Source organism: Pinus tabuliformis, chromosome 9 (genome assembly GCF_031772625.1).
Source record: "Pinus tabuliformis cultivar Carrire ecotype Pingquan chromosome 9, CPIR1, whole genome shotgun sequence".
Lineage (NCBI taxonomy): Eukaryota > Viridiplantae > Streptophyta > Pinopsida > Pinales > Pinaceae > Pinus > Pinus tabuliformis.
The window spans coordinates 1,908,802,956-1,908,875,044 of NC_142307.1; the positions used below are offsets into that span (position 1 = coordinate 1,908,802,956).

At 39.2% G+C, this 72,089-nt stretch overlaps 1 pseudogene; it reads left to right on the top strand.

The window, feature by feature from the left end:
- Nucleotides 1–10,030: 10,030 nt before the first annotated feature.
- LOC149156563 (peroxisomal adenine nucleotide carrier 1-like) lies at nucleotides 10,031–56,668 on the top strand (annotated as a pseudogene).
- The last annotated feature ends 15,421 nt before the right edge of the window (nucleotides 56,669–72,089 follow it).

Here is a 72,089-nt window from a genome sequence, read left to right on the forward strand (position 1 = left end):
GAGATGGTTGATAATTATTACTTGATAGGCTAGGTCCGGTGGGTGGATATAGGATGAAGTTTTTAACATCAGTCCCTTTTGAAATTGTCACGTTTCTTATTCAGCACCTGATATACGCATCTGTAGTTTCCAATCATGGCCTTCCTAGTATCATAGGGTGTCCATCCAACCGATTTTTAGGCTTGATGACCAAGAAGTCTACTGGGTATTCCCAAGAATCTACAGAGATGATAATGTCTTCTAGAGTGCCCTTTCATCTCACTATCAATCTACCATCCAATTCCAACATAATAATGGTTGGTTTAAATGTTTTAATCCCAAGGATCCCACAAGTTTCTACAGTCAAGATATTTATTACAGCTCCTAAGTCCACAAGGGTGTTTGGGAAGTTATGCCCCTATATTTGAATGGTAACTATTGGGTTTCCAAGATTGTCATACCTAACAGGTACTTGCTTCCCTAGGATAAAATTAGAAAGTGTTCCTAACACATGGAATGTAGGAGGGTCTTTTGGTTTTCTTCTAGGCTTCTTAACACACAATTCCTTAATAGTTTTGGCATAAATTGGAACATCTCTAATAGCTTGGAGAGGAGGAATTTTAATACATATATTTCTCAATTACGTTACGAGATCAAAACCAGAATAAACCAACAGTTTAATTAGAGTAATTCTCACGAGGTATGGTGGAGAAACATCCTTAGTTGTAGCGGACTCTTGTTGTTTCACCAATTTATTAGGCGTTTATGTTTAAGTGATAACTATGGGTGATGGAGAGTGTTATGTTAAGGGTTGCTCTTCGGTAAGTTTTTCATTGTCCACCTACCCATGTTTCCCTATATCATCTTCTGGGAATATCGTCCATCCATATCTTAACTGCAGCTCATTACATTCGGAGGAGGCAGAGTCATACTGTAGATTTTCAACAATTTCCAAATATTAGACGGGTTTATTGTTAGGATTATGATTTGGTATGGATGGTAGTTAAGGATGCAATGAAGGTGGAACATTTGAGGGTAGTTGGAGAGGAGGTTTCAATGGTGCTTGCGACTGAGGCAATGACCCAACAGACAAACTGACTCATCCCATAGGGCATTTCCAATTCTGAGACCACATTGGTCCTTGTGCGGAGGAATTTTCCCAATGGGACAGGTATAGGTTGTTTGAGGAACTTTTCCATGGGGGTGTAGAATATTGTTGATTAGACCACGAGGGGCCAAAAGAAGATTGATTTTCCCATGGTGGTGTAGAGTATGATTGATATTTCCATGTAGTATTAAGAGGTTGCTACCACTGTGATCCATAAATATGTTCTTCAATATATTATCTAGAACAAAATAAAGCAAGATCTTGGATCATACCTGGAGAGCTTGTTTTCCACTGTCGTCATTGCACCATAAGGTTTATCGACTTAGGGTCTTCCTCTACCTCCTTCAACACAGCTTTAAATCCTGACTATGAGGGATAATGTTCTGTGGAGTGATCTTTGGCATATATGGCACATATTTTGACTGTGTCTAGTGGGGACTCTTTGCGGCTATGCTTCTTTTGAAAGCGAGGGAAAAAAATGGATAAAGCCTATTTTGCCTCTATTTTTTTTGTTTCACCTGCGAGACATCCAACTATGTGTTTAACTTAATCAAAATATCAGTTTAGAAGTCTTCTAGGATATTACCAATTTTTTCGTGAGTCACCCCTCCTCATGTAGCTCTGTTGAGGGGGTCCCGAACTCTGGATTTGGTTCGTGTATTTCCTTGTGACCCCCTGATACAAAATTTTACAATTTCATCATATTCTTCTTTAGAAATATCACTTTGTCCCATTAAATTAAGTGTCTCTATCAATTCATCTTTCATTCCTCTAATCAAAGACGTTTTTAGGATTTCTCTAGGTAGAGTGGTATAAGGTGATATTTGCAGGTTATATTAGAATCTTTCGACATATTCTTCCAAGGTCTCATCCTCTTCAGACATCATTTTAAATATTTTTTCTTTCATTTCCCTTGACCAGCAATGGTCCTCATATTTAGTGAGGAAATCATTTTTCATCTGATCCCACGAAGTTTTGGTACCTGCCCCTAATCCCATAAAACAATGTAGATTTGCTCACTTTAAAGTGCACTACAACAAAAAAGGTCATTGGTGAGGGTCATGCCTTTGACATAACTTTAAGGTCGGTCACCATGTCACATATGGTGATGGTCCTTAAAAAATCGTTGTCGTAAATGTATATAGTGACAGTCCTTTAAGGTTTGTCACCAAAGCCATTTTCAATGACCATTTTGGTGAGGGTCATTAAAGGCCCATCACTCATTCTCTCTTTGGTGACACATCTAGTGGAAATATGTTATTGACCGTCATGAATGTTCCTTTTGGTTACATTTTATGAAGGTAAAAAAATGTTCATCATCATTGATCATTCCAATGAGTTTTTGATGACGCTATGTGCATATTACTATATTTTTTGTCAAAAGATAATGATTTAAGACCATTATTGTGGAATATTCTTCATTATGTGTCCAAGGCCATAGTGGTTAGAGTGAGTCATTTTTTTAAGAATTAATCATTGTGTATCATTTTCCTCAAATAATGAGAATAGAGTTTTCCTATGAGTCAACACATGATTCATCTCTATTAGGTTTATTATCTAGAAAATGCCCTTTAGATGAAGTTCCACTAGTGTTTGTAAGAAATACATTATTTAATACATAATCAAACTCTGTCAATTCTATTTATGAGAGAGACCTAACACTGAACAATTATGGCACACCTTAAAATGCTTTGGCACACACTAACATTTCTTGGCACCTCGCATGTCTTCCTAAATCTTTGTACCTAGAAGATATTTCCATGACTAGGACACCCAAACACATGTTGGAATGCCCTAGCACAACATAGCACTCCCCTAGCATGTCTCGGCATGCCCTGTAGTCCCTCGCATGCATACATTGACATACATTAGCACTAGACACACAAGGGCATTCTTCATGTATTGGAATAGATTATTAATGTGCCTTAAATGCCCCTTTTGAAAAAGATAAAGTCCCAACTTATTAACCCTCTTATGTGTTCATTACCTTGCATTTTAGCTTGGTTCTTCCTTTTGTTTCCTTGACACGCTTTGACACATATTGGCATACCCTGTTGCCCTGCACATCATAGCATACCTTAGCACCTAGAATGTCTTGGAATATCATGGCACATATTCATACACACTTGAACTCCCTATCACACTATAGCACTTCTTGACATCCCCTGATCTTCTCTAGCATGCCCTACCAATGCTTAGCATACCTTGTCACTCCCTCCTTAGCATGAAAGCTAGCACTCATTGACACTCCTTGGCACACCCTCATATTAATTCACTTCCATGAATTTTGACCTAGTGCTCCCCTGTATTGTCCTAGTACTCCCTAACACTCCTCAACATGCATTAGCACTATCTAGAACACCTTAGTGTTAGAGAATTATATATTACAGAGTAGTGGAACACATAAAATATTAAAGAAATATAAGCACATAAAACACATAAATCAAGAGAGACACAGATATACGTGGTTCACCCAATTTGGGCTACGTCCACAGAGAAACAACCAATCCTTCTTTTTATATTATCCAGCAAATTGAAGAGATACAACCTATAGCAGATCTGTTGTAACTCCCTCTTCGCTCTCAATATCCTCTCTCTTCGTCACTCAAAATACAGATATCCATAGATGCAATAAAATTCCCTCATATATAGCGAGGGGTTTCCTTCTAGGGAAAAAAACCCTATATTAAACATAACTTCTACCGTTAGATCTCTACCTAATGAACGACCCAGATTGACTACGAAATTACAAAATTTTACAAGGCAATTTTACATCTATTCTTAACTTTGTAGGTGCTGCCCCCGATCCGCCCACTGGGGGGGGTGGGGGCTCCCAAAAGGTCACATCCAGCCCCCATGAACCCCCCCTGCAACGAATATTTTACAGGCAGCATTGCCGCCAAATTTTGAACTAGGATCCAATGTGGTGATACCTTTGAATACAGAAGATAATCAGGCTCCACACCCAACACTTAGCACTCTTCGACATGCCCTTCCACTTCATAACATGCATAAAACGCCCTGACACATATTGGCAATTTGTCAAGTTTTGGAACTTGGAAAGTCTTATCATGTTTGGAATCTGTTGACATGCATTGGTATGATTTGACATGGTTGAATATTAAATTTATTTGAGATTAATTATTAGAAAGTAGATGACAAGCAACAGAGGAATATTTGACACTTAGAATGCACTAAGACTTGGCACTTGGCACCTATTGGAACCTAGTGTTGGTGTGCCTAGCATTCGCCTCTTGGAAAAGGTAAATTGATAACTTATTAACCTTCTTATGTGTTCATTTCCTTGTATTTTAACTTTTTTCTTCCTTTTGTCACCTTGACAGTCCCTGACATGCATTCTCACACCCTTTCACATCTTTTAATGCCTTATCACTTGGCACATGCTAGCATGTTTGATATGCCTTCGCAATATATGACACATGCTAGCATTCGCTAGTATGCATTCGGACTCATTCCCTCACATATAGCCTTACATTTTTTCATGACTTCGGAACCAAATCAAGTCATTGGCTACTCCAGCACATCTGACATTTGCCTAATTGAACCGCAACATCTTGACCAATTTCACCTATTAAAAGTAGATTATGCCATGTTCACCTAAGAACTACGTATAATGCATCTTACGCCACTCTTGTCCAAGCTCAACTTGTCCCATCTAACTAGTTACCAAGACAAGGATCACATCTAGCCATGGCCATAAAACAACTGAGCAACATAACTTACACAGGAAATATTTCACATGTATGTTTAGTTCATATAAACAGTAGAGAATTAACTGAGACTTTGCAAGAACCACAAGATGCACAATACATAGAAGATATAAGTTGACACACGCTGAGTGCCCCAAAATTTATACAAAAAAATATACAATATGAAACTATCTAGAATAGTTTAAAACATGAGCATGTGGCCAAAGTGTTCCACATCTCATATAAAAATAATAGTTAAATGAAAAATAATGTTGTTCCCAACACAAAGTATCCCTTTGTCTAAAATTGCTATGTCGAGCCCCTTATTGTAACCGTAGTCTTGCCTCCTCTAAATCCTATTTTGAACTTCTCCTAACACACTTCGTCCTTGCCACACTTGAATTCGTTGACACTCCCTCGCACACACTCTTATTCATTTATTTCCATGCATTTTGACCTAGTTCTCTCTTGTGATGCCCTGACACTCCTCAACAAGCATTGACATTATCCAACATGTGTTAGCATTCCTTTTCATTCCTTGGCATGCTCTAACTCTCCCTAGCTATCATGCCCTCACAACTACCCTTGCTTAATTTGAAACTTGGGAACCCAACCAAGTCCTCGCTTGACTACAAGAGCTTAACCAAGTTACGATTATTACAACTAGAATATGTTGTTCAATTATGTAGCTTGGGAGGTACTCCACAATCTTATTGAGATGGGTTTGTGAGCGTTTCATCACAAAAGGATTTTTGGGAAAAGAACCCAAGCGAAGGGGTTTTGGACCCAAGATGGGGTTTTAAATATAAAAGAAAACTTAAAAGGAAAATTACTATTTCCTAAGGTCTAAGTGGATAAAACTCGTAAGTTCTAGAGGGTTCCTAGGCGAGTTAGGAAAAACCATTTAAGGTGAATTTAGGATGAAGGCAAGAACATCAAGTGAGAAGGAGCTTATTTGATCAAGGATGCCAAGAGAGATGTAGTCTTAATGTAGGGTGAGTTAGAGGGTTGAGTAAGGGTTGCTAAAGGGAAGCCATGATCATCTGCCAAGAGCAAGATCATCATATGAGGGTTTACAATAATGTTGCATACCTTAATGGGCTTGAGCTAGGAAGTAGGATGACATATGTTTTGTTCTCTTATGCCAAATCGAGCTTAAAAGAGGTTGTTCATGAGAATCTAGGCTTGTGATTTTAGTGGTATCTTTGTGTGAAGGCTACATCAAATTTTGAAACATTAGAGAGGGTTGAGACTAGCTTGTCTTGTAGTGGTCAGTAGGTCACAAGTTCCATGATAAAGACCAACAAAAATGGAGGAGGGCCTACACTAGAATTTAGGGCCAGAATAGAGGTAAACATAGATGTTGGCTTATTGGGGCCTTACCCAGGTTCAGAAGTGTTTAACTTCCAACCCTTTTGGTAACAATCTGCGGAGCATGGACTAAGGTATCACCCGAGGTAGTAAGGGAGGCTGCTGGAACTAGGTTTCCGCACCGTAGGGATGTCTTGATGAGGTCTGGAAAGTTTGTGAACTGATCCTACACGCTGCACTACTTCCGCGTAGCCGTTTGTTTAGTGCAACTACCTTCATGTAGCTAGGATGATGAGCACGAATGCTCTTTACCCTTTCTATGCTTAGTATTAGTATAGATCTTGAATTAAATTAAGTAGGCGCAATACTTTCAGTTACCAATTAACATAAACAGACATGCGCGCAATCATAAACCATAAACAGATGCATAAAATGGAATATAGAAACAGATACACAATATTCCAATACCAACTTATCTTTATTAATGCCTTTTCCAGTTGCAATCCACTTCCTACCCTGCGCACACAACTGCAGGGGTCCATGCACACAGTTGCAGACTCTATCAGGCCTCTGCGTACACAGCTGTGGAGCCACTATCCTACTACAACCCTTGACTTAGACTTACAGACTCAGGGTGCATATCACCGTTAACAACCCATACCACTTTTGATCTTATCTAAAACCTCCGAAAAACTGCCTTCTACACCTAGAGCATTGCTCTATTTATACATTCCCATGGTCAGTGAACCCTGGGTAGGTCGACTCACTTTCTATTATTTTACCTTATTTTTCGGGCAGACTACCATTTGACTTGACTCATTACAACTCACGCTCCATGCACTTCGTGGAGCCTTTACAATACCAATATCCCAAAATTGTGGGCTTTAAGCCCCAACATGATTACACGAGGGATCCACTGCCCAACAGGTCCCCAAAACAAACATCGTGACTCATCCGGAGTCACTTGGCCAGTATGGCAATATTTGCTCGGAGTCCATCCAACAACCTCTGTGCTTTGTGGATGTCTGCCACACATTCCTCTGCTGTCTGCTGTATCAATTGTGCACAACGCTCTGATGCATCATTGTCAGAGGTGTCCTCTTGCCTTTTTGCATATGTGTCCTTCATCTGGGCCAACTTCCTTTCAATCGTGGCGGTGACCGTGAACTCTTCCTCGAGCCAAGGCTAGATGTGTGCTTTAAGCCCTGCTTCTTTCTGGCGTACGACGTCCACCCATTATTTCAGATCCTAGGCCTCCATTATCTTAGCCAATCACTGTGTGAGGGCGACCGTCTGTGCGGTTCCCTGAACATCGTCATAAGCTTGTTGTAATTCCCATGCTTCTGTCTCTAACTACTGTATCATTGGGTCCTCCTGGACTGAGGTGAGCGTTAAGAGGGACTGGTACAACAAGCTAGTGTAGTCTTGCACAACATGCTTGATCTCTTTCAACCCCGATTGAATGGCTTGGTGGCAATACTCTCTGACTTCCAGGGGTGTAGAGGACTATGCCTTCAATTGCAGCTCCACGATCTGCAAGTTCAGATCCAACTGAACCTTCGCAGCCTTCTCCTAGGTCCTATGGACTCCAGCTGCCAGTTGATGAATCTTTTCTGCGGTGGGAAGTGCTGCTGGCATGGCCAATTTCATAATGCTGCTACGGGCCTCCTCCACTGCCTATTATAATCCCTAGTTTTGGACGACCATGCTATCGCATTGTAGATTGAATTGTTATAAATTTACCTTCTTCTCACTCAAGATTTGGAGAGCACGGCCCTCCTTGGCACGAAGCTCAGCAATTACCCCATCTTGCAGCTGGTATAGGGTTTCTCTGGGAAGGGTGGCCAAATTCAACCCCTAGCCCCTCATGTCACCTTCTGCTTCTACTAAGAAGACGCCTTCTAGTAGTACCAAAGTGTTCATTGTGCATGCATGCAACATCTGTTCAACTTTAGCTATACCTTCCACAAGGTGTGGTGTCATCATTCCTGGGGGTCGCACCTGTAATGCCTGCAACTCCGCTTTTAGCGCCCCCAACACAGTTATTTGCTCTGTCATCAACATTGCTAGAGTATCCTTAGTGACATCATGAATGGGTTTGCTACTGTCAATAAGGGTTCCTTCCATGGTCTTTGTTGTCTTTTTCCTCTTGCGCGCAAGTGGCTGCTCCTGGGCGCGCGGCCACTTGAGTTGGGTCACGTTAGTTGTAAGGTCCATGCATTCTCGTGTCTCCACCTCACCCTGTATGTCCTACTCCATGGACATTTCCTAGCCTTCCTCAGTCTCCTCAGTGGGTATGATTGTGGTTTTTGTCATATACTATAGTGCTACTACCTCAGCCACCTTCTGATGCATAGCCGCTTCCTGTTCCTGATGCTTTCTTTCTGCCAGCTTCGCGATGCGTAGCTTGGTCTCCTTCTTCCACTGCTACGCCACAATCTTTTCCAGTTCCACCAAGTCCGAGGCACACCACTCTGGAGACCATGACGCCATTACTTCGAAGATTGCATCATCTGTGGCAATGAACTGCAACTTTTCCCATGCTCGAGCTAGATCCTTGTGCACCCGGATATACAAGCTATGCATATCCACCTCGAATTCTGCCACACTCTGTAAAGTGTTATATACCATCGGGGATGAGCATGGCCTATGGTTGATCCATGTTTGTAAAATTTCCTCTACAAATGTCCAAAATACCTTTATCTCCCAAATCCTCGCCGCGTCTTTTGTTGCCCAGAGTGTGGTGTACCTCACGTCCTTGGGTAGGTTTCGCTCCATAGCGGGAAACTAACTATTTGTCGGCAGCTCATCAGCAACCAATACAATGGATAAGAGTAACCATGCATAGTGGAAGGTCTTACCCTGGTCCTCGGCTTCCCTGCAATTTGTCAAAAATTCATCACAGAGAAACTGCGCCCAATTGAATTGGACCCCTTCTGCACATTGCTCTACCAACGCAATTACAGATGCTAGCACTTCGTCTATGCAACATTTCCTCATGAGCTTGCTAGCCAGCATCTGTGTGGTGATGCACACCCCTCGGTCCTTGATGCTTGCTATTACATACCCTCGCTTCCTTTTCTCTAGCTTATATTTGGCCTTCATAGCTTCCATGAAACCCAAGTCGGTACTTCTTCTGGCGATGTCTACGGTATTGCTTCCTTTAATCGGCAGCCACAAAATTCGGTGAATTAAGTTAGCGGTGAAGGGAGTCAGCTCTTCCAACCACAGATACCCATCGTGTACTAGACACAGTAGATGCCGGATGATAAAAATTGTGATAGGCGTGCGGTGGTAGTGGGGTATCCACCGCAGATGGAGTAACCCTGCCTTCTCCACACCTCGCAACCATTTCTACTATAGTAATTTCTCTGTGGCCAACTATGGGAACTTCTCACTATCCATGAGGTCCCAGTATTCAAATTTTATATTCGGTACTCGTCCCAGTAGCGGACCATCAACCCTTATGTCATCCAAAAGAAGCAGGGTCTGGAGCACACTCTTCATGGCCTCCAAGTTCTTCGGTATCTTGGCTATCTCTTTCCACAAGGGAATGTAGGGGGGTAACTCTGTTGCTAAAGGTACTTGGGAGACATTTTCCGCCTCATTGTCCTGTGCCTCAATTTGGGCTATCAGGGCTTGCAAATCTTCCTCTTCCTCCTCTGTTTCAATGGTGACAACTTTGCCCTTCTCTGTCATCGATACTTTGGTAACTCTTGGGTTCCATGGTGATACCCATATCGGCCCCATTGGCTATTTGTTTTTCTGTGGTCGTGGCGTGCATGGAGACTTTGGTACCTCTGGTGCACCTGCTGCCTCTCTAGGCTCCTCCTGGGTCACTCGGGGTTCTGGGCTAACTCCCGTAACTCGTACTCTAGTTCTTGACATTGTGTTTATACTTGATTCGCTCAGTTGCGTATTCATGGGTGGCACGGTAGCTTGGGGCTCACTGCTCTGTACTAACTCAAATCTCAAACAACCTAGGGTTGCTTTGAAACTACCCCGCAGAATTTTATAGTAACATTCGGATTTGAATTCGGCCATTCCCTCCATTTCTGAGTCATTAGTACCTACTTGGTGGCAGATCTCCCCGAATCTAGCTCGTAATTCATGTCTTAATGGCCCACCACCTACTCCTTTCTACATTAAATTAGCCTTCTTGTCATGAACAATGACATCAATGGTCACCCCCCAGCCTATCCGTGCAGCAGCGCATCCCCTTAAGCGCGACCGTGAGCTTTGTGATAGACGAGCCCTACGCAGAACCTCCTTTTTATACAGATTTCATGCAGCCTTGTTTATAGTCCCACACCTTCTTTCAACTACCTGGAGCACTGAGACTGTGCCTTCTACAGATATTCAGGTGGTCACACCCTTGGTGCGAGGCTTCGCTTTTCCTGCTAGCCCATGTTCGGGCCACCTTCCACATGCCTTTGGGTCAGATTCCTCTGTATATGGTACCTTTCCTTGTTTAGTAAGGTGTAGTTGCAACCATGATAGCAGGGTTGCAACTCCTTCTAATGTAGTATGAGCCCATGGTTGCAGGGAGGACTTTATACTAAGCTTTTGGCAAAGTAATCATTTTCATCTCGGGGAGTTTTAACTTATAAAGGGATGCCCTTGACAATTTTTCCTTCATTTGGTTTATTTGTCATCAGTCCATGACAGTTTCCATAGATCATGATATGTTTTTGTCATGTTTGAATTATATATGTTATATTTTTCATCATGAAGAACTTTAAGATCACATACAAATATTCTGTTGTGAAGATTGATATAGTAGACAATTGTCATAGATAGAAGAACTACAATTTAGGGTAGTAAGATACTTAGAGATTTAAACATTTTATTTTGAGATTTCATATGTGACTCACTAATGCAAAGACATGAGCAATGAAATACCATAATATATATCTACTTTTTATTAATAGAAATTATTAAAAAAATAAAAATTTAATCTATCGAAATATTATTTAATAGTATTATTTAACCTCTGTCCATACTTGAATAATCCAAATTTAAAATAAATTTTATAATAATGTTCAATTTCCAATTCCACTCGACTAGTGCACAGTACCTCATTCAATAGCATTGTGAACCACACAACATGTAGTTACATAGAACATGGGTGGGACTACTACGAATCGATTCCAACAGTCTCACCCAATTTTAAACTTACCATGAAAGAGCTCTAATTTTGTTCCAGACCTCCACTGGGATCCCAAACGACTTTTTCGAAACTTATTTACTTGAGACACCAAATATCCAATGCTACCATCTACCACACTGTCAAAATAGTCAATTGTGGCTGCAATCTGACCTTCATCGTAACTGATAGCCCATTCAATTCATTAAGCACGCCAATGTTTCTCCATTCTAATCCCTCAGGGAGCTTTTTAGTTTTGAATTGGAATCTCACTTTTGAGCAACCCAACTTGTTATTTTTGGGCCTCCATTTTTGATCATCAATTGTCTCTATTCACACTAGGAATGTAAATTTCAAATTGGGTTCTGGATACCTGATTTTATGCCCCCACAGTAGACAGATATATAGCAGATCAAAGATTTTATTCAGTGTCATTTATATGCATTGGGGGTTGATTTTGAATATGTGATCAAGGCAACTTTAGAAGCCATAGGAGGGCTCCTCAGCACTACCATATTGTATCCCTTAGATACATGTAAGACCAAATACTAGATAACAGGAAGAGGTTTATGTCGGGGGTTGACAGAAATATAGTTCTCTAGCTCCAACGCATATTTTCCTTAGAATTAATCTCGATTGTTTCTTCTTTTTTGGAATGGGTTTTGCATAATTCAGTATCTAACACATGTATTTCCTTATAAGTCATCTAGGTTGAGTATTTTGAAATGGGTTTTTGCATCTAGTTGCAATTTCGGTCACTGGATCCTTAGGTTGGTGTGCTTAAAATTGGTGGGGTTGATCCTCTTGTAAGGATGCGTTGTATCTAGACGGTCTATTGGGTTCATTGAAGATGGACACTAAAACTGACCCATATAAACCTTGCATATGTCAAATTTAGAAAAATGGTCGACATTCAAATATTAGAAATAGTTGCAACCCCAAGGTGCAAATAAGACCATGGTTTAGATGGTTCTATGCCAATAATCATTCATTCTGCTTTGAAGATTAAAGCCTGACTGAGATTGAAATGCATGCAACCTATATATTTCGTTATGGATGGTTCTTGATCTAGGATTTATTGTCCCAATCTGGCATTTGTGTTTGATTTTGAGTCTGAAAAAGAATTGTCTAGTCATTCTGCTTTGGTACATAATTAATAGGTCCATGGATTCACCAAATTTTTTTTGAGTTGTCAATTTGCAGGGATTAAAAGTAACTCCATGCTAATTAGGCATCTATATTCTCACCATCTCACCATGGTTTAAGAGGGATGCACTATTTTCTTAAATGTTTTTGGGCATTTTGGCTTAAGGGGGCTTGGACCCAGGTTTAGAGTTAGCTACACTAACCAACAAAACCCTACACTACTAGCCCTTTCGGCAACAACCCGTTGGCACAAACTGCAGTCTCACCCGAGGCAGTATTGGGGGATGATAGAACAAGTTTTATGCATCCAGAAGGTTATGTGACATGGGGGTAAGGCGTTTCTTCAGTTTAAGGCTTAATCTGACCTTTGTGAGCCCTTATCATCAAAATCCCCAAACTTAAAGAAATTTCCAATTAGTAGAGTTATGAGCTTCGCCGAAGGGTCCAATCATGCATAACATAACATATAACAGTAGATCCAGATCTTTGTGGTGTAATTAAGATAATCTTACAGGTAAATGGAATTCCAATGAGCATAAATATAGAAAATACATAAGTATACAGTTCAAACACAGAACTGCTTCAAATACTCTTTATTACTCTAGATCTTCAATACATATACTTTTCCAATCCTGTGCACACAGCTGTAGGGGCATGCACATTCAGTTACGTACATACTAAGGTCTTCACACACACTGTAGCATCAATCATAACATTGAACTAGCTTAACTTAACTACCTAAGGACTCCTCAATGACTCCCTTTTATAGTGTTTATATTATATTACCATGGTTCACGAACAATGGGTGGGACTTAATAAAACTCATCTCTTTACAAAATAAGGGGATTTGAATTGCCTAAAATCCCCTTTGACTCTTAACAACCTGTGCTACTCACACTCTGCTCCTCAAAATGTGAATAATTTACAATATCTTATCAAAATTTGTCTTGCAAATTAGAAAAACTTATCCCTGGGGACCCTGTCCCAACAGGATCCCAACACAAAGATATGACTCGTCTCGAGTCACTCTATTGGTATGTCCTTGACACGTGCTTTGGGGCTGCTGAATTCTAACTTCAATGCTTGAAGTTTTGTTGTACACTATGCATTGTCCTGTCGAACCTCTTCAACCAACTTCTCAATAGTTGGCCCTGCGACTACTAAGCTCATTATCCTTTGTTTCTGTTGAAGGGATTTCAATTTGTGCCCGACATTCTACAACAGTTGAATTTCTTTGTGAGCCCATGGTTGTGTCCTTGCTAAAATGATAGAGGCCTTTCGATGCAGCGCATCGATTTGAGTCTGTATGGTTTTGCTTCATGGAGTCTAGCGAACCTCTACATAGGTGCTAAGGTCTATGTTGTCGCCCTAATCTCATCAAACTGTAGTTTCTTTTCATAGACGTTAGATTCAATTTTCTACAAATGTGGGTCCTCCTGCAGTGAGGCCCTCATTTCCATCGTACTTTCAAAACATTGGTTGTTGTTGCTAACTGCAGTGGTAAGAACTTCCATATCGACTTCGATATCCGCCTCACACTGCTCTCAGAATTTTGGAGGGGTGGTAGGCTACAGCTTCATATGAAGCTCTGAAATCTACAGTTGCATCTCAAACCACACCTTTCCTACCACAACCTTAGATTCTTTAACTACGGCTACCAGCTTCTATAATTTATCGATCGAAGCTGCCTCTACTAGAATCTAGAGCTCGAGAAGCTTAGTGCATACCGACGTTATTGTTGCTTCGAGTTGCTGACTACTTGCAACGGGGTTTTCCCATTATTTTAGCGCCTGTTACTTTTGCTTAAACATTTGTTGGTTGTTAGTCTTGACTTCAATGATAACCAATAATGCATGTTGTTCCCAGACCCTAAGCTCATATGATACTCTTTGATGAAGCTCATGCAATGATTGAGTGCCGAGTGTCGCAAGATTAAGGCTCAAGTTCTTCATATGTAATAGGCATGCCCTGTCTTATGTAGTCTCAACATGCAATGATCCCTTTGGCAACTGCACTGCACGAAGGTCTATTGTAAGATCTGTTTTTGAGGTTGTCTCGCTCGCTTGCTTCAGGCTCGCTTGAAATGTGCTCACTTGACCCACGCTCGCTTGTATAATGACTGTCTCTACCTACAATTCCTTAAGGCCCTATTGGAAATTTTTCAATAGTGATTGGTATTGAAGATCGATGTGTCCCCAAATATCTTCCGTTCCAGATCATACGACATGCCCAATTTCATCAAGGTCCCCCTCCCTAAGGGTTAGTGACTCGATGTTGGTGGACTTGTATGATTTTTTTTTCTTCCGTGCAACGCTAGCACTCTGCTTCTGTCGCTTATTGATAATGAATGGAGACTCAAAGTCCTTCGTTCCCACAAAAGGTTCTGCATCACCCTCTTCCTCCTCGTTAGTTTCTGTGTGTCTGTACACTCCGTCTCCAGCATAGTGGGTTCCTCCACGTCAATTGCGACCTGCTTTAGATCTTTCTTTGGGTCTTTCTAATCAGCCTTCATCTCTGCAGCAATCTTGCTTGTGCCTACTATTGTTGTCGTGTCAGCTAGGGTCAGTCAATTGCTCGACCACTTATTGATAACAGCCAAAATATTTTCTTCTGTTACCATATATGGCAGCACATGCCAATATTCCATCAAATTCATCTTAGCACATATATATCAATTGTGAAAATCAACCTTCAAATTTGCAACATCATGGTATTGAGAAAATAGGGTGGGTGACAACCATGCTTGTTGGTTAATCACCATGCACAGGTCCATTTCGAACAGAACCAAAAACATCTTATTCTCCATGGCCCTTTTAGGATCTTTGGATGCCCACATTGAGGCAGATCGTGCAGCTTCACAGATATTCGGGTCCACCATGGGGAACTACGATTCCTCTGATTCTCTCCAGGCTATTAATGCAATCAAAAGTAATAACAATGCATAATGAAATGGATTTCACTCCTCTCATCCTTCGCGACAGTCATCTAGAAATTATCGACACAGGTATGTCGCCCAGTTGAACTAGACCCCCTGGCTGCACTTTGTAGCCAAGGAGACAACAAGGGTCAGCACTTCATCTGCACAACACTTTCTCATAATCTTCTAGTCCAAAATAGAGGTGGAAAACCACACAACCTCGTCATTGATAGAGCTAATGGCATAGCCCTGGGACTTCTTCATCAATCCAAAGTCACTCTTCATTTGATCATATAGTTTCCTCTCCTGTGAATTTCCTACAAAAGCATTCACCCCGTAACAAGGTAGCAGGATAATCAGTTTGATTAGCATCTCATTAATAGGGATGGGCATCTCGAGCCAAAGACACGCACTGTGCACCAGAGCCAACAATTGGCGCACAAAAATACTATTTATATTACTACACTCGAAATGTGGAACATACAACATGTTCAAAAATCTCGCACCCTAAATTCTAGCAGCCCACTTCATTGGTTCAACTCGTGTGATGCCTGCCTCTTCATAACATACGGATCTCAGGTATCAATTGGGCTCAAAATCTGGGTACTTACTGCGATCATTTAAATCCAAATCTTCCATTTTCAGGTATGGTACCCAAGCCAACAATTCGTCCTCAGTAGGTACGTCTTCAGGAAATAATGGAGTGAAAACCTTATATTTGATAGCATCCCGATCCTTCGTGACCTTGGATGTTGGCTTCCACAGTGGAAAATACAGAGGGAACCTGGAAATATGTTCTACTTCTTCGGTGTTGATTTCTTCAAGGACACCAGCCAATTCCTCCACATCCAAGTCATATGGTTCAATTTGTTGCCTGTTTTTATCCATTTTACCCTTCTGTCTCTGCTTGGTTGAAACTTTCTGTAGCGATTGCTGAACCGAGGTATGTTACGACTTTTTCTGCTTCTTAGTTGTTGTTCCAAAGGTAGTAGGCTACCTTCTAAGGCATCTTGGCACCATAGTATGGGCAGGTGGTGAAATCCAACAATTCTCTCGGCTCACACTTAGGCGAAAAATAAAATAATAATCTCTCTGAAAGAAAAGTTTCCGAATGTGGCACGAGGTTCCATATTTATAGCCTTTTACGAATTCAAACCTCTTGAATCCCTCCACATCTCCCTCATTAATGCATTTTTGGCAGCATATTTTCATAGATATGCTCCTTAAATGCATTTCCCCCGCTCCTTTTAATGGAAAAATCATTGTCAAATCAACTGCAGTTGTTCCAATGATCACTTTTTGGGCAGGCTATGTGGGACCCCACCTTATGGCAGAGCTACCTCATCACGACTTCCACCTACGCCATCTTCCTAAACATCATGCAGCCCTCCTTCTTTGATATAATTTTTTTCTGGCAGAGTAGTTTATAATCCCGCACTCTATTTCAACTTCCAAAAGCACTAAGACTTTCCTATTGTCATGTAGTCATTGCACAAGGGTGGGATCGTCCCTGTTGACTTTCAATATTCTTCCATTAATCCTTCTAGGAAACACTTCCCCATTCAGCTTCGTGAGTTTAATTGTGCCACCATTTGAAATATCCTTAATCACGTACGGGCCTAGTCAATACGTCTGAAACTTCCCTAGAAATTTGGTAAACTTGCTATCATACATCAGGACGAAATCACCATTCTTAAAAGTATGATGCTTAATGTGACGATCATGCCATGCCTTTTCTCCAGCTTTCTGCACCTGCTGATGAAAGCCAACCAAAAAGTGGTCTTCCTCTAATGCAAGTAGTTGCACGAGGCATTCCTCGAATACGTCACGATTTGCCATCTTAGTTACTATTGTGATTCAGAGGCTCGGCAATATATATTCCATCGCTATCATTGATTCTTGTCCATAAACTAATTGGAATGGTTTTTTCCCAGTCAATTTCTTACAGGTAATCCTATATGCCCATAGAACCACCAGTACATGCACATCCTAATCATTCCTATTAACATTGTGGACCTTTGTTAGAGAATTCTCCAAGATCTTTTTGAAAGCTTCAACAATTCCATTCGCTTGGGGATGATACCGTGTACTCTACCGATGGTAGATTTGGAATTCTTCTGTTAAAGACGCAATTGTCTCATTTAGGAAGTGTGAACCTCTTTCACTCATGAGAATCTTTGGGCATCCAAATGTTGATAAAATAAATTTGAATATAAACTTCACAATAGTTGTCATGCTCCAATCCTTCATAGGATGTGCCTCGGCCCACCTATTTAAGTGCTATGTCGCAGTGATAATATAACATTCTCCCGTCTTCTTCCCTGGTGGTTGAATCGGCCCAATGAAGTCAATTTCCCATTTATGAAATGCTTGTAGCGTTCCTTGTGGATTTAACAATAGTTCATCCCTCCCTGATGGCCTCCCGGTCCTTTGTCACACACCGCACAGACTACATTACTCCTTAGAATCTGTATGTACTGTAGGCCACCATAATCCTTCTCACAGAATCTTCTGCGCAATTGCCATTCCTGTATAGTGTCCTCTAGTGACACCACCATGTGCTTTAGCTAGAATGTTGTGTCTTTCATATTCAAGCACATAACTTCATCTGATCCCATCTTATATAAGTGTCTTGCACTCACAGAAAAATATGCAGCTCTGACAACTAATTCCTTCTTTTATTGTGTCATAAAACCTTCAAGTGCTATGATAGCAGATAAAAAATGAATAATGTCTACAAAATTCTCATCTGCAACTCTGACGAGAAAGTGCTACACGTCAGGGAACCCTTCATAAATATTAGTGGGTTCTTCTCCATTCTCGATTCGAGAGAGGTGATCAGGTCAAACATTCAATCTCCCAATATTAACTATCAAATCAAAATCATACTCCTAGAAAAGAAGAAACCATCTACAGATTCTACCCCTCAACACAGGCTTATTGACCAAGTACTTCAAAGAAGAATGGTCCATGTATATTTTAAAGTGTGAACGTAGCCGATAATTCCTGAATTTTTGTAGTGCATAAATCATGGCTAATCCTTCTCACTCTGTGGTTGAAAATTTCTTCTCTAGCTTAGATATTTTTTGACTGGCGAAGTCAATCAAATGATCAATACCTTCAGGCTCTGGTTGAGTTAAGACAACTCCCAACGCTATAAAATACGCATCCACATGCACATGAAATTCCTTCTTCCAATCCGATAATATAAGTATTGGTGTCGTAACCATCTTTTCCTTTAGAATATCCAATATCTTATGATAGTCTTTGTCCCAGAAGAATGTAGCATTCTTCTTTAACAACTTCTCCATGGGCACAGTGATCTGCACATACACATTAATAAACTTCTTGTAGTACCCAATATTACCCAAAGTTGTGTGTAGTTGCTTTACTTTCTTAGGGGGATCCAAATTGATAATTACAACAATATTGGTAGGGTCTACCATCAACCCTTGGTTGCAGGTAACATGTCCCAAAAGTATTCCATAAGGTACACAAAAAATGCATTTCTTCAAATTCAAGGTAATCTAATACTTTCTACATGTATCCAACATCTACTGCATACTAGAGACACGATTCTTGACTAGCCAAAACACTATACAATCATCTAAGTAGACTTCCAAAAATTTATGAATGAATTCCTTGAACACTATGCCTAACACCCTTTAGAATATATCGCAAGAGAATTTTTTAGTTAGAAAGTTATCACTATATATTGGAAAGACTTGCATTCTGTAGCAAAGGTAGTCTTGCTTCTATCCTTTGGCACAATATTAATTTGGTGATATCCCAAAAATCCATCTGTGAATGAATAAGCTTCCTGTCCACCAACATTTTCTAGAACTTCATCTGTAAAAGGTGTAGGAAATGGATCATGTACACATGCATCATTTAACTTCCGCAGATCAACACAGATCCTAATATCTCCTTTCGTTTTCTTCTCCTAGACCACCATAGGATTTACCAATTATGATTCTTCTATAGGCACAACTATTCCTGCTACGAGCATCTTATTGAGTTCTTCTCTTACATTTTCCTTGTATTTGGGATTCAATCAATATCAGCGTTGCTTAACCAGCTTCAAATATGGTTTTAGATTGATCTTCACCATACCCAAATCTCCCATTATCCCCTTCAAGTCAGAGAACTGAGTTGGAAATAAATCCTAATATTCATGTAATAATTCAACGACCTTATCCACTGTGTCTTCATCCCAATAGTGCCAATGTTCACGAATTTTGGTTCTGCTTTTGAGCTAATATTTACCTATTTTGTGTGCACTAACTGTTACCGGGAATAGTGTCTATGCATAACTGCTAATCCCACTAAGGCTAGTGGCTACCTTAGAAACAAACAAAGTAAAGACTACTTTCGTTTTCCTTTATGAGAGATAGATGAGAGAAGAATAAAGGAGACCAACCTTTGTCTTGCGCTTGGTTCCTTACTTGATTCCTCTCTCTTCTGATAGTCCTTTTCTACTTGCTTCCTTGTATACCCAACTTCACAGAGTACCTGTAGAATCAAAGCAGCACAATACTATACGAGAACATAGATCTATTATCATAAAAAATCTAGGATCAGATGTAAATTGACCATACAAATGCATAAAACATAAATCACACAAGAGTATGGAGGAAAATTTGAATAGCTTTATTGATAATCAAGAAAGAGCCAAGAGAGCTACAACCAAATGTTCTGACCTAGCATCATCCTCTCAGCAAGAAGAAGCCCTTCTTCACCTCATGACAAGCTTAGATCACCCAACACTATGATATCGCACCAATAAACCAACAACACTTCCTCACAAGATACAAAATTCCAGCCTCTGGATCTCTGGGATGAGGGATCCATATATAGATGTCTTCAAGGGAGCTGAGTCAGCTTTTGAGAGTTGATTAGTGTCTTCTCTCTGATAGTTCTTGATTCCACTTGGATATTGATGATCTCTTACTCATCCCTGGTCGAATTCAGAGAGGCAAGTGTCACAGGAGAAGTTTCTCGAAGATTCCATGCTCCTCCACCTTGCGGATTGACCCTGCCATTTGTCCCTTCTCGCCCATCGCACCCCATAGAAGGGCTTTTTGAAATGCATCGCACCCACTGTGTGTATTTAGGTGGGATGCAGCGCACTTTGCCTATGGAGTAGGTGAAATGGTCCAGTTTTGACCAGTTCTGAGTAGTTTTTCATGGAGAACTTCTGGGAGAAGATGTAATTAGTTGACCTTGTTCCTTTAGGGGTTGGAAAAACACTTTTAGGGACTTAAGAGCCCTTGGTTTATCGACATTTATGGGGTTGTAGTGCCCAAAAATTTCTATAACAGTTGCCCCCTAAAGCATGAGGTCGTAAATTTGTTGGTGTCGGGTGAAATGCTTTATCATGAGGATCTGAAGTTCTTTCAAGCTGGAAGGAGACCTGTAATAAGATACAATACAATACATTATATTCATAATTTTTTCATGATCTAGCTGAGGTGGGCATTCCCATGCTCAGCTTTATAAATTCATTTTCATGTACATGAGACAGACAATCGTCTGAGTGTAGACTGATGATTCTGATAGAGCCATCATCCCTTAGATTGGATGATTATCTGTGCAGCAATGATGTACATTTGATGTCTTTATTTTCCTGAATATATATCGCAGCCCGGATGGATAAAACTAGATCTGGGGTCTTCAATCTCGTTCAATCTTCACTCAAAGTACAAGTCGATCCATGTGAGAGATGTTCTGGAGTCGAACATGGAAAGACATCCCCTGATTACCAGCCAATGATGTAAGTTGTTAACATGCGCGAGAGGAACCACCGATAATGATGATGACCCTCAAGGTACTACAGTACAATTCACATGGTGTGAATAGAGGACTTGGCGTCGAACACCACGCAAAATCTTTCAATCGAAGGCCATTGATGTAAACCTGTTGCCGGAAGTGAGAAACTTGCCATTGAGGCATGCGAGTTTCAAAGTACTGAAAGGGTTGTTCCTAGATCGACTTCTTGGATAATGAGCTGATGTCAACAAGAAGCGATCCGTCATAGGAGGGCCTTAGTGAATCCCACACCAATGACACGGAACAGAGCAAATGATTTTAATGGAGGTGAAAATGATCTCGTGATATACGGTTCAGGGTGGCAGTCATGAAAGAATGGAGCGATGATGTATTATAGTGGGTGAGACACAGGTGAATTCTCTGAATGACTTCTCTTGAACATATCGGCGACACTGACATGATGGATTGGTAGCATTAACCCCAAAGGTGGATGGTGTGATGGAACCATGGTGATGTGACCAGTGAATGGAACAACCCAACCAGACTTGGATGCAGAGTGAAAGTGTCATGTTCAAGAGCGACTTGCTACCAATAAAGTTTCTTCAAGTTTTCTTCCCAATTTTTCCCCAGTCATTACTGACCAGCACCTCTTTATTTTTGTCAAGCTTGAGGAGGATAACATATGCTTGTTCTATAATTTTCCCTTCGGGCAAACCCATCGCTATGTTTTAACGAGCCTAGCGATAGTGAAACTTGCTCTTGTCTGCCATGGACAAGTTTGTCGCTATTAGGTTTTAACGAGTTTAATGACAAAGATAACTCGGTCCTTTTCAATTTTAGAGAGTCTGAAAAGGGACGTAAAGGAAACTCCAAATATACTTTTTCGTCATCTAATCCCTTAAGTTCGAAAAAGTATAAAATAATACAGAAGGGATGAATTTTCGGTACTTTTAACGAGCCGAACAAAACAAGCGCTCGATCATTTTGTGTAATAATCCCTCAGGTCCAAAAAGATTAAAATATAAAGGAGGGATAGCACTTCCGGTCACTTTAACGAGCTGGAGAGGCCAATGGCTCGGAAATCTTTTCATATTTTACGAGTTAGTTGAAAAGAGCTTAAAGGAGACTCGTCTTTGAGGAACGAGTGATAAATTCAGGTAGCAGCTGATTCCAGGTAAGGTTTGGAATTTCCAAATCACGACAGTGTTACAAGGATGGCTAACAGGATCACTCTTCACAGCTGTTCCTCAAAAGGGATAAAAAATCAAGTGGAGGTGAATGATCAGCCAATACAGAGTGGAGGTGATGATGAGAACACGACCAAGGCTTTAAAGGTTGAAGTACTACATTCAGGACGGTTTATTTACCAGAAATTGGTTCATTTTTTAATGAGCTTAAACACTGGGGGAAACATTTTCTCATGACTTATGTTTGTTTTTTAACGAGCTTGAACTATGTGCTAAAACTGCTCGATTATATCCAGTCTTATAATAAGGATGTCTCATAAAAATGGCATTGTTTCAAAGCTTTGCCCCACATCCTTTCTTTATGCAAGTTAGGAAACGACCAATCCAAAAAAAAGATAAATGGTCGCTCTTTCGCTTGCATGCCAAAAGGTTTGCATGCCCCCAGGTATAGACAAAAATTTCCAGGTTACCAAGAAAGTTTCATCCACATCGCGGAAAAAATTCTTTCTCGGCGATGCCTACTGAAATAGGCAAAGGGAGGTGGTGTCACCCGGCATAACCTTTATGAAAGTATCTTATTCCAGTCTGTTCCCATTTTCCTACCAGGACGAGTTCGCCAGATTGGTCATATATCCTTCGCGGAAATCAACCCCATACCCAAGGTTCTCCTGCTGAAGCAGACCAGGGTGCATGCCCCCTGGGTTTCAGTCACGTCCCCCGCATCACTCGCACTCAACAGGCAGACGGATTGGGGATTGATGAGACATTCCTTACGTGAAAAGACCATTTAGGGATGGTATATGACTATTTGCTATGCGTGAACCAGGGAATGAAAGCTGGTCTACGAGCTTGACCATTCTTCCTTCATGCAGAGAACACATTACTCTAAAGAGTGAGGAGACAATGGCTCCCATGCAATAAATATAGTCTCGTACAAGGAGTAGATTATAATCTAGGGGTCCTTGGACTACCATTACGTTTATGTGAACGGTTTTCCCTCTCAATGTTATGGGCACATTGGGAAGGATCCCTAACGGTCGACTGGTTCCTTTGTCAAAGCCTGTTAGATTTCTCACCTGAGGCAAAAGCGATGGCAAACCAAGCGCTTCCCAAGCAGTTGAGGAAAGGATACTCACAGAAGCCTCTTCATCTATGATGGTACCGACCATGACCATTCTATATATTTGAGCAATGATTTGGAATGGTACACTAGCCGGTAAGCGGGGTCGGCCTAGTAGATTCCAGTCAAAGGAAACAACTAGGTTGCTTGAAGGTGGGACCGAATAGACGGTCGGGTATGACTCTGACGAACTTCCTTCCTGCGGTAAAGGAATGGGTAGACTGCCCCCATGTTCATCGGAGTCTGTGCTTACGAAAAGAATTTGGACGATGTCATCCTTATTCTCTTCGATGATTGCATCATCTGAAGATGGAACCTTTGAAGGCAAGACCGGGTCAACTGCCGCCTCGACCTTTTGACTTTCGTCTGGTGTGGATTCAGATGGTTCATCTTCAATGATGGGTGCTTCGACCGACCACAAGGGCGTGTCAGCCAGATTCTCAACTAGTGACGGACTCGGCAGGAGTTTCTTACATCCAGGAGGAAGCCGTAACGGTGAAACCAGACGGTCTTCCAAAACTCTTTTAGCCTCATCTAAGAAGGGAAAATGGTGGACGGCATGATCGCCTTCACACAGTTTACAAGGAAATTTACATTTTCCTTTTTGTCCAGGGGTTTCACTTTCACTAGTTGATGGTGTACTTTCAACATGATCGCCAGAGGTTGATGACACCGGGTTGTGCAAACGAGGAGACCGGTCCCTTAAGATCTGAGGGATGCAAGGACAATCTTGATGATAGTGCTCTCCTTTGCAAATGACACATGGCGATTTAGGCCTGGTCAATGCAGTGTGTGGATTTTCACTAGACAATGCTTGGTTGCCCCTTTTTGCCTTTAGCTCCTTCTTCTTCTTCTCTTTCTTCTTCTTTTCCTTCTTCTTCTTAGGTACTTGATTTTTGGCTTTACCAGCTTCATCAAGCAAAGAGGAAGGAGGAGAGGAAGAATTGGACGAAGTAGAGGGTTGGGGGGTAACTCTGGAATCGTTTAGTTGCTAACTCGATTGTTCAGGAATCGCGGTGTTCTGAACGACAGAGGTTGAGAAGAGCCATACAGGCAAGCCAATTGTCAATCCTGGAAGTGACAATGTGGCCATATGGGGTGCACCAACATCTTCCCAAGAGGAGAAGGGACTAGGATTTCCTCCAAGGGGAAATCCTTGGTTGGTGGACTCCATTTTCCTCAACCTAAGACCAACGTAGGAAAGGTGACAATTATTCTATTTAAAATAAATTTTAGACGCTTTGACACAACTTGTTTTTTCAATTTTAAAGAGTCGAGAAAAAACAAAAGATGACTCTAGTCGCCTTCGATTTTTAATGAGCCTGAAGTGACAAGTGCTCAGATGGACCTTTTCCGTTAAGGAGTCTGAAAAGGAATGAAAGGGACTGCGCTGGAAATCTAGACAGAGGTCTTACCAAACCAATCGTAAAACTGCATAATACTTTTTACGGTACGGCAGTCAATCTTCCTGAATGCTGTGTTCAGTGCATTGCGATCGATAGGGCGACAGACACGGCTTCCTATGGATAAAGAATTAAGCCTATTGTGGTCTCCCAAAATATACTCGACGATATGTGGGAGCACAAGTCCATACTGGCACTTATCATCTCAAAGTGGAGGAATCACCCAACCAACAGTGAAAGCAACAGTTACCAGGTTTTACGACGCTGGAATACGTCTCTAGCCTAGACTTCTAGATGTTGTGCGTTAGGTTCCAAAGCGTTTTTAGATTCATTAAATTTATTTTATAGTTGATCTTGCTTAAGAAATTTTCCTTTCAGGTTCACCGCGTGATGTAAATGTACAATTCCTAAAATGCAATCTAAGATGATAAACAGTCGTTTAATCTTCTTTTTGGCAAATGAAAATCCTAGCTACTAAGGAAAGAGAGATGGTGTTCTTTCAGCAAAGAGCAAAGAGCACACACTATATGCACTGTCCTAAATCAAACCAACAAACAATCTAAATGCAAATGCACATGCATGTATTTGTTTTCAGCCTTCTTAATATGTGAATGATAAAAGAAAGCTAATGCGCAAATCTGAATTATTTTCAAAGCGACAATTACCAACAAGTTTATTTTCAAAACAAAATGAGGACAATGACAACACTTTGCGATTTGGAATTGAAAACTTGCTTTCGACACTTAGAAAAACTACTAATTCAGACCAAATACAATAGTAACAAGATAATCGACTATCAAGAACAATCAGATTCTCTTCTATGACTGAAAACAACACTTGCGACACTTTCAAATCAAGAAACGACAGTACAATTATGCTACTTCTTTGTAAAGGAGAACTGAAAATGACTCAAAAAATACATAAAAACATTTATAGTTCTTTGCACAATGGAGGCAGAATATCAGCAAGGAAAGGGGTTTTAAACAGAGGTGTACTGACTATAGGCAGCAAAACTCCTGAATAGATCTGAAAAGAATGAGCACAGAAACCAAAATTTAGGAACAAGGCCTTGTCTGATCAGCGCACCTGTAACACAGTGAAACTGAAATGCAGCGCACCTTCTACACTCGAGAAGTGCGCTGCATTTGAAGTTCACAGAACAGATAGTGCGCTAGACCAGGGACGAGACTTTGATTGGGTTCCGGGTCACAGTTTGCAGTTCAGTTTAGGGATTTTGGCTGAGCAAGTGGTAATCAGTAAATCAATCATAGGGGTAGATCTAAGGAGGTTACTAGAGCCACCACAAGGGCAATTAGAGAGTTTGTAAATCAATTGTTTAATTCATAAACAAAACCCAGAGATTGACTGAAGTGACATTTATCTACTTTGCATTTTCATAGCAAATGCAGTTCGAAGGCTACCTGGCTCAACTTCAGGCTCCGTCTGTAAGTTTATAAAGTAAACAAATGTAGATAAACAAACAACCTAGTTGTTCCCCAGCGGAGTCGCCATTTTGTTACCGGGAATAGTGTCTATGCAGAATTGCTAATCCCACTAAGGCTAGTGGCTACCTTAGAAACAAACAAAGTAAAGACTACTTTCGTTTTCATTTATGAGAGATAGATGATAGAAGAATAAAGGAGACCAACCTTTGTCTTGCGCTTGGTTCCTTGCTTGATTCCTCTCTCTTCTGATAGTCATTTTCTACTTGCTTCCTTGTATACCCAGCTTCACAAAGTACCTGTAGAATCAAAGCAGCACAATACTATACGAGAACATAGATCTATTATCATAAACAATCTAGGATCAGATGTAAATTGACCATACAAATGCATAAAACATAAATCACACAAGAATATGGAGGAAAAATTGAATATCTTTATTGATAATCAAGAAAGAGCCAAGAGAGTTACAACCAAATGTTCTAATCCAGCATCATCCTCTCAGCAAGAAGAAGCCCTTCTTCACCTCATGACAAGCTTAGATCACCCAACACTATGATATTGCACCAATAAACCAACAGCACTTCCTCACAAGATACAAAATTCCAGCCTCTGGATCTCTGGGATGAGGGATCCATATATAGATGTCTGCAAGGGAGATGAGTCAGCTTTTGAGAGTTGATTAGTTTCTTCTCTCTAATAGTTCTTGATTCCACTTGGAGATTGATGATCTCTTACTCATCCCTGGTCAAATTCAGAGAGGCAAGTGTCACAAGAGAAGTTTCTGGAAGATTCCATGCTCCTCCACCTTGCGGATTGACCCTGCCATTTGTCCCTTCTCACCCATTGCACCCCATAGAAGGGATTTTTGAAATGCATCGCACCCACTGTGTGTATTTAGGTGGGATGCAGCGCACTTTGCCTATGGAGCAGGTGAAATGGTCCAGTTTTGACTAGTTCTGAGTAATTTTTCATGGAGAACTTCTAGGAGAAGATGTAATCAGTTGACCTTGTTCCTTTAGGGGTTGGAACAACACTTTTAGGGACTTAAGAGCCCTTGGTTTATCGAAATTTATGATTGGGGTTGCAGTGCCCAAAAATGTCTATAACACTAACTATGAGATATCAGGGATCTCTACATCTAGTCCAGCAACTTCGCGCGGTCCCTCTGACTTAGGGATATTAATATTTTGTGAATCCTCATCACCTTCTTCCATAGTAACATTGTAACATTCCAAACAATGTTGTAGTTACGTACTCCAGTCAGGCTATATCTAAGTGATAGGCTCTACGGGTGTTCAAAAAATTTCTTCTTTAATCTCCTGAAGCACTTCATCAATGCATTTTAACCCGTCTTCAAAACTAAATGTCAGCAAGAAAATCTCGTTCATTTCATCCCAATCAGTAGTCGCATGTCGTATCTCTATCTCTAAATAGCAATTCCTTGGGATAACATGCAAGGTATGAATAAAGATATTCACCCACTCTGGTTGAGGTACCTCACCCCACGCCTTAGTCCATTGAGCCAAATATTCATGTGGATCATCCTTTCTTGTGTACTTTTCAACGAGTTAGGTGTTTGCATAGCCAAATATTAATCGCATCATTGTACAATATTCCTTTCAGTTAGCAATATTATCCTTGTGCATACCCCACCATCTTGCAGGCGTAGCTCTCAACACTAGATCTAAGGCCTAGAACTGATGCTCCTCTGGAACATACCTTTTAAAATGGTCAAGAAACATATTGACATCATCCAAGCCATCATAATAAGGAAATTTATGTACCCCATAGATATACATTGTAGCAACTTTGTAAGTCGATTGCATCGTAGTGTAGAGACCTCATGCAACCGATTCTGTCAGTTTTCTAACTCTTCATCTGAATCTAATTGGTAGGAACTGTCCTTCTCCTAGCTAATCCTTCCATCTACAGTGGGATTGATCCAATCTTTATTTCGCACATTTATCTTATGTATGTTCTCAATGTCTTCATTTTCAAAATAATCAGGGATTGGTTCTATGTATTGTGCACCTTCTACTAGATCTAATGGAACAAACACTCGAAGATCATTCTTTTCAAATACCATGTTTCACTTCTTTAAATTAATTATTGTGTTCATGTCAAAGGCCCAATCAATCCCAAGCAATGCTAGGTATGGATTACTATCATCTACTATCTCAATAACTTCAAAATCTTCCACTGCACTTGTGCCTTCAATATCTACAGTTACTCCATGCAGGCGACCCATTGGAATTATCTTTTGCTAGTTCACCATGCACATCTGAATTGGTGAACACTATAACTTAGGCTTCCCCATTCATTCCCAAGTATTTTTTAGTAGTATGTTAGCATCAGAGCCCAAGTCTATGACTACTTGGCCCATTTCGAAATCACCAATCTGCATTGTCAACCGCATCTCCCTACTAGTTCTCTTCTTACTTTGGTTCACCTTATTGACTGGAAATTGTTCTGGTAATGGATTATTCTTGTTGGCATAGTAATCTATCAGCTCTTGCAGTCCTTCAATTACCTTCTGATCTCGTAATAATCTAGTGTCACAGTAACTTCTTTAGGTTTCTTCTTTTGTGGGGCATCTAATTCTTAGACGTAGAAGCATTTGGTTCCATCAAAAAAATTATTTCCTCCATGAACATCTCCTTTTCTCTATGTAAATCAAACCCAACATTCTTCTCACCGATTCTTCGAAACCATATATCTGATATTGGTTGTTTTCCTTCGATCTTGTCTTCACCAGTGGCTATATCACTTCACATGACTATGTTGATACTAGGATCGTCTTCGTGCGGCTCGAATATCATCATCTAAATATTCTGCGTCATTTTTTGGTTTTTATTCTCCTGCATCTTTGCTATTAATACAGGGAAACCTTCTATAACATGATCAAATTGACAACAATATTAACAAGAAGGGTGAGTTGGATTCTGACAGTTGCATGCAAAGTGTCCATGTTCTCCACAATTGTAGCAAATGTTCTTGCCCCGACCTCTTCTAGCACCTCCTCCTCATCCTCTTCCCCATCCTTAGACTCCTCCACCAGCCATAGGAAAGCTTTGATCATTCTGCGCATGCTTTTCAGCCTGCATTCTATACATTAGAGTCTTGTCCATCATCAAGTCATAACTTCGACAATTCCTTTCATTGTGACCAACTGATTTACAAAAGTTACAAAAGAGTTTCTTTGGAGACTGTACAAACTTCTCTAACAGATAATTATTTTTTGAACGATGTCCTAACACTTGGCAAATGCTACACTAGGAACTTGCACCGATGCTTGATCCAGTAGGAGATTCTGGCTTCAGCAGGTTGGGACCTTCTGTAGTTATATAATCCCATAATACAGGGAACTGATCTTTATGATGAGCTTCAGTCTTGCACTTGTGCACCAAACCTCATAATGTGTTTCCGATTTAACCTCCTTTCCCTTCTTTAGATCCTGCAACTCTATATGTAGGTTTGCTAACTACAACTAGATCTGTTGAACTCTTATATTCATGTCTTGGATCAGCGAAGCTTCTAGCTTCATCGCGATCTCAAATGCTTCGGCCTAAGACCCAATCTTCTACTGAGATAATGGCAATATTAAGTGAGGTAATAGCATAGCTATGTACCATTCCTTATGTTGTTCATCTGAAATCTGAATATTAGCTTGGCTTAGTAAACACTTTAGTCACTGATCTATATCCCATGCAGACTTGTTAACCCTCTACTTGATCTCCTTTATTTCAGTCACACACTGAGCTTGTGACTTTGGCTTCCTAAACTGTACATTCAGCGCATCCTTCATCTCAGCTAACGTAGAAGCCGAATGAGTCATACTATATCTGATGTACCAGGTAAGCACTCTGTCCTGTAGCATTATAACTAGTTGCTCTTTCTTCATGTCATCATCATTGACCTACTACGCCTTCCACACATCTTCTGCGATGAACTAAAACTGATTGGGATCCTCTAATCCTTGACCCCTGAATACACACATTTTCACTGTATTCTCCATGATACTGAATAGCGGAGGTGCAGGCAGAGGTGGAGTGGATGAATGTGGAATTCCAAAAGTATTCTAATCTACTGACTACGTCACACCTCTCGGTGTACTAGGGCTACTTCTTTCTTCTTCACTTCTAGACTCTCCCAATAAAGAACTATATTCACTCTCGACGAATTTGTCTAGATCTACTCTGAATCGATTTCCACTTCGTGTAGATCCAATTTGACCTCTCTTAAACCTTAATGTCAAGAAATAACCCCAATTTTGCACAACAACATTTTAATCCAAGTCTTTAGCAATTTCAGGTACTTACCTCTTGAACCTTTGAAGAATCGGTGTTCAGCTTTGTTATAAGACACATATGTATCGATTACAAATTCAACGATGAAACCACCCAAGATACTATCAATCCGGTAATCAATAGCCCTTGCAACCTTATAATCAGATCCTTCAAGATGTTTGACTAAATCTGGAGTCCACACAATAGGATTGTCATGCTTCCAAGTAGGTTCTCTCTCCACTAATTTGGACAGCCACTCATGTAATTTTCAAGGGAACATTGAAAATAAAACTTGATGCACTTCTGTGTAGAGATATTTATGTAGAAACCTTCCTTTTGGAAAACAAAAATTTTGATTCTTCTGAGCTGAAAACTTGTACAACTTCTGATTTATCCACTTCTCAATTTATTTCTTAGTTGGTATCCACAGACGCCACATCACACATCCCTCAGATATATCTCTGTCCTGACAGCAGAACCATTTATTTGCTTGAGGAGGCTTGGACCCAGGTTTAGAGTTAACTGCATTAACCAACAAAACCCTATCGTACCGATCCTCTCAGCAACAACGTGCTTGGCGTAGACTTTAGTCTCACCCGAGGCAGTATTGGGGGATGCTAGAACCATTTTTCTGCATCCACAAGGCTATGTGATTTAGGGGTAAGGTGTTTCCTCAATTTAAGGCTTGATCTAACCTTCATGAGCCCTGATCCTCGAAATCCCCAAACATAAAGAAATTTCCAATAATAGATTGATGAGCTTTTCCTAAGGGTCTAATGATGCATAACATAACATATAACAGTAGATCCAGGTCTTCACAATGTTATTAAGACAATCTTACAAGTAAAATGCATTCAACTGAGCATAAATATAGAAAATACATAAGTATACAGTTCAGACACAGAATTGCTTCAAATACTCTTTATTATTCCATATTTGTAATATATATAGTTTTTAGACCCTGCGCACACAGCTGCAGGGGGCCATGCACTTAGTTGCGGACTTACTAAGGTCTCTATGCACACAGCACGAGGAGCCTTCCCCTTTTCTCAAAAACAAAAAAGGACAATTCAAATTCTAGGCATCAATCTTAACATTGACCTAGCTTAACTTAAATTCCTAATGACTCCTCAATGACTCCCTTTTATATTGTTTACATTACATTACCATGGTTCACGAACCATGGCCAGAGCTTAATAAACTCATATCTTTACAAAATAAGGGGCTTTGACTTGCCTAAAATCCCCTTTGACTCTTAACATCCTACACTACTCGCACTCCACTCCTCAAAATGTTGAGACTTTAGAATATCTTATCAAAATTTGTCTCAGGATTTAGAAAAACAGAGCTTGCGGGTGGGGGGGGTTTGCCAACATGCCATCATAGCCTCTATGCTTAGCATTCTATCCATAATAGTCACAGTAAACTATTGTACTTTCGCAATCACCCTCTCTAGAGGGTTCCACTATTTCCTTAGAAGGTTTTTGACCATCATATCCTATATGATTAACATTTTATCCATAATACTCGCAGTAACCTATATTACTTTCACTATGGAAGAGGATGAATCTATTTTACGAATTAGCTCCTTGAACACCTTGACTACTATATTTTAGTCTGAGTTGGAAAAGGTCATGGCTTAAAGGTAACTCCATGCTTATCAGGCACCCAGATTGTTAGGTTGTCTTAAGAAGCTTGTGTTGGTTTCTTATGAAGTTTTGATCATCATGGTTTATTTGCCTAGGATTTTGCTCAAAATGGTCATCATGATTCTCGGAATTCATTGAATTACCCTCCCCAAAGAGATCCAACAGATAGTCTCACCATGGAATTGAGTGTCTTAGATCCACAAGTGTGCCTTCTAGGTGAATTCATTGCTCAGAGTAGTTGCGGTGGACAAACTGTATATAGTATTTTACTATTTTGGATAAATAACAGATGTTATCATTTTTGAATTTTCAGGAGTACAAGGCTTTCTTCAAAGTTAGTGGTTTATAAAATAATAATTTAGTTATTTATCTATTTTGGAAAAACCCCAATACTTATATATCACTGAAAGGGATATAATTGTCATCTCTTCAAATATTACATGCTAAGTGATCCGGATTTAAGCAGGAACGCAATAGATTATAGAGATAACCATAAATACAGAGATGCGATAACCATAAATACAGAGATGCAGCGGAAATAATACTTCATTTCATTACTGTAAAATACTGAAATATGTTTACAAACAGAAATGGAAAGAAACCAGCTAGGGCGATGGTAGCTTATCTCTAAGAAGAGATGTGGCGGCTACATGCCTCTGAACTGTTCCGAACTGTGTTACAATGAGGCTCGAAGGCCTATTTATTGTTGAGAAACAATGGAAAACCCTTCACATCCCGAAACCTAACCCTAGAAGATGAAACGCCAAATTGTGGGCCCCGTTTGGGTAAATTGGTACATCAATTTCCCGGGGTCGTAACTTTGGCATACGATCTCCGTTTGACGCGTACGATAGCTCGTTAGAAAGATCTATCCGAGAACTACCACTTTGGGAAGGGCAACATCGGTCTATAGACCCATGTTGCCCCCAGATTCCCAAAAAAAACGTCGTTTAGGGCCTCAAAACGGCTCCGGAAGTTCAGGACCTGAAAAACTGCTAAAAATAGTAAGTTGTGCTACAATTTAGGAAACTGAAAAAGCTGAGAGAGACAATTGTGGGGGTCCAAATGGGATAGGTGGGTGGCCACCAACATCCACCTGGATCATTCCTCCCCCCTTAGGAAGCAATGGTCCCCATTGCGTTGAGTTCCTCCATCTGCTGAACTTGTCCTGCACTCTTTGATGTGTCCAGTGATGGTGGGAAGCATGGTCGACGACGGTCCACATTGAACACTCGGTGCAAGCCAAGGAATGGAGGAATGCTATGCTTGGAAGCATTGTTGCCCGTAGCCTTGGTATTGGTGTACGGACCATGTCGGAGTTGCCTGAGTTTCTGATGGGTTCTGGTAAGGCGTTCTCTCTGCAGATGTAACCAGACTTTGTCGCCCACCTGAAACTTGTGTTGTACCCCTATGGATGAGGAGAAGTTGTTCCTGTGTTCTGTCATGACCGTATCCCTTTGCTGCTGCTGCTGCATGAAGGAACCCTTTACAGGGGTCATGGATGTAACAACAATCTTCCCCTTATTTTGGGAGTGAACCAGACAAATGAATTTCCTGGTCTGCGATATGAGCTTGCTGCCTTTCTTAGCAGTGATCAAAGATGTGGCAGTAGGTGGAGCTACCTCTGGTATCCTGTATAATGAATCACCCAAAGAAATAATGACAGCGCGAGGCCTTGACTCATACACAGCATGTCGCCTCCACAAGTAGGGCTGGCCTAATAATACATCACAAACATCCAGAGGTGTAACATCACACAATACCTCGTCTGTGAAGGGCTTGATGCTGTATGGAAGGCGGCACTGCTGGCGAACTTTCAGATCTCGTCCTTCATGAAGCCACCCGATACTATATGGCTGCGGGTGCGGTGTAGTCGGTAGGCCCAACCGCTTCACGACCTCTGCTGAAACCAGGTTCTTTTGGCTACCACTGTCGACAATGAATCGCAGCGGTGAACCCTTCACCCACATCTGTGAGTGGAAAAGACGCTCCCCTTCCTCTGGATCTGCAAGTTCATTCTTCTGTATCTTGGCAGTGGCAACAGTGGCGTTGGGATCCGCATCAATGATCTGCTTCCCTTTGCCATTCCCGTTGTCGGGTTCTGGCTCAGGGTCGGAACATGCATCTGATTCGGAAGCCTTCAACTCGGCCACCAGCGACTGCTTGGTCCGACACTCACTTGTGTTATGAGTGGGACTTTTGTGGAACTCACACCACTTTCCTGTGTCCTTCTTCGGCTTCATGGTGTTGTTCTTTTCTTGCGGCTTCGACGGGTTGTCTTGGGTCACCCCGCCTTGGCTTTGTCCTTTGGGCTTCGGATTTGCAGATCCAAAGTCTCGCTTCTTCTGTTTGAACTTTTGCTCGATTTTGACAGCGTATCGGTATGCTGTGCCGAGTGAGGAGATGTTCAAGAACACCATCTCTTCCTGGATGTATTTGTGTAGGCAGCCACGGTATTTGAGTACCAGATGCAGCTCAGAATCTTTGATACCCAACTGTGTGCGAAGGGTGTGAAAAATGTTTGTGAACTCTGGCACATCTTGGTCTCGTCCCTGCCGCAGTGTGGTCCATTTGATGTATTTGTCCTCATAGCTTCCGACAGGGTAGTACTGCTCCTTGATGGCATCCCGGAAGTCATTCCAAGTGGGTGCGGCTGAAAATAGTGAGCCTGTACTTTCATTCTTCTGCTCGCAGTAGGTTTCCCACCAGTCCTTGACGTGGGGGGCTGCTTTGAGAAGAGCGAAAACAATCTTTTCCCGACTTGAAAATTCATGAACAGAAAAATACCCATCTAGCAGATTTAACCATTTATCTACGGCATCTGCGTCTATTTGACCCTCGAAGATGGGGATTTCAAAATTAACTTGTACCTTGAAGGGCGTGGCGTTTCCAGAGTTGCTGCTGGAAGTCGATGCGTCGCTTCTGGGTAGGCGCTGAAGGATCTGTGCAAAGCTATCCATCATCGCGTTCCTTTGCCGCTCGAGTGCTTCTTCGAGCAAGATTTTGATAGGATCTCCTGCTCCCTCGTCTTTCTTCTCATCCGCCATGGGAGGCCGTCGGGATTTTCGAGGCTGGTCTTGCAAAGGTTCGACCAGTTCAAGCCCTAACTCCTTATATCCCGACCTCGTTGGGGACATGCAAAGAAAAACAGAGAAAAAGCAGACCGCTCTGATACCACTGATCCGGATTTAAGCAGGAACGCAATAGATTATAGAGATAACCATAAATACAGAGATGCGATAACCATAAATACAGAGATGCAACGGAAATAATACTTCATTTCATTACTGTAAAATACTGAAATATGTTTACAAACAGAAATGGAAAGAAACCAGCTAGGGCGATGGTAGCTTATCTCTGAGAAGAGATGTGGCGGCTACATGCCTCTGAACTGTTCCGAACTGTGTTACAATGAGGCTCGAAGGCCTATTTATTGTTGAGAAACAATGGAAAACCCTTCACATCCCGAAACCTAACCCTAGAAGATGAAACGCCAAATTGTGGGCCCCGTTTGGGTAAATTGGTACATCAATTTCCCGGGGTCGTAACTTTGGCATACGATCTTCGTTTGACGCGTACGATAGCTCGTTAGAAAGATCTATCCGAGAACTACCACTTTGGGAAGGGCAACATCGGTCTATAGACCCATGTTGCCCCCAGATTCCCAAAAAAACGTCGTTTAGGGCCTCAAAACGGCTCTGGAAGTTCAGGACCCGAAAAACTGCTAAAAATAGTAAGTTGTGCTACAATTTAGGAAACTGAAAAAGCTGAGAGAGACAGTTGTGGGGGTCCAAATGGGATAGGTGGGTGGCCACCAACATCCACCTGGATCATTCCTCCCCCCTTAGGAAGCAATGGTCCCCATTGCGTTGAGTTCCTCCATCTGCTGAACTTGTCCTGCACTCTTTGATGTGTCCAGTGATGGTGGGAAGCATGGTCGACGACGGTCCACATTGAACACTCGGTGCAAGCCAAGGAATGGAGGAATGCTGTGCTTCGAAGCATTGTTGCCCGTAGCCTTGGTATTGGTGTACGGACCATGTCGGAGTTGCCTGAGTTTCTGATGGGTTCTGGTAAGGCGTTCTCTCTGCAGATGTAACCAGACTTTGTCGCCCACCTGAAACTTGTGTTGTACCCCTATGGATGAGGAGAAGTTGTTCCTGTGTTCTGTCATGACCGTATCCCTTTGCTGCTGCTGCTGCATGAAGGAACCCTTTACAGGGGTCATGGATGTAACAACAATCTTCCCCTTATTTTGGGAGTGAACCAGACAAATGAATTTCCTGGTCTGCGATATGAGCTTGCTGCCTTTCTTAGCAGTGATCAAAGATGTGGCAGTAGGTGGAGCTACCTCTGGTATCCTGTATAATGAATCACCCAAAGAAATAATGACAGCGCGAGGCCTTGACTCATACACAGCATGTCGCCTCCACAAGTAGGGCTGGCCTAATAATACATCACAAACATCCAGAGGTGTAACATCACACAATACCTCGTCTGTGAAGGGCTTGATGCTGTATGGAAGGCGGCACTGCTGGCGAACTTTCAGATCTCGTCCTTCATGAAGCCACCCGATACTATATGGCTGCGGGTGCGGTGTAGTCGGTAGGCCCAACCGCTTCACGACCTCTGCTGAAACCAGGTTCTTTTGGCTACCACTGTCGACAATGAATCGCAGCGGTGAACCCTTCACCCACATCTGTGAGTGGAAAAGACGCTCCCCTTCCTCTGGATCTGCAAGTTCATTCTTCTGTATCTTGGCAGTGGCAACAGTGGCGCTGGGATCCGCATCAATGATCTGCATCCCTTTTCCATTCCCCTTGTCGGGTTCTGGCTCAGGGTCGGAACATGCATCTGATTCGGAAGCCTTCAACTCGGCCACCAGCGACTGCTTGGTCCGACACTCACTTGTGTTATGAGTGGGACTTTTGTGGAACTCACACCACTTTCCTGTGTCCTTCTTCGGCTTCATGGTGTTGTTCTTTTCTTGCGGCTTCGACGGGTTGTCTTGGGTCACCCCGCCTTGGCTTTGTCCTTTGGGCTTCGGATTTGCAGATCCAAAGTCTCGCTTCTTCTGTTTGAACTTTTGCTCGATTTTGACAGCGTATCGGTATGCTGTGCCGAGTGAGGAGATGTTCAAGAACACCATCTCTTCCTGGATGTATTTGTGTAGGCAGCCACGGTATTTAAGTACCAGATGCAGCTCAGAATCTTTGATACCCAACTGTGTGCGAAGGGTGTGAAAAATGTTTGTGAACTCTGGCACATCTTGGTCTCGTCCCTGCCGCAGTGTGGTCCATTTGATGTATTTGTCCTCATAGCTTCCGACAGGGTAGTACTGCTCCTTGATGGCATCCCGGAAGTCATTCCAAGTGGGTGCGGCTGAAAATAGTGAGCCTGTACTTTCATTCTTCTGCTCGCAGTAGGTTTCCCACCAGTCCTTGACGTGGGGGGCTGCTTTGAGAAGAGCGAAAACAATCTTTTCCCGACTTGAAAATTCATGAACAGAAAAATACCCATCTAGCAGATTTAACCATTTATCTACGGCATCTGCGTCTATTTGACCCTCGAAGATGGGGATTTCAAAATTAACTTGTACCTTGAAGGGCGTGGCGTTTCCAGAGTTGCTGCTGGAAGTCGATGCGTCGCTTCTGGGTAGGCGCTGAAGGATCTGTGCAAAGCTATCCATCATCGCGTTCCTTTGCCGCTCGAGTGCTTCTTCGAGCAAGATTTTGATAGGATCTCCTGCTCCCTCGTCTTTCTTCTCATCCGCCATGGGAGGCCGTCGGGATTTTCGAGGCTGGTCTTGCAAAGGTTCGACCAGTTCAAGCCCTAACTCCTTATATCCCGACCTCGTTGGGGACATGCAAAGAAAAACAGAGAAAAAGCAGACCGCTCTGATACCACTGATCCGGATTTAAGCAGGAACGCAATAGATTATAGAGATAACCATAAATACAGAGATGCGATAACCATAAATACAGAGATGCAGCGGAAATAATACTTCATTTCATTACTGTAAAATACTGAAATATGTTTACAAACAGAAATGGAAAGAAACCAGCTAGGGCGATGGTAGCTTATCTCTGAGAAGAGATGTGGCGGCTACATGCCTCTGAACTGTTCCGAACTGTGTTACAATGAGGCTCGAAGGCCTATTTATTGTTGAGAAACAATGGAAAACCCTTCACATCCCGAAACCTAACCCTAGAAGATGAAACGCCAAATTGTGGGCCCCGTTTGGGTAAATTGGTACATCAATTTCCCGGGGTCGTAACTTTGGCATACGATCTCCGTTTGACGCGTACGATAGCTCGTTAGAAAGATCTATCCGAGAACTACCACTTTGGGAAGGGCAACATCGGTCTATAGACCCATGTTGCCCCCAGATTCCCAAAAAAACGTCGTTTAGGGCCTCAAAACGGCTCCGGAAGTTCAGGACCCGAAAAACTGCTAAAAATAGTAAGTTGTGCTACAATTTAGGAAACTGAAAAAGCTGAGAGAGACAGTTGTGGGGGTCCAAATGGGATAGGTGGGTGGCCACCAACATCCACCTGGATCATTCCTCCCCCCTTAGGAAGCAATGGTCCCCATTGCGTTGAGTTCCTCCATCTGCTGAACTTGTCCTGCACTCTTTGATGTGTCCAGTGATGGTGGGAAGCATGGTCGACGACGGTCCACATTGAACACTCGGTGCAAGCCAAGGAATGGAGGAATGCTGTGCTTCGAAGCATTGTTGCCCGTAGCCTTGGTATTGGTGTACGGACCATGTCGGAGTTGCCTGAGTTTCTGATGGGTTCTGGTAAGGCGTTCTCTCTGCAGATGTAACCAGACTTTGTCGCCCACCTGAAACTTGTGTTGTACCCCTATGGATGAGGAGAAGTTGTTCCTGTGTTCTGTCATGACCGTATCCCTTTGCTGCTGCTGCTGCATGAAGGAACCCTTTACAGGGGTCATGGATGTAACAACAATCTTCCCCTTATTTTGGGAGTGAACCAGACAAATGAATTTCCTGGTCTGCGATATGAGCTTGCTGCCTTTCTTAGCAGTGATCAAAGATGTGGCAGTAGGTGGAGCTACCTCTGGTATCCTGTATAATGAATCACCCAAAGAAATAATGACAGCGCGAGGCCTTGACTCATACACAGCATGTCGCCTCCACAAGTAGGGCTGGCCTAATAATACATCACAAACATCCAGAGGTGTAACATCACACAATACCTCGTTTGTGAAGGGCTTGATGCTGTATGGAAGGCGGCACTGCTGGCGAACTTTCAGATCTCGTCCTTCATGAAGCCACCCGATACTATATGGCTGCGGGTGCGGTGTAGTCGGTAGGCCCAACCGCTTCACGACCTCTGCTGAAACCAGGTTCTTTTGGCTACCACTGTCGACAATGAATCGCAGCGGTGAACCCTTCACCCACATCTGTGAGTGGAAAAGACGCTCCCCTTCCTCTGGATCTGCAAGTTCATTCTTCTGTATCTTGGCAGTGGCAACAGTGGCGCTGGGATCCGCATCAATGATCTGCTTCCCTTTGCCATTCCCCTTGTCGGGTTCTGGCTCAGGGTCGGAACATGCATCTGATTCGGAAGCCTTCAACTCGGCTACCAGCGACTGCTTGGTCCGACACTCACTTGTGTTATGAGTGGGACTTTTGTGGAACTCACACCACTTTCCCGTGTCCTTCTTCGGCTTCATGGTGTTGTTCTTTTCTTGCGGCTTCGACGGGTTGTCTTGGGTCACCCCGCCTTGGCTTTGTCCTTTGGGCTTCGGATTTGCAGATCCAAAGTCTCGCTTCTTCTGTTTGAACTTTTGCTCGATTTTGACAGCGTATCGGTATGCTGTGCCGAGTGAGGAGATGTTCAAGAACACCATCTCTTCCTGGATGTATTTGTGTAGGCAGCCACGGTATTTGAGTACCAGATGCAGCTCAGAATCTTTGATACCCAACTGTGTGCGAAGGGTGTGAAAAATGTTTGTGAACTCTGGCACATCTTGGTCTCGTCCCTGCCGCAGTGTGGTCCATTTGATGTATTTGTCCTCATAGCTTCCGACAGGGTAGTACTGCTCCTTGATGGCATCCCGGAAGTCATTCCAAGTGGGTGCGGCTGAAAATAGTGAGCCTGTACTTTCATTCTTCTGCTCGCAGTAGGTTTCCCACCAGTCCTTGACGTGGGGGGCTGCTTTGAGAAGAGCGAAAACAATCTTTTCCCGACTTGAAAATTCATGAACAGAAAAATACCCATCTAGCAGATTTAACCATTTATCTACGGCATCTGCGTCTATTTGACCCTCGAAGATGGGGATTTCAAAATTAACTTGTACCTTGAAGGGCGTGGCGTTTCCAGAGTTGCTGCTGGAAGTCGATGCGTCGCTTCTGGGTAGGCGCTGAAGGATCTGTGCAAAGCTATCCATCATCGCGTTCCTTTGCCGCTCGAGTGCTTCTTCGAGCAAGATTTTGATAGGATCTCCTGCTCCCTCGTCTTTCTTCTCATCCGCCATGGGAGGCCGTCGGGATTTTCGAGGCTGGTCTTGCAAAGGTTCGACCAGTTCAAGCCCTAACTCCTTATATCCCGACCTCGTTGGGGACATGCAAAGAAAAACAGAGAAAAAGCAGACCGCTCTGATACCACTGATCCGGATTTAAGCAGGAACGCAATAGATTATAGAGATAACCATAAATACAGAGATGCGATAACCATAAATACAGAGATGCAGCAGAAATAATACTTCATTTCATTACTGTAAAATACTGAAATATGTTTACAAACAGAAATGGAAAGAAACCAGCTAGGGCGATGGTAGCTTATCTCTGAGAAGAGATGTGGCGGCTACATGCCTCTGAACTGTTCCGAACTGTGTTACAATGAGGCTCGAAGGCCTATTTATTGTTGAGAAACAATGGAAAACCCTTCACATCCCGAAACCTAACCCTAGAAGATGAAACGCCAAATTGTGGGCCCCGTTTGGGTAAATTGGTACATCAATTTCCCGGGGTCGTAACTTTGGCATACGATCTCCGTTTGACGCGTACGATAGCTCGTTAGAAAGATCTATCCGAGAACTACCACTTTGGGAAGGGCAACATCGGTCTATAGACCCATGTTGCCCCCAGATTCCCAAAAAAACGTCGTTTATGGCCTCAAAACGGCTCCGGAAGTTCAGGACCCGAAAAACTGCTAAAAATAGTAAGTTGTGCTACAATTTAGGAAACTGAAAAAGCTGAGAGAGACAGTTGTGGGGGTCCAAATGGGATAGGTGGGTGGCCACCAACATCCACCTGGATCACTAAGTTATCATTACATCAAAATAGCTTTGTCCCTATCACCCCTATGCAAGTGTGGCCTCCGTGAAATTTAGCTCACCTATCTAGCTTGTTGTGGTCTTTTCTCAAGGCAATCAATTGAGTGGAACATTGAATAACTGCAGAATCCAAAAGAAAGAACTTATTAATTCTAGCTCCCCTTTCTTTGGGCAAATCTTCAAAATTCCTGTCACATCTATTTTGCCATAGGAAATGGAGGGCAACCATCTTGATTATCTACCAGACACTCCAGACAGATTTGTGGTAGTACCATGGGTTCTTGTGAAGAAAAAAAAATGATTTATTAACATTCTTTGTTTGTCTTGACCTGTAGTTATTTCCATTTGCATGTTTTCTTTTGTTCTGTTTTAGTGTGTTTAGTCATATGGATCGATTAGTAGTAATTTTCAGCATGAGAGACATAAGTCTTCATTTCCTATGTTTGGGGACAAATCTTAAGATAGCTCTCCACCATTTGATCAAAAGTTGCAAAATATTTTATAGTAAAATTGTTCAGACAGTTTGATAACGTTCTTTTCTATCACCTATAATATGTATCAATAGATGAATATGATAAGGATTGGTTTAGCTATAGTGTTCTGAGGGTTGTCATTTTTCTATTGATGATTGCATCTTGATCTTGTGGAGGTTTGTTTCTTTGGCATGTTCATTGTTTGCATTGCATATATGATATTATGATTGCTCAACGTTGCCTGTTGCCATTGAAATTTTTGCATATGCTATGTTGTCAAGGTTTTGGAATTCACCTTAGTTTGAAATGTTTTAATGATTCCAGCTAATTCTAAGTAAATAGGATTTTTCATCCTAGTCTTCGAGGATTATGAGGGGTATTAGATAAATTATGTCTTCTTCCCTACCATAGGCTTGTAGAATAGTTATGCATCGATGAAAACTTAAAAGTACTATAACTCTAGAACCCCCACTGTAAATATGAGTCATTATTACTATAGTCTGCAATTTCACTTATGGAAATGAATTGTAAATGAAGATTCACTTTTTACTGATTCTCATTATATTTTGTGCTTGAATGTGAAAACATCTATCTGTTGTGTTGTGGGAGGTGGTTTCCACTAGGAAATTTCATTCTTTGTATCAGGACCTTGGCACCAAAAATTTACAATCATTCATATCTCAATATATTTACTTTTATAGCTATAGTTACTTTAAGATATTTTACTTGAAACAAAGTAGGAACAAGTATATCTGAACAAAGGGAAACTAGGATGTAGCTTCAGAAATTAGAGCTTGCATAGTTGTGATGACATAGGTAAATCTCCTTTTCTTCCTGTGTTTCCCTAGTGATTTGGATTTTCTAGCCAAATTTTGGTATTTTGACTTGTACATTTCTTGTGAAAATTTATACATCAACACTTTGTTATGTGGTGGTTTATTTTTTTTTGGAAAGCCACTGGACATAGCTTCTACTTGGATGCAAACTAGTGAATTTGGGAAATCAAAGGGACTTTGGCAAACTCTTACTAAGGGATCTTGGAAAGAGGCATTCGATGGACTTGGTATGTCTTTACTACTGACATTAAATCATGTTATACAAGTAATATTAACACCACAATGTCTATTAAGTTTATGAGTTAAGATGTTCCATTCTGCATTTGTATATCCTTTATTCGTTCTAGTTTACATGTTTAGCTCTGATTGATATGTTCTTTGTCTGCTAATGGTTTATTTTAATTCTTACTTGGTAAGGGAAAATGAATAATTGAAACTAAAATATGAAAAATATATAAATCCAAAGAAAACCCTTTAACTATATTTCATCATGATCAAAGGCTATGGATTTGCTAAAATAGGCTTGCAAATTTAACAACAGAAAAGTTAGAGACTCATTGTAGGTTGAACATGGATTTAGGATTTTATGGCATCAAATCAACACCTCTGAGTAACTGCAGATGCAACTTAACAAAATACTAACATTTTTTGTACATTAAGTCAATTTCGTCTCAATCTTTGGGTTTGAAAAAATTTATTTTCCCATTGAGATCAATTTTCTTAGAACCGTGCAGTACATTTTGTGTTATCTATCGCAAACATTTCTGAAAATAACATTAAATAATGTAGTGTATGATCTGAAAATGTGATATTATACTAATCTTAAGGTATTACAGACTCGTGTGTAGGAATTGCCTATATTACTTAGTGTACTAGATCAAAAAGATTGCGAATAATATAGACAATGAAGCAATTAAAGAAACATAATAGACACACACACATAACACGACAAATAATCAAGGAGTTCACCCAAAACTCCTGGGCTACGTCTCCTGGTGCAGCCTTCAGTGGTGACCTCTCTATTATGTCTTCAAGAGCAGAGTTTTACAAAAGTGAGCTCAATTTGAGTCTCAACATAGCAGACACAAAACAATAGGAGTTTACTTGAATCCCTCAAGTCTCTCTAATTTCACAGACTCTCTCTATCACTCTCTGTCTCCGTCTTCCATCTGTCTCAGCACTACTTACCTCTGTCTCTGTCACTCTATGGATTTTAAGCCAATCGGCATTGTCTGTTCATTTCCTCTTTTGGGCTCTCTCGCTCTCAGCCTCTGTCTGCTCAAATTCACTCTGAGCGTTAAACAATCACTATTAAACGTCTTTGGTTATGGTGGCCACCTGTTTTGTAACGGAATGGATCATCGACGCCTTTGAAATCCCCAGAATAGTTGTTCTCTGTTTACACAGAGAAATACACAAAAACATGGGAAAATCTGCCAAACTACCATTTATCGGACCTGAAATATTATCAGTTCTACCCTAGAACCCCATCGGGTCCACCTTTATATTGCTATCACATGTCCACTATTGATCTAAGTGATCTTGATCCAACGGTTGAGATTCATTTTGGGAGGCTAAGGTGTACAGAGATTACCCGCCCGAAAAGGTGGTTATCTCAAGCCACGTGTCAGCCAGTGGATGGGATCAGGCGAAGCCCATCGGATACCACTTACCACCTAAGGCCTGCCCGAAATCCCACTCATTACGGAACTCAAATACATTAAACTGCATGTATAAACCCTTTCAGGTCTGTTTTATAGCTCCGTTTGCATTTCCTTTGTTTTTCGTTTATTTAATGAAAATGTGAAATACATAGAAAAACACGTTTACTGGAACTCAAAATATATTAAATTCCATTCATAACCTCGTCGGGTCTAGCCCCACTCCTTTGTATTGCTCCAATGCGATATGTCGCAATCGCATATCGCATAGTCCCCGGGCTGTTGGTAAGCACTCATTGTATTTTGCCGACGCGATATTGCGAGTTAAACTGGGCCGTCGATCTGTGCACTTGATCGATGGTCCTCGTTGACTCATGCTGATTGTTGTCACAACTTTCATATGGTATCCTCCAATAGCTTCCGCTTTCCATCTCTGATTGCGATATGCTGATTGGATCTAGACCGTTGATCGGCCAGATCTGATGGCTCCTGTGAATTATTCCTTTGACCTTCGATAGCTTTGTTTTTGGCCATTTCTTCTTGTTTTTCCTTTGTGATAATTTTTTCTTCCTTTTTTAAAGGTTTTTGTTTCACAATAGTTTTTGATCTTATGAAGACTTAGACGGTTTTAGGATCCATTTTGGATCAGGCCTTCCCATTGAAAAAGCTTTTGGACAACCAAAAGTTGCTTTTTAAGCATCGATCAAGTGAGGATACAACTTCCTCACTTGTCCAATCTCTATCCATCGTGCACTACTTGGTTTTGAACCTTTAAGTCTGATTCTCAGGTACTCAACATACCCTCTACGTGTAGTTCGCACCTTCTTGTCTAGAACTGTGTCTTCCTACAACTCATTGAGATATTCAGGCAACTGACTTTGCTCTTTGGGATCTTCAATGAATGAAGGTTCATATAGTCTCAAGTTCTCTGCATTAATGATTGAATAGATATGCATATAAGCTGGAAAATCAAGTCGAAAAGTGTTTTCACCAATTTTCTCAAGTATCTTGAAAGGCCCATACCTTATTTGTTTTAGCTTCTTACCTTCACCTTGCATTCTGTCTTTGATATTGTACAGCCGGACTTCATCACCAACTTGGAAGTTATGCTCAATTCGATGCTTGTCATGCCTTGCCTTGTACTTGGCCTGGCTTCTTTCCAACTGTTCCTGCACTGCTTGGTGAATTTCTTGGATCTGTTCAATGAACTTGGTTGCTTTGTCCACATCACTGTGTCCATCAACTCCTATGTCTTTACTAAAGACAAAATCCAAGGGAGACTTTGGTGTAAAACCAAAACAAGTCTCAAAAGGAGATATCTGAGTAGAAGAGTGCTTAGCGCAGTTGTAAGCATGTTGTACATAACACAAATGTTCATCCCAAAGCTTGGGATGCTTGCTGCAATAGCCCCTGAGCAACTGGATCACTGTCCTGTTGACCACCTCTGTTTGGCCATTTGTTTGTGGATGGAATGTTGTGCTCTTCTTCAATCTGGTGTCCATCAATTACCATAGACTTGACCAAAAATTCCCAAGAAATTGAGAATCTCGATTAGATACAATGGAAGTGGGTAACCCAAAATGAACCCATACATGCTGAAAGAACAACTTCATTGTTTGTTTAGTTGTAATCTGCTTGTTACAAGGTATTAAAATACACATTTTGCTGAACCTGTCCAAAATAACATACAAATAATCATGACCTTTCCTAGATTTTGGCAATCCCCCAAGAAAGTCCACGGAAACACTTTCCCAAGGACAAGAAGGAACTAGAAGTGGGGTGTACAAGCCTAATTTTCTATTACTGAGCATTCTTCTAGCACACATGGTACACCCTTTAATATATCTATAAATTGTTTCACGCATTCTTGGCCAATAACAAAACCTTTGCAGCTGTGCAACTGTTTTACTTACACCAAAATGACCCGATATAAGAGAAGTATGTGCTTCTCAGATTATGTTAAATCTTTCAATTTCTGGAATGCATAACTTTCCCAAATGATACAAGAGTTGGTCCTTAACATAATAATCCAATTCTTCTACTTGTTTGCATGGCTTAAAGTTGCATATACATCTTTAAAATCTACATCTTGAGCATATTGTTCAATGTAGATTTCATGCATTACTAATTTATGGTTAAGTATAGTAGGTGCATTTATGATTGGTCTGGATAACATATCTGCAACCTTATTGTGTATGTCCTTCTTATATCTGATGACAAGATGAAACTTTTGTAGAAAACCCATCCACCTATAGTGTCTTGATTGCTGCAATTTAGTTTGTGAGTGCAAATATTGAAGTGGTTTATGATCTGTATGTATGATTGTTTATTTGCCCATTAGGTAATGTTTCCACTTTTTCACACACTGTACTAATGCATACAATTCTTTATCATATGTGGGATAATTAACTACTGTAGAATTAAATGTTTCAGAATGATAGCATATGGGTTTACCATGTTGCATCAACACTGCTCCCATGACATAGTCACTGGCATCTGTTTCAATCTCAAATGGTCATTGAAGATCTGGCAGTGCTAGTACTGGTGCTGTACTAAATTTTTCTTCTAAGGTGTCGAAGGATTTCTACTATTTGCCTCCCCACTGAAACACCTTATTCAATCCTGTTAATGCATGTAAGGGAGCTATAATCAACGAAAAGTTAGCAATAAGCTTTCACTAATATTGTGCTGCTCCTAGGAAATTCCTAACTTCTGTAGCAGATTTGGGTTTAGGCCAGTTCACAATGACTTCGACCTTAGAGGGATCTATCTTTAATTCACCACCCCCTATAATATGACCCAAATAATTTAAAGATGTTTTGCTGAATTCACATTTTGAGAACTTCACATAGAGATTTTCTCTTTTCATAACATCTGAACTCTGCTTTACATGTTTCAAATGTTCTTCCCATGTTTTATTGAAAACAAGAATGTCATCTAAATATACAATTACAAAATCATCAATAAAAGGTCTGAGTACATTATTCATAACTCTCATGAAAGTGGCAGGAGCATTAGTTAAGCCAAAACCAACCATTCATACAACCCTTGCTTTGTTTTGAAAGCAGTATTCCATGCATCTTGTTCTGCTACTCTGACTTGATGATAGCCACTACGCAAGTCCAACTTGGAAAAGTAAACTACTTCTTTCAGTTGATCTAATAGATCATCAATGCGAGGAAGAGGATAATGATTATTGATCGTTATTTTATTCAGTGCTCTGTAATCAATGCACATCCTCCACGAACCATCTTTCTCCCTCACCAACATGATTGGAGATCCGCATGGTGATGTGCTTGGTCATATGAACCCTTTCTTGAGCAACTCCTGTACCTGCTTCTTGACCTCTGCATTCTCTAAAGCGCATAACCTATACATTCCGATGTTCGGCAATGGAGCATCTTGCTACAAATGAATATCATGTACTATTTCTCTTTTGGGTGGCAGACCTTTAGTTTCTTCAAATAGGATATCATATTCTGAAACAACTTTATCTAAATCAGCTTTCTGTTTAGCATCACAACCCTCAAATACATTGGTTTTATTAGGGTTCTTTTCCTTTACAACCATTAGTAAAAATTGTTTGCATGAATTTACAATTATTTTGATTTGCCTTGAGTTTATGAGAGAATAGTTATTTTTAAGTTTATGAGCTCTTACAATATATTCTATTCCATCTTTAGTGAGTTGATACTTATTTTCAGCTCTATAGAATATGGCTTTTCTATCATACAAGTAAGGACTTCCTAAAACAATACCACATATATCGAAGGGAACTATATCTAACTCAACCTCATCTACAAATGTTGACCAAATAGCAAACCTAAGTTTACATTGTCTAGTCACTTGTAGCTTTGCCTTATCACATACCCAACCTAATGGATATGGCTTCTTGTGAGGTTTTGTTAGTAAGCCCAACTTCTTTACAATTGTTTCAGAAATCAAGTTTACTTGTGATCCACTATCAAATAAAGTATCAATCTTTTGGTGCTTGGGAATAACTCTAATATGAGAAATCTCATGTCTTTTCCTCTCATTATCTTCAGTATCAATAGATTGTGTAGAATTACTTGTAGATGCTTCCTAATTTTTACCTTTGATACATGCGGCTGTGATTGTTGTTTCATCACCTGAGTCTGACCCCAAGTCTTTCTGAATAGCAGCAACAATCTTCTTCTTCTTACCACCGAACTTCTTAGGTTTTAGCTCCAAATGTAAAGACCAGCAGTGTTCATTATCGTGTCCATCCTTCTTGCAGTGGGTGCATGAAGGTTTGTCTTTCTATACAGTGTTTTCCTTCCTCTCCTTCCATTTTAGCTTCTTGTTTTTTTTGTTCTTGCTTGCTGAGGGCTTTGATGATCCCCCAATCTCTGGGTTGACATTCTTGCCTCTAGCCTCTAGATGTGTAGCCTGAATTGATACATCATCTAGGCTAGTGGGATTAAACATGAGAATGGTGTGCTTCAAACAGCTATGTAGACCACCTATATACTTCAACAAAGTTTCAGGTGAGTCTAGAGAAATGCCAAGAGTTAAAGCTCTTTTTCTAAATTCCTAGGTATAGCTTTGTACACTTTAGCCCTTTAATTGGCGAAGAGTTTGCCAACTCATCATTGCTTGTTGCATATAAGCTAGTGGATAGAATTGCTTTTTAATGGCAAAAACAAATTCATTCCAAGTAGAAAGAATTTTACCATGCTTCTTCAAATCAGCTTGTGTCTTGCCTTCCCACCACACCAGTGTAGTTCCTCCAAGGTGAAGGCTAGCCAACTGAATCTTTCTCCTTTCTGAATCAATGTTCTGCACCCTGCAATATACATCAATCTATCTAATCTAGTTATCTAGCTTTTCTGCATTCAATTCTCCATCATAAATTGGAAAATCAAACTTTACATCTAATTTAATCAAAGATATTTTCTTCTTTTTCTTTTCAGGGCTAGAAGGAGGTGTTCATGGAGGAGATGATGGAGGAGGCTCTTCCCCTTTCCCTTTGCCATCTGGATGGGCATCTAGAGAAGGTTCCTCTACTCATTTTCCTTGTTTGGGTGTTGAGGTTCTTTCACCTCGACCCTTCTTAAATTCCCGATACATCTCTTCCACTATTGCTCACATGGCCATGAAACTATCCATGAACTGAGATTATGATTCCAATGGGACTTCTCTGGTGATTCTCCTCTGAGAGTAGACTCTTCCAATCTTTGGATTAGCCTCAACAAGTTCTCCCTCTCCTAGTTTGAGATTTGACCTAGTTAGCATACAAGAATCCAACACAAGCTTATCTAACCTTAGCAAACCTAAAGCTCTGATACCACTTGATCTACTAATGTGATCTTAGACTAATATTAAGGTATTACAGACTCATGTGCAGGATTTCCGTATAATACTTAGTGCAACAGATCAAAAATATTTCGAATAATATAGACAATGAAGCAGTTAAAGAAACATAACAGACACACACACATAACACAACAAATAATCAAGGAGTTCACCCAAAACACCTAGGCTATGTCTCCTGGTCCAGCCTTCAGTGGTGACCTCTCTATTATGTCTTCAAGAGTAGAGTTTTACAAAAGTGAGCTCAATTTGAGTCTCAACACAACAGATACAAAACAACAGGAGTTTACTTGAATCCCTCAAGTCTCTCTGAGTACACAGACTCTCTCTCTCTCTCTATCTCTATCTTCCCTCTGTCTCAGCACTGCTTGCTTTTTTCTCTATCATTCTGAATCGGCGCTGCCTGTTCATTTCATCTTCTGGGCTCTCTAGCTCCCGACCTCTGTCCACTCAAATTACCTCTGAGTGTTAAACAATCACTGTTAAACGTCTTTGGGTATGGTGGCCACCTGTTTTGTAATGAAATGGACCATCGGTACCTTTGAAATCCCCAAAATAGTCGTTCTCTGTTTACACAGAAAAATACACAAAAACATGGGAAAATCTGCCAAACTGTTGTTTATCGGACCTAATATATTATCAATTTTGCCCTAGAACTCCATCGAGTCTACCTTTATATTGCTATCACATGTCCACTGTTGATCTGAGTGATCTTGATCCAAAGGTTGAGATTCATTTTGAGTGGCTAAGGCGTACAGAGATTACCTACCAGAAAAGGTGATTTTCTCAAGCCATGTGTCGGCCAGTGGATGGGATTAGGCGGAGCCCGTCCAATACCATTTACCACCTAAGGCTCGCCTAAAATCCCACTCATTACAGAACTCAAATATGTTAAACTGCTTGTATAAACCCTTTTGGGTCCATTTTATAGCTCCATTCACATTTCCTTTGTTTTTCATTTATTTAACGAAAATGCGAAATACATAGAAAAAATCATTTACCAGAACTCAGCATATATTAAATTCCATTCATAACCCTATCCAGTCTGGCCCCACTCCTTTGTATTGCTCTGATGCGATATTGCGATGCGATATGTCGTAATCGCATATTGCATAGTCCCTAGGCCGTTGGTAAGCACTCCTTGTATTTTTCCGACGTGATATTGCAAGTTAACCTAGGCTGATCGTTGTCACAACTTTCATATGGTAGCCTCCAATAGCCTCCACTTTCCATCTCCGATTGCGATATGCTAATCAGATCTGGACCATTGATCAGCCAGATCCAACGGCTCCTGTGCATTGTTCCTTTGACCTCCGATAGCTTTGTTTTTGGCCATTTCTTGTTGTTTTTCCTTTGAAATAGTGTTTTCTGCCTTTTTTAAAGGTTTTTATTTTGCGATAGTTTTTTATCTTATGAAGACTTAGAGGGTTTTAGGATCCATTTTGGATCAATGTATTGAATCACTATCCGATCTACACTTTGTTTGACTTAACTCTGTGTCTTCCCATGGTAGTCACTCTTTTAATGATTTAATTTATCACTATGGTAATATTTTTTTTATCAGTTGGTTCATATCCTTTGTTAGATTTTCTACCTTGTTTAACTATGACAGTCTTCTCCATAGTACCAGGGTGCACTCAGGCAGTAGGCACAACAATAGTAAGGCAGTAATTTTTATAGGTCCATACAACAACTATAATGGCAACAGCTTGCCATGGTTCCTATGCACATTATATTATGAGGGAGGTGTTGTTATGTAGGAGAGTAGAGGGTATGTTTCTAGTTTGTCTACCCTTAGTTAATTTTAGTTTGCATGCTATTTAAGTTTTTGCAATTTCAATTTTGCTTCAGTTCAGTCCTGCATGCATGATAAAAAATTTGGAGGGCACAAACTCCTAGTTAATCATATCTCTTTTGCATAAGGTTCTAGTCTAGGTAGGGGGCACAGTTCTCAAGGAAGGGGATGCATATTTCTATTTGTCTTCCAGTTGAGATGCACTTACCTGGCACACTTATCCATGCAACTAGGGTCCACTAGATGATTAGACTTGGGTTAGTGTTTGACTGAGTCATATTTAGTTGTTCATGCATGTGACCAGATACTTTGTCTCTTTTCTCATCTTCCTTTTCTATAAAGGATATTTAGGGAACACTATCGTGTTGTTCAACGAGTTTTTGGTTTTGAGGTATTTTAGTTTATTTTCTTTGCCCTGCATCCAATAGAGGATAGATGTGATTGTGATTTTAGATATGTCTATGTGCTCTTATTATTTTTCTAGAGTGTGTTTTTGTAGATTCTAATATACCCATCAAGGGCTTTAAATTACCTAGGATCTTAGGATTTTTATTTCAGTGAAAATTTTACTTACTATTGTATGGATTACATGGTATCAGATCACTTTTAGTGAAACTAATAGTAAGTTGTTCATGGATAGGATTGAAACTTGTTAGAGGGAGTTGTTGAAGAGTTTCAAGGGTGGGATGGCTGAGCTTCAGCAAGTGAAGAATATTTGGACTAGTTAAACATTGTGGCCCATGGGATGTGATGTCCCAACTTCTCTAGGGATTGGAGTGTTATTTTTCATGTTTGCAAAAGGTGGCCTCCACCTATAAGAGGTTGCAGGTTTTATTCTTAGTTTTCGATATGTTTTCATGTTTGGTTGAAGAGTTGTAATCACAAGTAGTGAGAGTCTTTAGGATTGTCACATGTTGGAGGGAACTTCCAACTCTATATCATTATAGTTCAGGCTGCAAAATCTCTTGGAAGAGGTTGAATTGTGGTACCTCATGGAGAAGGAGGTCGTAATTTTCACAGAAACCAAGGATTTTGCTGAGCATAATTAAAAAAATGAATAGTTTTGGATTTGATGAAGAATCATCTAATCCCTTTAATTATAGAGAAGAAGATTGACAGGGAAATGCATATTTCCTTGATCACATTGTATTGGGGTGAGAAAATGTCTAGGAGAATTCTCTTGATGAAGGAATCATCCATTACTACATTAGAAACATTGCTACAGTAGTTAGCTATCTGGGAAAGATCAAGAGTTGAGATATTAACGAGCTTCTGTCGGTGACAAGGTAGAAGAGAATTTACTAATTTGGATCAATTTGAATGGCTTTGGTTCATCTTGGCACCATTTTGCATAGTATGCATGTGTTTGTGAGAAGCTACCCTCAATCAAAAGCTTGTGGGATGCATTTATTGAGGAGGAAATGAGATTGGAGATGGTTTCAGCCAGTGATGAGGATGTACCAGAGCTAGCCCTCATTAGGAGAGTGAGGAAAGGAGGAAATAAAATAGGATTTTTGAAGGTGTTGTGCTATGCAACAACCCCCCCCCCCCCCCATTTTTATTATATATAGTACAAATAGGGACCCTTTTAAATTGAATTTTTCCCCTCTTTGTGAGTAAAATGCCAACTCTTAGAAAATTTTCACTTTTCAAAAAGTCCTTTTTTAACCTAACTTAAAACATATTAAAGTCGTCATCGCAAATCACATGATTTCTTAGTAGCAAAGTTAAGCACATCAAAAAAATACCGATATGCGTCTTGCGATTGAATTTTGTATGCGACATCCTGATCGCATATCACACATAAGAGGATATTATGTCAAGAGCTTAATTTTTACCTATCAAAACCCCGATATTGCGATATCCCGATATTGCAATCTTGCAATTTTGCAATATCGCATATCGCAGATCGCAAGATCCATCAACAAAGTTTCATTTGCGTTATAGCTTAAATATCCGATATGATAGATTTGACAGATGTTTAATAAGTGTTTTCGAGTTGGACATGAGTTAGGTCAGAATGATTTAATACAATTATCATCCCTATGCGTGTAAGCATGGTGTTCATTATGGTTGATTAATGCTGAGCTTGCTCCTGGATCTTTTCTTACAAAGTTCAGTCATTTCACCAAATATTTTATTTTACACAACAATTAATTGTTGTTGGTTTTAATAGGAACTCTACTCAAGTGATGTCCATTCAAAAGGTGATGCAGAAGCATACCAAGCGATCTATCAAAGAAACCGAAAGCACAGAGATGCCATCCATTTTTATAGATACAGTATACACTACAAATGGAGGTGCCATGACATGGTAGACTATCTATACTACGCTGGAGAATGAAAACCCTGAAGTAACAGACATTCGACCAACCACTGACAGCATAAAATCGTCAGGAGTGCAATTCAGAGACACTGCATGCTCTTTCCTTCACCAAATAGCATCAATGGCTAGGCTCTTGCCATACACAGATATGATAATATAGGTAGTAGAGAATATAGAAGTGGAAGACAGACTTATCAAGACATCTAAAAACACAGTCTTGGGTTCTTTCAAAGCCAAATATTTACAACAAATGTACAAGCTACCTGATGCTCAGGACATTTACAACAAACAATTTGTTGCAAACTTTGTAAAGGAAAACGAAGACCCATTTCAAATGATACAACAATGGAGGAGAAGAGATAGTAAATTCAAACAAGATAAAGTGGGTATGTACCCCATTGCTTCTTTAACCAATCCTTATAATTTTGCAGCCTCTATTATATGCAGGTTGTATGGTCTCCTTGATAATTCTAAGTTCTCGATCAATTGGGTTCCTTTAATTAATGCTTGTGTTAATTCTCACATTATGAATTGGACAACCATTTTGTCTAAGAATTTGGCCAAAGCGAGTACTGAATATCGCTAAACCAGGGCTGCCTCCTCTAGAGCAGTTCCCCAATTCTTCATGTCTACATATGTCTTCGATGCTATTTATTTCTGCACTCATTTTCCAATAATGGGTTGGAAATGGACTACCAATGATCCTACTCCTATCTTCCTAAGTTATAAGCAAATGTGGGAACAAGATTTTCTTCCACATTTTTACCAATTATACCATGGAGTTGGTCTACCCTTACATCAGTTAGTTTTCAACAGAAGATGTCTGAGATTCACAAAAGAAGCTATCACAGACCTCCAAGCAATCAGAAGGTATTTTCTTGAAGAGTCCTTCTCTTATATCAGGATATTTGGTAGCCAAGCTTTCCCACATGTCCTCCCTATGTATGTATCAGATAAACTATTGGCAAGAGAAGTAGCATACCAAACAGTAGGAAATGGCCTCACAAAAACATTGAAGGAAATGAAGAAATCCCCATGGCCAAATTTTCCCCTTTAGTGTGGGTCATTTATCCTTCTTAGTTATGGTCATGCACATAAAGAGTATCAGAATATGCAGTTATTAAATCTCCCTGTTCTACTAGCAAGGCCTTTTGATCCACAACAAGTAGCAAACAAATTCTCACTTTCAATTAAGATCATACCTGTAACTCACACAGTAGATGAGTTTGAAGATTTATTGGAATCAGCTGAGAACATTGAGCAAATTCTGAATGCGGCCAAGACAAAGTTGGATCTGGAGAAATTAAGAAGATTCTGGGAGTTTAGAGGATAGAGGTTAGAATACCTCCCACAAGAATTTTGGATTACTGATCATAGAATTGAAACCAAGTCTCAGAAGCAGAATAAGTTAGGCACGTCACGAGAGAAGGGAGCAGAAACAAATGAATTAGAAAAGCTATGGGATGCATTCAATGACAAACTATAGGATAACCCTAAGGTATCATCAACACAAAAACCCATAGGATTTCAGACCCCACCAGGGCAAATAGCACTAGTGACCACTGAAGGTCCAAAAACAAGTTTCCAAGAAACAAAGGTAATCCCTACAGATCCAACTACTGAAATTGTCTTGAATGTAATAGAAATCCCTCCTCTAGACGTCTTTTATAGCCCTCTTCATAAAGTTGTTGTAAAAATAAAGAGAAAAAGGAGGAGAACTGAAACTCCTTCAGAACATGAATTTATGGATGTCCTATGGAAGGACACAAAAGTAAATCCGATTGAACATTTGACTCGGCTATCTCAATTTTCTGGAGCCTATGCTACAACAACAATCGTCAAAGCAACCGAAGTCTCTGTCTTGATTAAATAAAAGGACAACCAGATCACACTATTACTGCGACAGTTAGATGAAGAAAGAGTCAGCATGAATCGTCAAGCAGAGGAGCAGTTGCATAAGCTACAACATGATATGGAAGTACTGAAAATAATTCATGAAAATGACTTATTTGCTAAAAACAAACAAATCCAGGAGCTAAAGAGTGACCTAGAAAAGTATAAGGATATTCCTACTATAGAGGAATTCATTAATGAGTCTTTAACACTGAACACTTTATTGTCAAAGCAAAAGCCACTCTTCCTCCAACATATATCAAATATCATTCCACATCTGAATACTAGTGAACCATTAACAAACATCATTATTGATCAAAGAATTGAGCTCAATGAAGTCAATTCTAAGATCTCTGATTATATTGAGTGGCAGGATTCAGATGAAGGGAAAAGGTCAAGCCTCCTGAAGATCAACGAAAGACATAAGGATATTCTATTCACTGATTGGGACTCACACGTGAAACAGGTTGAGCTAGCAATAGCCAGAGCATCAGGTATTTCAAAAAGCATTATCAAAACAATAAATCACATATTGCATACATCCAACCTCATAGAGGAGAGTGATCCAAAAACACTTCCTGATCTTAAAGCATTAGACGAGAATTGGAAGAATAAGAGTTAGCTACAGAAGGAAACAATTGAGGGGGTATCAAAAATTGACTAGGATGCAGTATGGAAATATTTGGTCAAACCACACAGTCAAATCATGACCTTGAATTGTTCCTTGGATTCAGTACAGAGAATGCTGCCACCTTTACATGATGCTATATTTGCAGGGAAATTGAGAACACAATTCGGGATGCCACCACATGTCAGGTCAATGTCCGACATTTGTGAGCTGAGAGGAAACGTTGGCAGTGACGATTAATCAATGGAGACCTGAGTCATTTTTGAGCAATTTTATTTTTGGAAAGTTGGATACTAGGAACGAGGAAGGTTGTTTGAAACCTCCTCATAGATATTTTGTATAAGTTATTTTTAGTGATTAAGAATAGTATTTAAACCCTTCTCATGTATTTAGAGAAGGGTCCAGAATTTTATGAAGAACATTTACAAAGAATGCGCTATCGTAAGTTTGTAGATGCCTTGATGGAATCATGGAACATAGTCTTTTCAATAAAATATCTTTTTGTTGATCACTATTGATGCACTATTGTATTCTTTGGGATACTCATTGGTAGAAGATTGATTATGGCCTATTGTCACTAGTCAAGTGAACATAACGGTACACATGTGGTACTATTATCATGTTTGCTAAATCTTTGTTCTAGCATTACTGAAAAGTTTATCTTTCATGAATTATGTATGAAATCTGTCATCTTTGTTTGAAGTATCAGTTGGACTATTGTACGATATGAGAATAGAGAATGGTCTGTTTTATATGTGATGATTAGAATATGCGATATGTTTTTCACAATTCTTTTGATTAACTATTTTTTCAAAGGAATCATCTTACAATATATTAACTCTATATAGCCTATGATTGATCTATATCATCATTGGTTATGTAGACATCTTTTTATATTGCATAAAACCAACAATACCCTGGGTTAGATTAAAATAGATTTAATTCAAAGTGTTGCATCTTAGAATAAAGCTTTGTTAATTTCTAGTTATTCTTTTGCGAATCATCAGAGAAAATCCCACAAAACATATAAACCCAAAACATTGGGAAACTGGTCCCATCATATCCAGTTGGAGCCACTATCCCAGACAGAAAAGGAGCTACTCTAATGGCCGGACTAGGTGGTTATCCCCCTTGTTGTTGCCACAAATTTCTGAGGCCTCAACTTTTTTGGCACTAGAAGGAGGGCCCTGACTATGAATGGCATATAAATCTAGATCTCAAACTCGAAGCCTTCACAAGAGTCAATCACCCTCAAAAAATCCTACAACTTCTCGATCATGTTCTAAGTCACCCACTCAGAAGTCAAAAGTTCTAGAAGCTTCACCCTCATCTCCTGAAGTATCTCGACACTTACCTTCTTCAAAATATACTCCAAAATCTCCTGAATTTCAGTCCTTAGTTCATAAACTAGAACGAATATCTATTTCTACTAAGAATCCTGATAAACCCGAAGCTTATGATGAAAGTATTACTTCTCCATTCAGAGAAATTGGTATCCTAATTCGATCAAAAAGTGATAAACTTGGAATACCTCCCTTTGAGTTTCTAATACATTCACAGCATAAGAAAGTTCCTGTGTCTAGATCTATGTTAGATACTAGTGAGGTCACATCAAATTCCCCTCCATTTGCTCCCTCATTCACTACACCTTTATTCACATCCTCTCATCTTTCCATTCCTCCTACTCAAATAATTAGTGCTACCACAAGTAGTACTAGTCCAGTTGTAAGTTCTACATCCAAACCCACTGCTTCTAGATCTGCTTCTATATCTTCTCAAATCCTAACTCAAGTTATGGCTGATCAGCCTTGGACTAATCCTAGTGCTGTGTTGTTTGAAAACCCACATCCTCTTCCTAATCATCTAGAGAAATGGTTACCCAAATACAATCCAGATGATGGTCTTCTTGCTGAAGAACACATCAACAATTTTATGTAGGCCATGAATTTGAATGGGGTTGCGCATGAATATATTGTAGTAAGATTGTTTCCCTATACTTTTAAAGGATCTGCAAGATCCTGGTACTTTTCTCTTCCAACAGGAACTATAACAGACTGGGTAACTTTTGAGCAACTGTTTCTTGCAAAATTTGGAGATGATAGAAGTGTGGCATGTTTAATCAATGTGCTCTCTAACCTAAAAACAAATTCCCGTGAAAGGATCAAAGATTTAAACTCTAGATCTAACAAGTTATTAAACAAAATCCTAGCTTCTTCTAAACCTGTTGTCGATCTACAAATAGAGTGGTACATTTCTGCTTTACCTTCTAATATAGCCATTTTTGTAGAGAGAGCTGGTAAGGCTAACATGAAAGAATCCCTCTCTGTAAAAAAATGAATTCTATCCTTAGAAAAACGATCTGAGATGGAAGATAAGAAATATAAAAAAGTCACTTTTAGCCAAGAATCAAAGAAGAAAACCCTAAAGGATCCATTCAATCTTGAAGGTCTTCAAAAAGTCTTGAAAACTATGTCAAATGATATGATTGAAATAAAGAAACAAGTAGTTGAATCATCAGTTCCTAGGAGAGCATATCGCCCATACAATAGAAGTCCTACTTCGCTGTCTCAGCCTCTGGATGTGATTTCAAGTGCCAAATCAGATCATGATGTTGAAGACGACTCAAAAACTGAAGAAGAACCAGAGCCCGAAGAAGAAGTCGAATTAAATGGGTTATGGGACTTTATCCTCCCCATCGAAGAAGAAAGAGAGGCTATGCCCGCATCTACAAGGAGAAAAACATCTACTGACTCAATTGTACCAATTCAGAAACAGAAATATCCTCCCACGAAGGAGAAAGAAGTGAATAAAAGATCTAAAACTGTTCAAATTGATCCTATTCCCATAGATACTTCTAAAACTTTGATAGTTTCAGATACAGTGGAATACAATATAGTTGAAGACATGAAAAAGACTAAAGCAAACATTTCATTATATGAAATGACCAAACTCAAACAACAGCAGAAAATCTTACTGAGAGAACTCAAGGCAGTTCTTGTAGATCCCATACCACCACCGGTTATAGCCCAAGCTAACAAAGATATGGGAAAACCCCCGTCACCTTCAAACAAGGTAAAACCAAATGATCTTGTGTTGATTGGTGATAGATCTAAGTCTCACACTCCTCCTTTCCTTTTGACTTATGAAATTTTTAATAAAAATGTTCATAATTGTCTCATCGATTCAGGAGCTTCTTCGAATATCATGCCAAGATCTGTGTGCATGAGACTTAACATTACCCCTCAAAAGTCTATTGTGCATATAGTCCAATTGGATAGAACAAAAGTCGAGGTTGTTGGAGAAATGTTATCAGTATCAATTAGATTATCATCCAACCCAAAGGTGCTGCAAGTGATTGATGTCTTAGTGGCAGACATCCCTGAATTTTATGGTCTAATTTTAAGCAGGGATTGGTCTGAGAAACTACATGGATATTTCGCAACCAATTGGTCACACATGTGGTTACCATATAATGGTAAACCAAATCAAATTAGAGTTGATCACGAAAAATTTATGAAACATACAGTCACTAAATTAGAAGGAGCGAATAAGCCTGTGATTTTTACTAATAATATTATTGGAAATTATTCTGCTGAATCATTCCTTGGCTCATTCAATGCCCAAATCTCACCTTTCCTAGAAAATATTGTTACTTCTCAGGTTGAAATTTTTTCTCAATCAGACACTTCTAAATGTATTAATCTTAGTAATAAAACTTTAGATCATTCTTTGTTCTAGACTCTATACTTTGACGATTCAAAATCAGATGATGGTGCAGGATCAAGTTTCATTTTAATCAATCTGCAAGGAGAGAAAACAATTCTAGCTTGTATACTCGAATTTCAATGCACGAATAATAATGTCAAATATGAAGCATTGATTCAAGGCCTGTACAAAGGCATTATATTAAACGTTAAATATTTGCAGGTATATGGGGACTCTGAAATAATTGTTAAGCAAGTCAGGAACAAAATCCATTGTATTTCTGGACACCTGAAACATTATCAAGGATTATCTTAGAATCTCACTTCTCATTTTACTGCATTTAATATTTCAACAATCCCTAGGTTACAAAATGCAATTGCTGATTTACTTGCCAATGTAGCATCTAAATTGATACTGTCAGAAGAATTTATTCCAGATAGATTTTCAATTGAGTTGATTTTTAGGCCTTCCATTCTCGATAACATAACAAATTGGAGAGTGTTTAATGATGATATGGATATAATTGACTTTCTTTCATCAGATGGATCTTATGAGTGTAAAATCGTAGACGAACATGAACATGACCTACAGATTGAAAATAAACAGGATGCAAATCCAATTCCCAAATCTGTAGTCAAGATGGAAGATCTCTATGATTTAAAATATAGGTTTAAAAATACTACCAATTCAAAAACACAGAGTTCTACTCTAATAATTGAGTTGATTAATCTTGGTACACTTGATAAACCTCAAAACATAAACCTAGGTTTGGTCTTAACACCCGATGAAAGGATGTCATTCATTAAATTGCTAAAAAAATATAAAAGTTTCTTTCCCTAGGATTATTTAGATCTCAAAACATATGATACTTCTATAATGCAACATACTATACCCATGATTTCAAATGACAAGCCTATCCAACAAAAGCTTACGAAGATCCACCCAAAATTAGAAAGTCAAATTAAGTCTGAACTCAATAAAATGCTTAACGCCAAAATAATTTTCCTTGTAAGACATTCAAAATGGGTGTCAAACATGGTTCCTGTGAGAAGAAAGAATGGATACATTAGGATTTGCATAGATTTTAGAAATTTGAATAAATCCTGCCAAAAAGATAATTTTCCTTTTCCTACCATGGAGAAAATTTTGCAGTCAGTTGCAGGTTTTGAATTGATGTCTTTTCTTGATGGATTTTCAGGTTACAATCAGATTATGGCTCATCCATATGATAGATTAAAGATTACATTTAGAACAAAGTGGGGAACATGTGCATATCAAAAGATGCCATTTGGATTGATTAATGTTGGTGCTACATTTCAACATGCTATGGACATAGATTTTAGAGGACTAATCAACAATTCAGTAGTAATATTTTTAGATGACATCACTATCTATTCTAAACATAGAAACAATTATATTGGTCACCTAAAACAAATCTTTGAGAGATGTGAGAAATTCGGCATTTCTTTGAATCCTAAAAAATCTTATTTCACGTTGGTAGAAGGCAAATTATTGGGATTCGTGATATCTAAGAAAGGAATCTATATTGATCCTGATAGGATTCAATAAATTGAAAACATTCCCCTTCCACATAACAAGAAAATGATGCAATCATTTTTAGGGAAAATTAATTTTGTAAAAATATTTATTCCTGATTTTTCTCGAATCGTCTTACGCCTACAGTCAATGATCCAAAAAATTCAACTTTTAAATGGGGGAAAGACGAGAAAGATTCTTTTTAGTTGATAAAGAAAGCCATCATTTAGGCTCCTTCCTTAACAACTCCCAATTTCCTAAAACCATTTGTATTATACATATTCTCTTCTGATACCACTTACGCTGTAGTTTTGACACAGCTAAATGATCAGAACGTTGAAGCACCTATTTCATTATTTAGTTCTAACTTACAAGGTGCTGAGATAAATTATTCAGTTGTGGAGAAACAAGACTTTGTTGTATTTAAAACTTTAAAACATTTTAGACCTTTCCTCCCAAAAACACACACTAAGATAATAGTCCTTTACCCCGTTGTAAGGAAGCTGTTAACCCAATGAGAAGTAGGAGAGAAGAGAGCAAATTGGGTTACTGCACTTCAAGAATATGATGTAGAAATACATCCTGTTAAAATTATTAGAGGTCAAGGTTTTTGTAGAATGCTAACCGAAGCCTCTCATTTACCAACAAAGGATGATCAATCTACTGAAGTACAATTATCTGAGGTAAGCCTCAACAATTCTGAATCACAATATGTTGATCTAAATTTTTTCTTGAAAAATGGACATGCTCCATTATATCTCAATTATACAGCTAAGCGTGCTCTAAGGCTTAAAGAAAATCAGTATCAATTAATTGATAATGTGTTATTTAGAAGAAACTATGATGTTATATTATTAAGATGTTTAGAGAAACCTGAAGCTGAAAAGGTAATGCAGGAATTACATGACGGGCCAACTGGAGGTCATTTCGGAGGAAATACCACAACACATAAAATTCTGCATGTCGGGTACTATTGGCTAACCCTTTTCAAATATGCACATGAATATGCGAGGAAATGAAAAGTATGTCAAACCACGACAGGAAGAGAAAGGAAAGAAGCACTCCCATTACAGCCAGTAAATATACAACAACCATTTGAACAATGGGGGTTAGATATTATTGATGAAATAACTCCAACCTCCTCCAAACAACATAGGTATATTCTAACTGCAACTGATTATTTTACAAAGTGGGAATAAGCTATCCCATTAAAGGTAGTTAACACCCAAAACATTATGGATTTCATTGATTAGTTTGTAATTACTAGGTTTGGTCTCCCATTAGCTTTAATGTTTGATAATGCATCTTACTTTTCTGGAAATGCTATGGTAGAGTTTTCTTTGAAAAGAGCTTTTAAACTTAAATACTCAGCTAACTATTATCTGCAAGGTAACGAATTAGCTGAATCTACAAAAAAGAACCTGATTAGAATTATCAAACGAATTGTAGAGAAAAATCATAAGAACTGGCATAAAGCACTAATATTTGCTCTCTGGGCATATAGAATCACTCAGAAGGCCTCAATAGGTACTTCTCCATTTGTATTGGTTTATGGGAAAGAAGAAATTCTACCCACAAACATAACAATACCATCTCTTTCTTTAGTTCAGTTTATTGATGAAAACCCTTCTTCTTCTCTTCAACTTAGGCATGGTCAAATCCTTAAATTAGAAGAACAGAGGGAGAAAGCCAAAGAAATACATGCTCATCATTAACAGATAGTTGATACAATATCCACCAGCCCGTGAACTTTTGAAATTGGAGATCTTGTTTTGAAATGGGATAAGGCACATGAGGAAAATGGTAAACATACCAAATTCCAAAGACTGTGGCTTGGTCCATTTCAAATCATAGAGAAATTAGGCCCATCCACCTTTTTGTTACAATATTTCTTAGGTAGCAAAGATTCTTTACTTGTAAACGAGCAAATTCTTAAAAAATATTTTTCTTAGAAGTTAAACTTTAGTTTTAAAATTTTGAGTTAGGAAAATAAAGATTGAATAGTATCTCTTTTGGTTGTTCAAAATTTTAAATTTCTGATAATTTACTTGATTTTTCTCGCTTCTATAAATAAGGAGAGTAAAACAATAATTATAAATATGAGATTTAAATAAACCTTATTTCTTTGGGAAAATTTTGAATTACTAAAGACATTTAGTTTCTAAAAAGACTCTTGATTTTATAAAGTATAGATGATTTTGTACTGGTCAAGAAAAGAACCAGTAACTTGGCAAGGGTTCCCTGCAAAAAGGTATTTACCAACTCTATAATTATCATCCATAACTCTTAAATGAGCCAATGATTCACCCCATCTGATAAAATTTTCCTTTTTTTTCACAATGTAATTAAAAACATTCAAAACTTAAAAGATAATGAGTCTCATCATGAGCTTGTTTATCATGATCACATGAAAATAATTTAGACTGATATTACCAATACTACATATCATAACAGGATAATAGCTATTGATTGAAACAATCAAAAGATGAGGGGTCTCGTCATGAGCCAGCTTGTTCAGTTTAAATTACAACTAGTGGATGACATTGTTACCATCAGGTCACCAATCCTGGACAATGGCTTTTAAGGATATTTAAAGTAAAACATATCATGAAAAAGAAACAAGTTCCAAGTAAAAGGAAATTGAATAAAATTTTAATTAAATTTTGAAATTAGGAATCAATTTCAGATGGGACTATGAATCATCGTTGGTTAAAAGATAACCCTGTTAAGGCTATGAATGCCTGCTGGCAACAGAAGCTCTATCTATGATAAATAAGTAAAAATCTATAAAGCCAATTTTAAGAGAATACCTACTTTATCTTTATAAATCTAAGTATTGACTGATACAGACATTTATGTTTTATCACCTAAAGAGTTGAGTAAGAAAAGAAGTGAGATAGGTGAATACTTTATATTCCATAGAAACACTATTTAATTTATGAATCATACAATTCTTATTTTTTCACAACTTTTCTTGTTTTGAAAGTTTGAGAAATGTCAAAGAAACTAATCAAAGATAGTTAGTTCTCCTAAGTGAATTGCCAATTGTTGTGCTATGCAACAACCCCCCCATTTTTATTATATATAATACAAATAGGGACCCTTTTAAATTGAATTTTTCCCCTCTTTGTGAATAAAATTCCAACTCTTAGAAAATTGTCACTTTTCAAAAAGCCCTTTTTTAACCTAACTTAAAACATATTAAAGTCCTCATCGCAAATCGCATGATTCCTTAGTAGCAAAGTTAAGCACATTAAAAAAATACCAATATGCGACTTGCGATTGAACTTTGTATGCGACATCCTGATCGCATATCGCACATCAGAGGATATTATGTCAAGAGCTTAATTGTTACCTATCAAAACCCTGATAATATGATATCCTGATATTGCGACCTTGCGATTTTGCGATATCGCATATCGCAGATCGTAAGATCCATTTATAAAGTTTGATTCGCGCTATAGCTTAAATATCCAATATGATATATTTGACAGAAGTTTAATAAGTGTTTTCAAGTTTGACATGAGTTAGGTCAGAACGATTTAATGCAATTATCATCCCTATGCATGTAATAATGGTGTTCATTTTTGTTGATTAATGCTGAGCTCACTCTCGGATATTTTCTTACAAAGTTTAGTCATTTCATCAAATCTTTTATTTTACGCAGCAATTAATTGTTGTTGGTTTTAATAGGAACTCTGCTCAAGAGATGTCCATTTGAAAGGTGATGCAGAAGCATACCAAGGAATCTATCGTAGAAAATGAAAGCACAGATATGCCGTCCATTTTTACAAATATAGTATGCACTAAAAATGGAGGCTCCACGACATTGCAAACTATATTTACTACGCTGGAGAATGAAAACACTAAAGTAACAGACATTCAACCAAATGCTGACAGCATAGAATCGTCAGGAGTCCAATTCAGAGAGGTTGTGTGCTCTTTCTTTCACCGAATAGCAGCAAGGGCTAGGCTCTTGCCATACACAGATATGATAAGACATGTAGTAGAGAATACAGAAGTGGAAGAAAAACTTATCAAGACAACTGAAAAAAGAGTATTGAGTTCTTTAAAGCCAAAGATTTACAACAAATGTACAAGCTACCCGATGCTCAGGACATTTACGACAAACAATTTGTTGCAAAGTTTGTAAAGGAAAATGAAGACCCATTTCAAATGATATAGGAATGGAGGAGAAGAGACAATAAATTCAAACAAGATAAATCGGGTATGTACCCCATTGCTTATTTAGAAAATCCTTATAATTTTGCAGCCTCTATGCTATGTAGGTTGTATGGTCTCCCTGATAATTCTATGTTCTCGATAAATTGGGTTCCTTTAATTGATGCTTGTGTTAATTCTCACATTATGAATTGGGCAACCATTCTATCTGAGAATTTGGCCAAAGAGATTACTGAATATCACCAAACCAAGGCTGCCTCCTCTAGACCAGTTCCCCAATTCTTCATGTCTGCATATGTCTTAGATGCTATTTGTTTTTGCACTCATTTTCCAACAATGGGTTAGAAATGGACTACCAAAGATCCCACTCCTATCTTCCTATGTTATAAGAAAATGTGGGAACAAGATTTTATTCCACATTTTCACCAATTATTCCATGGAGTTGTTCTCCCCTTAGATTAGTTAGTTTTCAAGAGAGGATGTTTGAGATTCACAAAAGAAGCTATCACAAACCTCCAAGCAATCAGAAGGTATTTTATTGAAGAGTCCTTCTCTTATATCAGGATATTTGGTATGCAAGCTTTCCCACATGTCCTCCCTATGTATGTATCAGATAAACAATTAGCAAGAGAAGTAGCATACCAAACAGTAGGAAATGGCCTCACAAAAATATTGAAGGAAAAGAATAAATCCTTATGGCCAAATTTTCCCCTTTAGTGTGGGTCATTTACCCTTCTTAATTATGGTCATGCATATAAAGAGTATCATAATATGCAGTTATTAAAGCTCCTCGTTCTACCAGCAAGGCATTTTGATCCACAACACGTAGCAAACAAATTCACCCTTTCAGTTAAGATCCGACCTGTAACTCATATAGTAGATGAGTTTGAAGATTTACTGGAATCAGCCGAAAACTTTGAGCAGATTTTCAATGCAGCAAAGAAAAAGTTGGATCTAGAGAAATCAAGAAGACTAGGAGTTTAGAGGATAGAGGTTAGAATACCTCCCACATGAATTTTGGATTACTGATCATAGAATTGAAACCAAGTCTCAGAAGTAGAATAATTCAGACACGTCACGAGAGCAGGAAGCAGAAACAGATGAATTAGAAAAGCTCTGGGATGCATTAAATGAAAAACTACAGGGTACACCTAAGGTATCATCAACACAGAAACCCAGAGGATTTTAGACCCTGCCAGGGAAAATAGTAGTAGTGACCACTGAAGGTCCAAAAACAAGTTTCCAAGATACAAAGGTAACCCTTGCAGATCCAACTACTAAAATTGTCTTGAATGTAACAGATATCCCTTCTCTAGACGTCTTTTACAGACCTCTTCATAAAGTTGTTGTAAAAAGATAGAGAAAGATGAGGAGAACCAAAACTCCTTCAGAACATGAATTTATGGATGTCCTATGGAATGACACAAAAATAAATCTATTTGAAGATTTGACTCAGCTATCTCAATTTGTTGGAGCCTATGCTACAACAACAATTGACAAAGAAACCGAAGTCTCTATTTTGATTAAAGAAAAGGACAACTAGATCACACTATTACTGTGATAGTTAGATGAAGAAAGAGCTAGCGTGAACTGTAAAGCAGAGAAGCAGCTACATAAGTTACAACAGGATATGGAAGTACTGAAAATAAGTCATGAAAATGGCTTATCGGCTAAAAACAAACAAATCTAGGAGATAAATCATGACCTAGCAAAGTATAAGGATATTCCTATTGCAGAGGAATTCATTAATGATGCTTTACCACTAAATACTTTACTATGAAGGCAAAAGCAGCTTTTCCTCCAACATATATCAAATATCCTTCCACATCTGAATACTAGTGAACAATTAACAAACATCATTATTGATCAAAGAATTGAATTAAATGAACTCAGTTCTAAGATCTCAGATTTTATTGAGTGGCAGGATTCAGATGAAGGGAAAAGGTCAAGTCTCCCAAAGATCAACAAAGGACATAAGGATATTCTATTCACTGATTAGGACTCATAGGTGAAACAGGCCAAACTAGCAATAACCAGAGCATCGAGTATTTCAAAAAGAATTATCAAAAATAGAAATCACATGTTGCACACATCCAACCTCATAAAGGAGAGTGATCAAAAAACACTTCCTGATCTTAAATCATTAGACGCGAATTGGAAGAATAAGAGTCAGCTATAGAAGGAAACAATTGAGGGGCTATAAAAAATTGACTTGGAGGCAGTATGGCAACTTCTGGTCAAACCACACAGTTAGATCATGACCTTGAATTGCTCCTTGGATTTCATACAAATAATGTTGCCACCTTTACATGATGCTATATTTGTAGGGTAGTTGAGAGCACAATTCAGGATGCCACCACAAGTCAGGCCAATGTCTGACATTTGTGCACTGAGAGGAAAAGCTGGCAGCAATAATTAATCAATGAAGACCTGAGTCATTTTTGAGAAATTTTATTTTTTGAAAGTTGGATACTAGGAACAAAGAAGGTTGTTTGAAACCTCCTCATAGATATTTTGTATAAGTTATTTTTAGTTAATTGAGAATAGTATTTAAACCCTTCTCATGCATTTAGAGAAGGTCCATAATTTTATTAAGAACATTTACAAAGAATGCGCTATCATAAGTTTGTAGATGCCTTGATGGAATCATGGAACATGGTATTTTCATTAAATATCATTTTGTTGATCACTGTTGATGCACTATTTTATTCTTTGGTATACTCATTGGTAGAATATTGATTATGGCCTATTGTCACTAGTCAAATGAATAGAATGATACACATCTGGTACTATTATCATGTTTGCTAAATCTTTTTTCTAGCATTAGTGATAAGTTTATCTTTCATGAATTATGCATGAAATATGTCATCTTTGTTTGAAGTATCAATTGCACTATTGTACGATATTAGAATAGAGAATGGTCTGTTTTGTATGTGATCACCAGAATACGCGATATGCTTTTCACAATTCTTTTGATTAACTATTTTTTCAAAGGAATCATCTTACAATATATTAACTCTATATAGCCTACAATTGATCTATATCATCATAGGTTACATAGACATATTTTTATATCACATAAAACCAGAAATACCCTAAGTTAGATTAAAATAGATTTAATTCAAAGTTTTGCATCTTAGAATAAAGTTGTGTTAATTTCTAGTTATTCTTTTGCGAATCATCAGAGAAAATCTCACAAACCATATAAACCCAAAACAATGGGAAACTGGTCCCATCATATCCAGTCGGAGCCACTATCCCAAATGGAAAAGGAGCTACTCTAAGGTCCGGACCGGGTGGTTATCCCCCTTATTGTTGCCACAGATTGCTAAGGCCTCAACAGAAGGGTTAGAAGCAGAAGAAGGAAGATTCAAGCTTTTCTAACAAGGAAAAGGAGAATTTGAGCCATATGAAGTGCAAGAAGCATGGCCAAAATGCTTCTTAGTATCTTGAGAAGTAGGGGAAGGATAAGGAACAATAACAGTCAAATAGTTTGCTAGAAGTGAAGAAGCTTCAAGTATGGATGGCCACTATGCTTCTTAGTGTTCTAAGAAGAAGGGGAAGGGCTAATAAACAACATAAATAGAAACAATTTGGAGGAAGTCTAGAAGCTTCAGGTGCATACAAGTTTATTGACAGGTGTAGTACAACCTTTTCCATGGTGTTATGCATTTCCACCAACACTATTTCAAGTGTTAGTGGTATGTTGATAAGTGGAGCCTCAAGACATGATAGTAAACAAATTAGCTTTTTTCAATTTAGAGGACAAGTTATTGGTATGCAGGGGTATCTTAACTTTTGGTGTCTCTTATTTTTTTGTGCATTATATTTGTATAATTTCTTGATGACCAAATGAATGAAGTAATGTCTAAATTAAAAACATATATACACAATTATCATTTTAATAAATTATATTATGCATTTGTATTTTAACATGGTATTAGAGCTAGGAACAAGGTCCAAATTTGTCTCTGAAATCTAGTCAATATTATGAAGGACAAATTCACCAGAAGTTGTGTTTGTAAGAAGAATTTTCTATGGTTGGGAGTAGAGTTCCTATGGAAGAAAAATATATAGAACAAGTCTAACATTATCTCTATTCTGCTACGGATGAAATATATCTTCTATAGGAGAAGGACCAAGGGTCTTGGTTTGTTACTGTAGACCTAGAACAGGCCGAGATTAGGAAAATCTCAATTCTAAGCACATTTTTGAATTTAAGCCAATATGATTCAGGTTCTTGTAAGTTGAGTTATGATACAAGCTAATAACAACCTAACTCTCCATGATGATGATCCAAGTTCTCTTTGATGAAAAGTCAAGGAAGAAGCATAAATTTCAGAGAATTTTTTTGTTGTCTACTGAAGCAAGATTAGTAGGGACTGGCCCTAATAAATCCCAAAAAAAATCTTACTTGATGGATTTGACATAAGCACTAATAGGAAATTCTGGAAAAGGTCAAAATAACGTCTAAAAATGTTTTAAGGTATGTCTCAAATAAACACCATATTTCAAAAGGCTGAAGGTATCAAAAGTCAATAACGGAAGTCAAGCTAACTCAAATCAAAATGCAAGTGTAACCAATCACGCAATTGGTTGAGTCAATGGAATTTCTTCATTTTCTTAACTATATAACCCAATAAGTATGTTCATTGCAAATAAATCAGATAGAAACTCATATACCTTGCTCATGAGGGAAGAAGATAAAAATATTCTAGAATGTACTAAGATACCCTTTCCGAAACAAATTTGATCCATAACTGAATGGGATCAAAATAATTCCTTTCATCCAAGTAACTATTAGCATTGAAATTAAATGCAAAATACATCATAGGAAGTAGAATAATTATGAAATATTCAAGGTTACCTTGTTGTTAAGAAAAAATTAGTTTTAAGTAACTTAGTACAACTCCTTTATTATTGGTACATACAACTTTTTCTTAGATAGGCTACTCTCCAGGACTTAGCATCTGAGTAGGATCAAAAAATGGGCTCCCTTGTTGAACCTTTCCATGGATGATTTATGAGTTGTGATGAATCTGCATATTAAAAAATATATCTACTCAGACATTAAGGATACCTCCACTGCTAAATTCACATTTCATGTTCATATTTAGGACCATTGCTGAGAATAGATCAGGCTCTAAGCTTCACTCTTCTGTGTCATGACCTAAAAATAGGTATCATATATAGAATCATAATTAGAATGCAAATCATCATCAATACCACAAGGATCGTGGGCTTCTTGATAATTCTCTTCCTCATCATCAAATACGGAGTTAAAATAAGGAATACTATTATCAATAGCTTCAAAAGCCTCTTTAATTGGTTCATTCTCAAAAACATCTGAATGATATTCAGGAAAAGTATTTTCTAAAGGTCCATCATGAAATTTGGAATTGTTAAGGTCCTCTTGTTTTCCTCCATTCTCTTTATACTCTTCAAGTAAATGTGAAACGAATGAAAATATGGCACATGCATCCTCTCTATAAGGAGCATTACATGCCCTACATTGTGAATAAATGAAGACACAACAAGATTATTTGACTTGACTAGAGTTAAAATAAATTATTCCTTAACTTGTTATTCTTTAGTGAAATGTGCATGTGAAGAGATCTTTGTTGATCACATTCTGTTTCCAAAAGGATTTCATTGAGAATTGAAAAACCCATTATCTTATGCATTCCCTAACCAACTTATCAAGCATATTAGAAATCAAATCCACTCTATGTTCCATTAGTTCAAGGAATTTGATCCTTTAGTAAGGAGTCACCAAGGTATTCTTTCTCGAAAACTTAGTTCTCCTGCAAATGAAGTCCTTCCTTTGAGAGAGTATATGTTGTCCTATTAAGTTCTCTGAAGACATGAGAGATTTTGTTCATCTAGAACTACCTAGATATCTCTTTCAGCTGAGCAAGTAAGGGAGATAAAGAAGTAATCTAAATCTAAACTTGTGCATTCATCCAATTAATTGCCAGTGCTAAGTCACCAGATATCTATAGATGACCAATATCGTTGTCAGAGCCAGATTTTAATAAGGAAAATAGAGCATTCAACTTCCCCAAGTTATTTTTACCTTGTCCATGTTTTCCTTACTTTGGAAATAGTTAGTGTCAGAGCAATAAAGCACAAATGAATGACTACAAATCTAACAAGGGCCTTAGCAAGCAATTCTGCATGTAGTAAAATTTGTGTTTGTGTTCCAGTTGTAGTGCATTTAAGTTATCAAAATGTAGTG